The 72089-nt window shown below is 40.3% G+C and overlaps 2 protein-coding genes across 12 annotated transcripts in view; both read right to left on the reverse strand.

Moving 5' to 3' along the window:
• Positions 1 to 3918: 3918 nt before the first annotated feature.
• LOC115116096 (equilibrative nucleoside transporter 1-like) lies at positions 3919 to 36778 on the reverse strand. Of its 5 annotated transcripts, none has more exons than XM_065001609.1 (14): positions 36670 to 36778; positions 26587 to 26677; positions 23152 to 23228; positions 22631 to 22712; positions 22044 to 22222; positions 20966 to 21105; positions 17627 to 17761; positions 17432 to 17529; positions 16913 to 16991; positions 14759 to 14838; positions 11134 to 11242; positions 10844 to 10929; positions 7480 to 7679; positions 3919 to 5800 (listed from the first exon to the last, which is right to left on the reverse strand). In XM_065001609.1, the coding sequence occupies exons 3-14, from the start codon at positions 23175 to 23177 to the stop codon at positions 5689 to 5691; spliced, it is 1326 nt and encodes a 441-aa protein (XP_064857681.1). In that variant the 5' UTR covers positions 23178 to 23228; positions 26587 to 26677; positions 36670 to 36778; the 3' UTR covers positions 3919 to 5688. The 5 variants fall into 5 exon arrangements, with proteins under 5 accessions (XP_064857681.1, XP_064857682.1, XP_064857684.1 ...); XM_065001610.1 differs by having other exon boundaries at positions 26581 to 26677; XM_065001612.1 differs by lacking the exon at positions 36670 to 36778 and adding an exon at positions 34599 to 34668.
• Positions 36779 to 44711: 7933 nt separating this feature from the next.
• The window catches only part of LOC115142705 (equilibrative nucleoside transporter 1-like), a 34455-nt gene continuing 7077 nt past the window's right edge, over positions 44712 to 72089 (reverse strand). For 3 of the 7 annotated variants that reach the window (XM_065001614.1, XM_065001617.1, XM_065001616.1), the window contains exons 2-14: positions 65676 to 65766; positions 62243 to 62319; positions 61722 to 61803; positions 61135 to 61313; positions 60058 to 60197; positions 56722 to 56856; positions 56527 to 56624; positions 56008 to 56086; positions 53855 to 53934; positions 50230 to 50338; positions 49940 to 50025; positions 46572 to 46771; positions 44712 to 44883 (exon numbers count right to left, since the gene is read on the reverse strand). In XM_065001614.1, coding sequence (XP_064857686.1) covers positions 44772 to 44883; positions 46572 to 46771; positions 49940 to 50025; positions 50230 to 50338; positions 53855 to 53934; positions 56008 to 56086; positions 56527 to 56624; positions 56722 to 56856; positions 60058 to 60197; positions 61135 to 61313; positions 61722 to 61803; positions 62243 to 62268 — 1326 coding nt within the window. In that variant the 5' untranslated portion in view covers positions 62269 to 62319; positions 65676 to 65766 and the 3' untranslated portion in view covers positions 44712 to 44771. Of the gene's footprint in view, positions 44884 to 46571; positions 46772 to 49939; positions 50026 to 50229; positions 50339 to 53854; positions 53935 to 56007; positions 56087 to 56526; positions 56625 to 56721; positions 56857 to 60057; positions 60198 to 61134; positions 61314 to 61721; positions 61804 to 62242; positions 62320 to 65489; positions 65587 to 65614; positions 65636 to 65669; positions 65767 to 72089 lie in introns of those variants that run through there. The other 4 variants (XM_065001615.1, XM_065001618.1, XM_065001619.1 and 1 more) reach the window with 4 other exon arrangements.

Below are 72089 nucleotides of genomic sequence, written 5' to 3' on the forward strand. Positions count from 1 at the left end.
GGCAATTCTGATCCAATCCGTTAAATAATAAATGCTTGCCCCCGGGCCTGAGAGGATGTAAGTTCAATATATAGCTAGATGTAGATGGCTAATGTTAACTAGCTAACGTTGCCCATGAAAGGAAGTTAGTCTAGCGAGCAAGCATTTGAGCCAGGTAGTCTAAGACAACAGAAAATAAAAGTGTGTAGTGATAGACCGTTTCGTCAACAGGAAAGAGATGAGGATGGCATTGGCGTTTCTCTACAATAGGGGGAGTCTCCATGTTTTTTCTACGTGCATGAATGCACACGTACGCACACACACTCAGAAATCCATATCATATGTATCTTACGTTGATTGGACTAAATCGTTTTTTGGTATCTTTTAGTTGTCACTGTATTAGACTAAGCATAAATTATTTGATAACATTGAAATGGTGCTGGTATAGTGGAGGCAGCTCCTGTTTTCTTTGTGACTTGCGGTACCTCTATGTGGTTCTAAATCAATAGCTGTTTAGTGGTCTGAAAATGTTGGAAACATTAACTTGCTTATAAGCGTTGTGGACTTTAGTGGACAGAGCTTGCTCTCTGGTTTTGTGATGAAACAAAGGTGTGGTTGAATTTATTCGGCCTTTAGGCATACATATCACGGGCATAGGGCAGATGAACTAACAGAAGTCCAACGGCACGTTCTGATAACCAAAGCAACTACTGTACATTACATGTGTTGGTTATTTCTTAAACGTCTAAGCCATTTTATCAGATATTTGATAAAATATTTAATTTGGCCTTTACTACTATAGCCTGTAGAAAAGCATTGAATAACATGTTAAAAAGACAGTAAAAAATTAAATCAAAAGGAATAAAGTTATGAGAGAAAGCTCAGGAAATATATACAGTACGAGCCAAAAGTTTGGACACCTACTCATTCAAGGCTTTTTCTTTATTTGAACTATTTTCTACATTGTAGAATAATAGTGAACGCATCAAAACTATGAAGTAACACACATGGAATCATGTAGTGTTAAACAAATCCAAATCTACTTCTGATTTGATATTCTTCAAAGTAGCCACCCTTAATCTTGATGACAGCTTTGCATACTCTTGGTATTCTGTCAACCAGCTTCACATGGAATGCTTTTCCAACGGTCTTGATGGAGTTCCCACATGCGGAGCACTTGTTGGCTGCTTTTCCTTCACTCTGTGGTCCAACTCATCCCAAACCATCTCAATTGGGTTGAGGTTGGGTGATTGTGGAGGAGAGGTCATCTGATGCAGCACTACATCACTCTCCTTCTAAGTCAAATAGCTCTTACACAGCCTGAAGTTGTGTTGGGTCATTGTCCTGTTGAAAAACAAATGATAGTTCCACTAAATGCAAACCAGACGGATGACATATCAATGCAGAATTCTGAGGTAGCCTTGCTGGTTAAGTGCGCCTTGAATTCTAAATAAACCACAGTGTCACCAGCAAAGCACCCCCATACCTCCATAGTTCACGGTGGGAACCATACATGCAGAGATCATCCGTTCACCTACTCTGCGTTTCACAAAGACACGCCGATTGGAACCAAAAATCTCAAAATTTGACTCATCAGACCAAAGGACAGATTTCCACCTGTCTAATATCCATTGCTTGTGTTTCTTGGCCCAAGCAAGTCTCTTCTTCTCATTGGTGTGTTTTAGTAGTGATGTCTTTGCAGTAATTCGACCATGAAGGCCTGATTCACGCATACTCCTCTGAACAGTTGATATTGAGATGTGTCTGTTACTTGAACTCTGTAAATGATTTATTTTGGCTGCAATTTCCGAGGCTGGTAATTCTAATGAACTTATCCTCTGCAGCAGAGGTAACTCTGGGTCTTCCTTTCCTGTGGCGGTCCTCATGAGAGACAGTTTCATCATAGGGCTTGATGTTTTTTTGCGACCACATTTCACATTTCAAAGTTCTTCATTTTCTGTATTGACTGACCTTCATGTCTTAAAGTAATGATGGAGTGTTGTTTATCTTTGCTTATTTGAGCTGTTCTTGACATAATCTGTACTTAGTCTTTAACCATATAGGGTTATCTTCTGTATACCACTTCTACCTTGTCACAACACAACTGATTGGCTCAAACGCATTAAGAAGGAAATAAATTCCACAAATGAACTTTTAACAATGCACACTTGTTAATTGAAATGCATTCCAAGTGACTACCTCATGAAACTGGTTGAGATAATGCCAATAGTGTGCAATGCTGTCATCAAGGCAAATGGTGACTACTATGAAGAATATCAAATATAAAATATAGTTTGATTTGTTTAACACTTTTTTGGCTACTATGTAATTCCATATGTGTTATTTCATATTTTTGAAGTCTTCACTATTATTCTACAAATATAGAAAAAGGTGTGTCCAAACTTTTGACTGGTACTGTATATATTTTTTTTACAGATATTTAACCCCTTATTTTTGTTGGCAAAAATGACCTCTGTACTTCCATTCATTTGTATGGGTTACGAGTCCCTATTTTATAAAAAAAAAAAAAAAAAAATTAACCTTTATTTAACCAGGTAGGCTAGTTGAGAACAAGTTCTCATTTGCAACTGCGACCTGGCCAAGATAAAGCATAGCAGTGTGAACAGACAACACAGAGTTACACATGGAGTAAACAATTAACAAGTCAATAACACAGTAGGAAAAAAAGGGGAGTCTATATATATTGTGTGCAAAAGGCATGAGGTAGGCGAATAATTACAATTTTGCAGATTAACACTGGAGTGATAAATGATCAGATGGTCATGTACAGGTAGAGATATTGGTGTGCAAAAGAGCAGAAAAGTAAATAAATAAAAACAGTATGGGGATGAGGTAGGTAAAAATGGGTGGGCTATTTGCCGATAGACTATGTACAGCTGCAGCGATCGGTTAGCTGCTCAGATAGCAGATGTTTGAAGTTGGTGAGGGAGATTAAAGTCTCCAACTTCAGCGATTTTTGCAATTTGTTCCAGTCACAGGCAGCAGAGAACTGGAACGAAAGGCGGCCAAATGAGGTGTTGGCTTTAGGGATGATCAGTGAGATACACCTGCTGGAGCGCGTGCTACGGATGGGTGTAGGAGAGGGGGTGACCTTGATAATTCATTGTTAAAACGAGAGGCTGCCTGGATCTTTAATTTAAAGACCCTTGCGCCCTTATTTTCCTCCTATGACGAAACGGGTCGAATTAAGATCCAACATCTGTAAATTGCCAGAAATGTGATGCCCAATTCTATATAAACTCGTAGGCAATGGTGCACTGTAAATCTGGTCATTATAAGACGCGTGGAGTTTGCATTTCACATACACAAATAACTCTTACAGATCTTCTGAAGTGTCAGGTATAGGGAGCAGGGTTTGAGGTCTTGAGCAATGTTGCCAAGTGTTCAGCCTACAACTCACAAAAATACGTAAGTAATGAAAAACACTGACTGAACCCCTGATTGTCATCCTTATCGTGCATCTCCACATAAATACTCCACATAAATACTGCTCATGAAATATGCACTCAACAGACAGTTTAATTGGTGATTGGGAAATCCTGAGGTATTTCTCAGGGTTAAGATGGCAAGAGGATCATGACTGTGAGCAATAGCAGAAATTCATCATGTACTCTGAAGTAGGTAATCTGCATAGGGGAATATTGATGTTTCTATTTGCAGACAGAAAGAGTACAGTGAAAAAGTAGCATTGGAGCAAACATTGAACTATGTTGTGAACTAAGGAAATATGTTGTGAATTAGAAATGTGTATCCAAGGCTTATCCCTCTGATGAACGTACCAATTCTATGCCTCTGAGACCACATCCCACATGAAGCCACTTAATATGTTGATAGCCAGTGGATGATATATACTTTTCTGATTCCATATTTATTAGTACACACTTTCCTAGAGCATTCAATAATATTTATACTAATATCTCCGTGCCATCTGCATTAAAGTTTTATTAAAGACTCTTCACATATTAAAAACCTGGAGAAATTCACATGGTTCCATTTTTAATTTACAAAGTACATTTTTTTAATGAATAAATGATTATATTTTTCAATCTTTGAGTTTCATTTAAGTTACCTTTATCTGCCAATAGTGTTGAAGTGAAGATTACATATCCATCTGTCCAAATATTTACAAAAACAATACTACTTTCCAGGGGATGTACTTACTTTTTCACATGACTGTATGTACATTAGGGCATAACATTTAAGTGATACCCCGCTAGGTATAGATTCAAGATATTGTTCTTCATCTCCTGCTACTGTAAAGTAGGCGTTTAAAGGCTGCTAATCATACTGTCATAATTTAAAGTAAAACCATACTGTTTTTGTGACACTCCATTAAGACATTAACAATACACTACCGTAAGCAACATTTAAAAAACCATGGCGATATGGCAGTTTGCAACGACAGTCATTGTAACAAGGCTCTTTGTGTAATTTCTTAACAAAAATGGAGGCTGTCAAAATGACCATGGCCTGGAGCTGATTTGGCTTTGTCCATGTTTTTGTCAGCTCGTTAGGGCACATGACTAAAGGTAGACTCAGTGAGATGACGTTGCATGCCCAAAGTAAACTCTATACAGGTACATTTACACAACAACTAAGAGTGTTGATGGACAAGGCTAAAATGATTTTGTTTTGACCCCGCAGCTGTTTTGGTCCCATTGTGGCAGCGTGATGTGCCCCCATGCACATGCACAGATACCAGAGAAGGCTGTGAGAGGAGCTATAGTAGGACGGGATGAAACGGTATCCAACCACATGTTTGACTCCCATCCATTCCATTCCAGCCATTACAATGAGCCCGTCCTCCTATAGGAGTATATCTGCCGTGCTGCTCGTTGCAATGTTATCTCGCTGAGTCGATCTCACTGCACATCACTTTCTTGTAGGGATTGTGTTATTCATGATTACACTGTATATTGCACTCATACTGATTAAATATATTTGCCAATAAATGGCAGTTAATATAGCCATAAATGGTGTTTGCTTCGTATTGAGCTAATTCTTAAAAATTTCACATTTATTTAACTAGGCAAGTCAGTTAATTAAGAACAAATTCTTATTTTCAATGAGGGCCTAGGAACAGTGAGTTAACTGCCTTGTTCAGGGGCAGAATGACAGATTTTTACCTTGCCAGCTCGGGGATTCAATCTTGCAACGTTTCGGTTACTAGTCCAATGCTCTAACCACTAGGCTCCCTGCCACACCATGGCTTCATAAGGATTCATGGCTTCATAAGAATTCAAATTGGAATACTACAGAATCAAAAAGGGAAGCACTGAATTGCATGTGATCTCCCATGGATAGTAGGAACCTGTAGATGCCTAATTTCACAAATGCTCTACTTAATTCAGTTTTGGTTAGTTTGGTAGCTTTCAAACAAAAGAATCCTCACACTACCAGCTGTTAAAGGTAATGTTCCTGTGTTCACGGAGACCGCATTCACGGTAAACGCTGTATATGTCGGTACAATCAGAAAATGACCTTTAAATAGCGTATAGCCAACAAAGTGCTATCGGATTGAATCCTGGTCTTGAGCTGCTTACCACCTTCCATTATTTGGAAGACCAGATTTGAGGTGAATCAGTATCGTTTGTTTAAAAAATAAACAAATACATTTCAATTTGTTACCATGCAAGTTTTATAGGTCAATTTGGGGTTTTGGGGTCATGTTCTCTACAGGGCGCCATTTTAGACCAGGCCTCTGAAGAGGAATGAGAGGGACGCTCCCAGAGCCAAACCCAGGGACATGAAGAAGGCCATAATGGCTCCAGCTGTCTCCGCTTCATGAGCAGCAACTTTTCTGTGGAGAGAGAGAATGACAGCCGATCAGGTGTGGTAAGATTTTAGGTGCAACCTAATTTCTGTCAACCTGGGAGACATTTTTCTCTCGTAAGGACACGTGAGTAAACTAACCATAACTTTTTAAATAGACAGCAGTTCCAAAAACGAAATGAAAGCCATTTTTCTCAGTTCCATGGTATGAGCAGTTAATGTCTTTTTGCTTGGTAGGACAGAATTGCTTTGCGTTTACCATGTGTGTTATGCCTCGCCCTTCTAACAGACATTGTGACTTTAATAATTATCACCCTATTTCTAAACTTTATTTGCCTAGCTAAAATGTTTGAATCCTTGACTAAATGCTCAGCCAAGATCTTTCTTTACTTCAAAATCTATTCTAAATGTGCATCAGTCGGGCTTCAGACCAGGGCATAGCACCTTCTCTGCAGCATCACTGGTTGTAAATGATGGAGTAAATTTGTTTGGATAGGAAGAAATAGTGTGCTGCTCTATTCATTGACTTGTCTAAAGCGTTCGACACTGTCGACCGATCTTTACACATTCAAAAAGGTTGTCTGAAATTGTCCTGGATCAGGTGACTGGAAATTGGTTTATGGTGCCCACATTGATCGTGTCCCTGCTTATAAATATCTGGGCATCTGGATTGACAAAAATTAATCTTTTTAAAAGCATATGGATGAGTTGAGAATAAAGTTGAGAATAAAAATGGGCTTCTTCTTTAGAAATAGATAATGCCTCTTTCTGAACAGCAGAAAGCAGATCATTCAGTCAACTTTCCTGCAAATGCTAGACTACAGTTGACACCATTTATACGACTGCAGGTGCCACTACACTGAAACCATTAAATTCAGTTTACCACACCACACTTCACTTTATTACAGGTGACCGGTTCAGTACACATCATTGCATCCTATTTCAGAAAGTAAGCTGGCCGTCTCGTAGATCGATACACTGCTCTCTTTTTGTTTATATAGCCTTCTTGCACAAACGTCCACCGTACCATACTTCACTGTTCAATTATACGAGTCACCAGACCTGATCACAGGGATGGCTAAATCCAGAGGTCCCGTTGATCTCTACAGAACTGGGGAAATTAGCATTCAGTTATTTTGCACCCTGTGTATGGAATGATCTGCAGACCTCTGCACCCTGGTGCTCCGTTACCTCTAGGGCAGTTCAATTTAGTAAGATGTTTTATTGTCACATACACCAGATAGGTGGAGTGAAATGTGTTGTTTTACAGGGTCAGCCATAGTAATACAGCACCCTTGGAGCAAATAAGGGTTGAGTGCCTTGCTCAAAGGAATATCGACATATTTTTGACCTTGTCGATTCGGGTATTCAAACCAGCGACCTTTCGGTTACTGCTCTAACCGCTAGGCTACCTGCTCCTTGTTGAGGAATGTGATTGCTTTTCTTAAATTGATTGTAAATATTATGTTATTATTACGTTGTGTTTGTATATTTTGTATAATTTGTGTACTTTCAAAATAGGCCTAGGTCTCAATGGGATTTCTCTGTTAATAAAGAAATGTTGTATTTTTACTAATCCCATCTATGTCAAATTTTTGTTAGCAAATGGTTAGTTTGCTCACAACATGAGTCATTGTGAGAGTAAAATGTTGCCCGGTACCTTGAAAGTTGATCTATTTGGGTTTGTGCCCAGGCAAGAGGTCTTACTTGGGCCCAAAGCACATGCAAAGGCTGGCCAGGTATCCATTGGAAAAGGCAAAGACTATCATGAAGACGATGAACCAGGCGTCGTGTTCAAAGAAGATAGGCAGGTTGTAGCGGGGCTGAACATTGCACAGCATGAAGAGCGGCACGAAGATCACACGGGCCACCAGAAGAATGGGCACCAGTTTGCTGTCCTTCCCAGGCTGAAAGTAGAGGGATGCCAGACACACCACATTCACATTCAATGAAAAGCACTCAAGTGCATGTTCAATAAAACATTGCTGCTGTGTATGTTTTAAGCCGGTCACCACAAGATAAGGTAGTTATTTATATCTATTTATTTATTTATCTGAAATTCAGGGTAGTTCAGTGTTGACCTGTATTTTTATCTCAGATGGTAAATTTACCACGTCAGTAAAGGCTTATGGGTAACCTTTATTGTTCTGATTCTTCAACATCACAGATTTTGTTTGCAAAATTATATATATTTATCTTCAAGGGATTTCTTTTTTTTGTGGGGGGGTGGGGCAGTAAGCAACTGATGAATAGTACGTTAGTCTAGCCCCTTCTATACTAATGACCATGGGTCCTGTCCTGATCTTGTCACAAGTCTGATTGTCCTCACATTTTCAGAAATATGTCTGCACCTGTTATTAAATTGTGTTTCTTATCCTCAGATCCTCAAAAAGTTCTACATCTGCACCGTTGACTGGCTGCATCACCGCTTGGTACGGCAACCGCAAGGCATCTACTGCAAGGCGCTACAGAGAGTGGTGAGTACGGCCCAGTACATCTCTGGGGCCGAGCTCACTGCCATCAAGGACCTCTATACCAGGAGGTGTTAAAGGAAGGCCAAACAATTGTCAAAGACTCCAGCCACCCAAATAATAGACTGTTTTCTCCGCTACTGCAAGCGGCCTCAGTGCACCAAGTCCGAAAGCAACAAGACCTTGAACAGCTTCTACCCCAAAGTCATAAGACTGCTAAACAAGACTGCTAAATAGCTAATCAAATGGCTACCCGGACCACCTGCATTGACCCTTTTTTCACCAACGTTTGCACTGACTCTATGCACAGACACTGGACTCTACCCACACCCTCACACATACTGACACCCCAACACACACATACACTACATATGACCCCCCCCCCCCCCACACACACACACACATTCACGTTCACACCCACAACATACTCTGTTGCCTATGTCTATTATATATCCTGTTGCGTAGTCACTTTACACCTTCCTATATGTACATAGCTACCTCAATTAACTTGGTACTTGGACTCTCTGTATATAGCTATGTTATTTTTACTCATTATTGTTATTCACTGTCTATTTATTCCTGGTGTACATATGTATCTAAAAAAATAAGTGTATCTTTAACTCTGTATTATTGTAAAAGGACCCGTAAGTAAGCATTTCACTGTTAGTCTACACCTGTTGTTTATGAAGCATGTGACAAATAACATTTTATTTCTATCCATCCACTGTGACATTTGCAACATTCATTTGACATGCAATATCGACCGTCCCATAGAGAATGAATGTGTTGGGACGGAACACACAGCTTTTCTCAGACAGTCGAAATCATGAATCAGCATTATTTTTATGGATATATTAAAATAAATGTCAATAGAAAAACTGGTAGAATTTTTTTAACAATCTGTCACAACCCGACCGTTGCTGAAGTGCACGAGATGAAGAGTAGAACTGAATTGAAAAGGAATCGCAGCACACTCAAGATCAATGCACAATTTTAAATGTATTTCGGCTTAGCTTTGGGTCGTCGGACTTTCATCGGAGGATACAAAAACACAATGACTGGCCACATATAGGCAACGTGCGTTAATGCAATCAGATGTGATGAGCAACACCCGTGTACAACAAACACCAGGATGCACATCAGTAATCAATTATCTCAGAAAAAGTGTGACTTATTTGAGAGTTTATATTGTCTATATGTGGCCTCTGTCAGTGTGTTTGTATATGCTCTGATGAAGGTTTGACGACTGAAAACTCAGCCTAAATATATTGAAAATTGTGCATTGATCCTCAGTGTGCGGAGATTCCTTTTCATTTACAAAAATACAGGTCAAACAAAACAAAATGCAGCTAGTTTGCGGTTTTTCCGCTTCAGTTTGAAGTGATTGTGTTAGCTGTGTAGTTCGCGAGCTAACAAACGGGAAGAGCCTCCATAGAAAACATTATTGTTTGACGTAGCAACCTTCTAAGCAAACTAACAACCTTTTGGATTGGCTGGCAATGATGTCATTCAAACGAATGACCAGTCAGCATAGCTGGCAACAATGCAAATCGAACGAACTACCAGTGGGCATGGGTAGCAACCTCTGGACTATATCTTCGTGGAAGTAATATGAATAAACAAAATTTTTCATGAAAATATTATATGTTCATAATTATTTTTGTATGTTGGTAACCGTTGTATAAAAGTGATAATAGCTTTGAAGCCGTGGTATAGAGAATTTATTGGCAAGGTTTGCTGGCCCTCGACTTCATCTCGGGCCTAACACCCGTGTCTGGTTACAGGATCAGGGAACACAGGTTCCTACTACACTGTAGGACCATTTGAAAAACAATTGAGGGGTTAGACATGTCGAGAGATGAGTCCTTATTGGTCCGTTATGTCACATGCTTCTGTCTATAACAGCTTCCCCATTATTTAGATCATCTTTGCTACCACCGATTTTGGAACAATATATCTATGGACAACTGCAAAAGTGTTGCTACTGCTCTCAAAAACATTGCTGCCCTGAATGTAGCCGGTGCTATCGACAAAGCTCAGTGGGCAAAAGTTTAAGTAGAGAGCACTTTCTGGAGGAAAATGCAATGCTGATATAAAGAGATGAGCGTGGCTAAGGCTTAAGAGGGTGTGAACGATGCTGAATGGGTGCAAACAAGGGTGAGCTCTATAACAGGTATGAAAATCTCTACAAAATCTTTTAAGGGCATTTTCTCCTATTTGTCTCCTGGTTTTACAGGTTTATCAACTTTCAAAGCAGCATAACTTTCCCTTGCTTCCTCCATCTATAGTGTATATGACATATCATTTTGAATATCTGATTCTGTACAACAACAACAAATCCAAAAAGCTAAATCGCAATATTTGACTTAATCTAACATAAAGTTGTTGGGTCACATATAGGCTATCCTCCAAACCAGTGCTTCTAGGACATTATCACGTAATTGTGTGTGGAGAGCTAAATGTAATCCAGACCTGTAAACTGGAATCCTTAGTTCACAATATGAAAAACTTGAATACGAATCAGTTAGTTTCAGGCCTTTCCGTTAAAACTGACCAATTTCTTTCACTCTATTTACAAGTGTTTTGTTTTGGTGACTTACCCACATACACACAGCAGTAAGGCTTCTCCCAACCCAGTCGCTGAGGTTGAAGAGCAGGAAACAACACACGGGGATGAAGTACAGCTCTGAGACGAGAGAGCAATGTACAATAAGAGACCACGTCTGTTCATTTGTCTTTCATTGGTTGTGAATGACTGAATATGATCATGTTGTAAGTGCTGGCAAAATGACAAGTCATATACTCTAATATGGACTCATTAACCGTGCTCTTATCATAGATAGATACACGCATACATGTACCACACCCACCCACCCACACCCACACACACCCCAGGTGCCTCCATCAGCGATGGTAGACTTCACATCCACAGTGACTGCCGGGAAGGTGCCGATGGTGATGGTGAAGGCAAAACACACAGAGAGAGCCAGGACCCAGATCTAGAGTAAATGGATCAGAGCTTAAGAAGAAAGCACATTAGACCAGCTGAGGCCACCACAGACACCTTTTCCCCTGCGGATATACAGTTGAAGACAGAATTTAACATACACCTTAGCCAAATGCATTTAAACTCAGTTTTTCACAATTCCTCAAATTTAATCCTAGTAAAAATTCCCTGTCTTAGGTCAGAAAGGATCACCACTTTATTTTAAGAATGTGAAATGTCAGAATTATAGTAGAGGGAATAATTTATTTAAGCTTTTATTTCTTTCATCACATTCCCAGTGGGTCAGAAGTTTACGTACACTCAATTACTATTTGGTAGCATTGCCTTTAAAATGATTTAACTTGGGTCAAACATTTCGGTAGCCTTCCACAAGCTTCACAATGGGTGAATTTTGGCCCATTCCACCTGACAGAGCTGGTGTAACTGATTCAGGTTTGTAGGCCTCCTTGCTCGCACACACTTTTTCAGTTCTGCCCACAAATTTTCTATAGGATTGAGGTCAGGGCTTTGTGATGAACACTCCAATACCTTGACTTTGTTGTCCTTAAGCCATTTTGCCACAACTTTGGAAGTATGCTTGGGGTCATTGTTAATTTGGAAGACGCATTTGCGACCTGACTGATGTCTTGAGATGTTGCTTCAATATATCCACATAATTTTTCTCCCTCATGATGCCATCTATTTTGTGAAGTGCACCAGACCCTCCTGCAGCAAAGCACCCCCACAACATGATGCTGCCACCCCCGTGCTTCACAGTTGGTATGGTGTTCTTCGGCTTGCTAGCTTCACCATTTTTCCTCCAAACATAATGATGGTCATTATGGCCAAACAGTTCTATTTTTGTTTCATCAGGCCAAAGGATATTTCTCCAAAAACTACAATCTTGGTCCCCATGTGCAGTTGCAAACCGTAGTCTGGCTTTTTAATGGCGGTTTTGGAGCAGTGTCTTCTTCCTTGCTGAGCGGCCTTTCATGTTATGTCGATATAGGACTTGTTTTACTGTGGATATAGCTACTTTTGTACCTGTTTCCTCCAGCATCTTCACAAGGTCCTTTGCTGTTGTTCTGGGATTGATTTGCACTTTTCGCACCAAATTACATTAATCTCCAGGAGACAGAACGCGTCTCCTTTCTGAGTGGTATGACAGCTGCGTGGTCCCATGGTGTTTATACTTGCGTACTATTTTTTTGTACAGATGAACATGGTACCATCAGGTGTTTGGATGAACCAGACTTGTGGAGGTCTACAATGTTTTTATTGAGGTCTGAGGATTTTCCCATGATGTCAAGCAAAGAGGCCCTGAGTTTGAAGGTAGGCCTGTGCACCAATACTGAATTTTAAAAGCATGTTATATTCAATTAAGTTCCCTTTAATATATACAGTGCCTTTGGAAACTATTCAGACTCGTTAACATTTTGTTACATTACAGCCTTATTCTGAAATGGATTAAATTAAATAAAAAATCCTCAGCAAACTACACACAATACACCATAATGATGAAGCGAAAACAGATTTTTAGAAATGTTTGTATATGTATTAAATATAAAAAACAGAAATACCTTATTTACCTAAGTATTCAGATCTATTGCTATAAGACTCAAAATGGAGATCAGATGCATACTGTTTCCATTGATCATCCTTGAGTTGTTTCTACAACTTCATTGGGGTTCACCTGTGGTAAAATAGATTAATTGGACATGATTTGGAAAGGCACACACCTGTCTATATAAGGTCCCACAGTTGACAGTGCATGTCAGAGCAAAAACCAAGCCATGAGGTCGAAGTAATTGTCCGTAGAGCTCCGAGACAGAATTGTGTCAAGGCACAGATCTGGGGAAGGGTGCCAAAAAAGTCTGCAGCATTGAAGGTCCCAAGGACACAGTAGCCTCAATCTTTCTTAAATGGAAGAAGTTTGGAACCACCAAGACTCTTCCTAGAGCTGGCTGCCCGGCCAAACTGAGCAATAGGGGAAGAAGGGCCTTGGTCAACAATCAAGAACCCGATGGTCACTCTGAAAGAGCTCCATAGTTCCTCTGTGGAGATGGGAGAACATGCCAGAAGGACAACCATCTCTGCAGCACTCCACCAATCAGGCCTTTATGGTAGAGTGTCTAGAGGAAGCCACTCCTCAGTAAAAGGCACATGACAGCTTGCTTGGAGTTTCAGAAAAAGCACCTAATGAACTCTCAGACCATGGAGAAAAATATTCTCTGGTCTGATGAAACCAAGATTGAACTCTTTGGCCTGAATGCCAAGCATCCTGTCTGGAAGAAACCTGGCATCATCCCTATAGTGATGCATGGTGGTGGTAGCATCATGCTGTGGGGATGCTTTTCAGCGGCAGGGAATGGGAGACTAGTCAGGATCGGTTTCATCAGACCAGAGAATATTGTTTCTCATGGTCAGAGAGTCCTTTAGGTGCCTTTTGGCAAACTCCAAGTAGACTGTCATGTGCCTTTTACTGAGGAGTGGCTTAATGAAACCCTGCTCCAGACCTCAGACTGGGGCGAAGGTTCCCCTTCCAACAGGGCAGCGACCCTAAGCACACAGCCAAGACAATGCAGGAGTGGCTTGGGACAAGTCTCTGAATGTCCTTGAGTGGCCCAGCCAGAGCCCAGACTTGAACCCGATCGAATATCTCTGGAGAGACCTGAAAATAGCTGTGCATCGACACTCCCAATCCAACCCGACAGAGCTTGAGAGGATCTGCAGAGAAGAATGGTAGAAACTCCCCAAATACATGTGTGTCAAGCTTGTAGCGTTATTCCTAAGTAGACTCAAGGCTGTAATCACTGCCAAAGGTGCTTCAACAAAGTACCTAGTAAAGGGTCTAAATAGTTATGTAAATGTGATATTATATCCTTTTGCGAAAAGTTCTAAAAACCTGTTTTTGTTTTGTCAATATGGGGTATTGTGTTGATTGAAAAAAACAATCTAATCAATTTTAGAATAAGGCTGTAACATAACAAAATGCGGAAAAAGTCAAGGGGTCTGAATTCAATAAATCAGATTATTTATATGAATAAAGACTTAATAAAAGATATGTAATAAAGACACTTTTCGTCCATTAAAATAACATCAAATTGATCAGAATTTCAATGTAGACATTGTTAATGTTGTAAATGACTATTGTAGCTGGAAACTGCAGATTTTGTTAATGTAATATCTACATAGGCATACAGAAGCCCATTATCAGCAACCATCACTCCTGTGTTCCAATGAAACATTGCTGATTAAAGAAGCAATAAAACTGGCCTTCTAGGCAGAGTTTCTCTGTCCATGTGTCTGTGTACTTTGGCTGATGTTTTCTTTTTATTGGCTAGTCTGAGATATGGCTTTTCTTTGTAACTCTGCCTAGAAGGCCAGCATCCCGGAGTCGCCTCTTTACTGTTGACGTTGAGACTGATGTTTTGCGGGTACTATTTCAGGAGGAACATTGCCTTTACATTTCAATCATTCAATAAAGTTGAACTTCAACAATGTAGATTGAATCCAGCCCTTAATTTACCTTCTTGAAGATGGTCAACATGGACACGTTTTGCTCCTCTTCTCCTTTTTTGAAAACGGGTTTAGTCTCTGATGCATTTTCTGAGAGGTTAAGGAACAAGGCAATCCATTAAAGGGGCAATCTGCAGTTCAAACAATAGCAAAGCAGAGACCCCCTCCACTGTTTCAGTAAACAGCTGAGGGATAGGGCTGGAGAAATGTAACCACTTTCATATTCATAGACAGAGCTATGGATGCAAGGACTAACAATCCATGATATTAACATTACAGTTTTAACCATGTTTTGAGGCTATAGAGTGTTTGTTTACAATAAAACAGGAGTACAGCATGATTGGGGCCGTACTTGCAAACATGAAACCTTTTCTAAGTACATTATTTTGCATCAGCCAGTTGCATGTGCTCCAATGCTACATGAATTGATAGCTGTTCCCATAAGATAGCCTGGCACATTTAGCCCTAACCTGACCAGCTGTCCTGTCCGGTGATTATTTCCTCTAACAAATTCCACATCAGCCTATCAAAGATCTTAGACTTTATGTCCACCAAACAATATAATTTCTGAAAATAGGTCTTAGCCACCAGAGGGATATTTTAAACCTCCAAATTCAAGGTTGCTTTTGTTCCACTTGGTCTTTCACAATTGTAGTGTTGAAATAGTGCATGATGCATCCTTGACTAGGCTACTAGCTTCTAATGTCAGAACAATTCAAGAGGTACGTTTTAACATAGTTTATTCAAAGTATTCAGAGCCTTGACTTTTTCCCCATTTTGTGACATTACAGCCTTTTTCTAAAATTGATTGAACTGTTTTTTTTCTCTCATCAATCTATACACAATACTCCACATTGCAAAGCAAAAACACTTTTTAGAAAATGTTGCTAATTTATAAAACATAAGAAACTGAAATTTGACATTTACATACTGTAAGTATTCAGACCCTTTACTCAGTACTTTGTTGAAGCACCCATGCGTCTTCTTGGGTATGACGCCACAAGCTTGGCACTCCTGTTTTTGGGGAGTTTCTCCCATTCGTCTCTGCAGATACTCTCAAGCTCTGTCAGGTTGGATGGGGAGCATTGCTGCACAGCTATTTTCAGGTATGTCCAGAGATGTTCAATTCCGGGCTCTGGCTGGGCCATTTAAGGACATTCAAAGACTTGTCCTGAAGCCACCTCTGTGTTGTCTTGACTGTGTGCTTAGGGGCGTTGTCCTGTTGGAAGGTGAACCTTCGCCCCAGTCTGAGGTCCTGAGCGATCTGGATCAGGTTATCATCAAGGAGCTCTCTGTACTTTGTTCAGTTCATCTTTCCCCTGGTCCTGACTAGTCTCCCAGTCCCTGCCATTGAAAAACATCCTCAAAGCATGATGCTGCCACCACCATGTTTCACCGTAGGGATGGTGCCAGGTTTCCTCCAGATGTGACGCTTGGCATTCTGGCCAAGGAGTTCAATCTTGGTTTCATCAGACCGGAGAAACTTATTTATCATGGTCTGAGAGTCCTTCAGGTGCCTTTTGGCAAACTTTAAGCGGGCTGTCATGTGCCTTTTACTGAGGACTGGCTTCCGTCTGGGCACTCTACCATAAAGGGCTGATTGGTGGAGTGCTGCAGAGATGGCTGTCTATCTGGAAGGTTCTTCCATCTCCACAGAGGAACTCTGGAGCTCTGTCAGACTGACCATTGCATTCTTGGCCACCTCCCTGACCAAGGCCCTTCTCTCCTGTTTGCTCAGTTTGGCCGGGCGGCCAGCTCTAGGACAAGTCTTAGTGGCTCCAGATTTCTTCCACTTAAGAATGATGGAGGCTACTGTGTTCTTGGGGATAATCAAAGAGTGCAAGAAATGTTTTTGCACCCTTCTTCAGATCTGTGGTACGACACAATCCTGTCTCGGAGCTCTAAGAACAATTCCTTTGAGCTCATGGCTTGGTTTTTGCTCTGACATGCACTGTCAACAATGAGACCTTATATAGACAGGTGTGTGCCTTTCCAAATCATGCCCAATCAATTTAATGTACCACAGGTGCACTTCAATCAAGTTGTAGAAACATCTCATTGATGATCAAAGGAAACAGGATGCACCCGAGCTCAATTTCGAGTCTTTGTCTTATTTCTACATTTAATATTTTCACAAATCTAAGAAACAGAAATGTTGTTTTACCTTTCTTGAGTAGATCCAGCTTGTTCTCCTCCTCAATAATTCTGTTTCCACTTTGGGTCTTGTAATATTGGTAGAACTCCTAAAGTAAGGTTCAGAACAACAAATTATCTCACAGTGGGGATGGTAGTTAAACGGAGGAGATCAACTGGAATGGATCAAATGGAGGTATTATGCATTCTGGTCCTTTAACAACACTGGAAAATCAATAAGTAGTGAATTAAATGTTGTGAAAGGGTAACCATTTTTCACCTTAAAATGTATACCAAAGAAACCCCATTGATTTCATAGTATAACAAACCATACAACTCTATGCACAAGGACAACTTTTAACAATGTATACAGAGCATTCTACAAAAATAAATTTACAGTAAACACTGTGCAGTTGCAAAGTTTGGTAACTATTACGGTAAATTGCCCGAAAGCATTATTTGCATTACTTATTATCATTGAGTAAACTCTCCTAAGCACTTTTTCAGCCAAATTGATGTAATAACATAAAATCCAGAGTTGAGTTATTACCAGTTTAGGGAGGACCACATAGGATATTATGGCCAATAAGATCACTACACAGGCTGTGATGAAGTATCCAAAAGCAGCGTCATTTATCTCCGAGCCACCTGGGGAAGGAGAGAGAGAGAGTGAGAGAGCGAGAGAGAGAGTTGACTTTGGAATGCCACTGTTGCCCCCAACCCCTGTATCATCTCTCAGACTTACTTGAGATAGCACAGATCATGGAGAAGGCAGCGAAAGTTCCCGCCAGGCCTTGCCCACTCATGATGGGTGTGGTGTATTTGGTAGGCAGCTGGCCTGCCATGCCAAACAGACTGCCCTGCAGGATAGCTCCAAAGGCTGAAGAGGTTGTAAAAAAACAGTCATAATTCTGACCAGAGTCCAGTTATACAGCAAGGAATTATCGCTTGATGAATTAATGACTACTCATTAAGTGTCCCAATCTGCCCCATTAACTGCTCATATACTACTCAACATATTTATTTGGACAGTGAAGCAAAATCTTTTAATTTGGTTCTGTTCTCTAGTATTTTGGATTTGAGATCAAATGTTTCATGAGGCAACAGTACAGAATGTCTGTCACCTTTAATTTGAGGGTATTATCATACACATCTGTTTTGCCATTTAGAAATGGAAGTATTTGTCATAAGTATTTGAACAAATTCACTTATAGTGTATTAAAGTAGTCAACATTTTTGTATTTGGTTTCCATATTCCTAGCACACAATGACTACATCAAACTTGTGACTCTACAAACTTGTTGGATACATTTACAGTTTGTCTTGGTTGTGTTTCAGATTATGTTGTGCCTTATAGAAAGAATGTTGCTACAGTCGCATTAACATCTGCTAACCATGTATAAGTGACCAATAACATTAGATTTAATTTGCGACTGCACTTGAAGTAACTTTCAAAGTTCTTGACATTTTCCGTATTGACTGATCTTCATGTCTTAAATTAATGATGGACTGTATTTTCTCTTTGCTTATTTTAACTGTTCTTGCCATAATATGGTCTTTTACCAAATAGGGCTATCTTCTGTATACCCGCTTACCTTTCCACAACACAACTGATTGGCTCTAATGCATTAAGGAGGAAAGAAATTCCACAAATAAATTTTTAAGAAAGCACACCTGTTAATTGAAATACATTTCATGAAGCTGGTTGAGTGTGCAAAGCTATCATCAAGGCACTTTTTTGTTTACTACATAATTCTGTATGTGTTATTTCATAGTTTTGATGTCTTCATTATTGTTCTACAATGTAGAAAATAGTAAAAATAAAGAAACACCCTTGAATGAGTAGGTGTTCTAAAACTTGTGAACGGTAGTGTATACAGTTGAAGTCGGAAGTTTACATACACCTTAGTCAAATACATTAAATCTCAGTATTTCAGAATTCCTGACATTTAATCCTAGTAAAATTTCCCTATCTTAGGTTAGTTAGGATCACCCCTTTATTTTAAGAATGTGAAATGTCAGAATAATACTAGAGAGAAATATTTATTTCAGATTTAATTTCTTTCATCACATTCCCAGTGGGTCAGAAGTTTACATACACTCAATTAGTATATGGTAGCATTACCTTTAAATTGTTTAACTTGGGGCAAGTGTTTCTGGCAAGGAAGGATAGATTCAAGGCATAAAGTACAGACAAGTGTATGGTAAGATGTGAGTACAGTGGAGGTAAGCCTAGGCATTGAGTGACGATGAGAGAGGTTTTCTCTCTAGAAGCACCATTTAAGCCAGGTGTGATCACTGTATGTGTGGGGGGTGGAAGAACATGGCTAGCTAAGGCATACTGATCAGGGCTGGAGGCTCTACAGTGAAATAAGACATAATTACTAACCAAAACAGCAATAGACAAGCCATATTTACATTAGGGAGAGGCATGTGTAACCGAGTAATCATAGGGTCCAGTGAGTAGCTAGGTGAGCTGGAGGCACGGAGATTCAGACAGCTAGCAGGCCGGGTTTAGCAGCAGGCTAGCAGATGGGCCTCAGGGGGACGTCGCAACGGGGGAGCCTGTTGAAACCCCCTCGAACGGTTATGTCGTGATGGATGGGTGAAGTAATATAAGTCCAGGAATTGCTTGATAGATCTATTCGGCTAGCCGGGAGATGGGCCTAGATTCGAGGCTAGCTCCAGGCTAACTGGTGCTTGCTTCGGGACAGAGACATTAGCCAGGAGTAGCCACTCAGATAGCAGCTAGCTAACTGTGACGATCCGGAGTAAAGGTTCAGAGCTTGTGGTAGGAATCCGGAGATATGGTGGAGAAATGCAGTCCGATATGCTCTGGGTTGATATTGCCCTGTGCAGGCTGGCAGGAGTTGACCGGGCGGAAGCTGGCAGATGTCTCAGTTAACGATGTTGGCTAACTGACAACTAGCTAGTAGCTGGCTAACTTGAAGGGGGTTACGGTTCTAAAGTATAAAAAAGAGTATGTTCAGTCCGTAGATGGAAAAATGAGATTAAAAATATATACGAAGAAAGAAACGATATATACAAGGGATGGGAAAAGACAATCAAAACATCCCACTGCTACACCATATTGGATTCCCTAATATATTCTTGATATTTTTCTGAGGGCTAGACCTCTTTTTTCTCCACTTCCTATCTGAATGACATGCCCAAAGTAAACTGCAGCTCAGGCCCTGAAGCCAGGATATGCATATAACTGGTAGCATTGGAAAGAAAACACTTGGCTTGAGCTGACAAATTAGTTAAAGACTGCATTACATAGACAATAATGTGTTTTACTAGAGATAGCTAAGGAGTAGAACAATCCCTCATTGTCTCAAAATAATCCTTGCATCTGGGAAACTAAATCAGGGTGGGGTTAAGACAACAACCCACGTGCAGATAACGACAGGATGAACCCAGAGTGGCTTATGATGCCCCAATCTGCATGGGATGTGTGGATCCAATCATGATTAAGCATTTTTTGTGTCAGCTAAAAATAGTATTCTGCATTTGTGTAAAGGTTAGGTTACTCGGTCCAACACTCAAGGGTGTGGGGTCGACCAGGCTCACTATTGCAATAATTAATCAATATTGAATAAAGATGATTGTTTGAAGAAGTGACAAAGTCTCTCTCACTTGATTAGAATATTCCAAGACAAATCCCACCTATACCACTCCAGCCATTACCACGAGCCCATTTTCCCCAATTAAGGTGCCACCAACCTTCTGCATTGTGAATTCCCCCCTAAAACGAATACCTTACTTGTCATTCTTGCACTAACACTTGACTTATCTTACAAGCACTGATTTTACTGATAGATGCTTTAGTGAGGAATGTTATTCTTTGCAATGACTGTGATAGGTGATTGTTCTATCTACCTTAGTTGAATGCACTGACTGTAAGTCACCCTTGATAAGAGCATCTGCTAATGAACTAAATGTAAAATCTTAAATAAAGACATACTACATTGAGGGTGCTGAGGACTAGTTCTACTTTCAGGACAACTCAGAGGATTGACACGTTAAAAAAGAGGGAGGAAGGAGGCAAAAAAGGGACACTAGAAAGGCCGCAAAAACTCACAGTTTATGATGACAATCTTGATCATGGTCAACGTGAAAAAGGGGAGGGGTGCCATCTCTATTTTAACCAAAATGGCTGTCAGTAGAAACACCACCAAAATCACTGCCAGGCTGCCCATGATCCGAAACTTCTGAGGAATCCTGTGAGTTAGAGAGTTTGAGTGAAATATCTGAGGTCAATCTTATACTTATTACAAGTGTTTCTCCTGCCTAGTACACTTTTCACAGTGTACTAGGCAGGGCCAAGCTGAAATGCAATGGCCTGGCTACGCATCCACTGTAGTTGCTGGAACCGTGCTAGAAAGGACAATGTGAAAATAATATATCTGCTCCAGTACAGTGCCGCTTGGGTCGGCAAGATAGTGTAAAAAGGGTACAATTGTCTAAGTTGAACCCCAAAGGAAATCTAAACATGCCTGCTCAATACATGCACACATTATCATATTAGATGTCCAGCAAAAGATTAAAGTCCTACTCCAGTCAAAGATTGTCTATTATATTTGCAAGATACTTCTAGTGACTGCTCTAACAATGGAAATACATGTCCTCAAAGATGGAAGGCAGGTGGGAGGAGGAGAGATCAGGTGGGACCATTCTAGCCAATGAGTGGGCCAAAACTTCACATTTGTTGATTTTTAGCAATGTTCACGTAGACTTGATTGTGTGTTTTGGATAATTGTCTTGCTGCACGACCGAAACTACGCTTTAGCTTCACCTGACAGACGGATGGCCTGACATTCTCCTGAAGAATTCTCTGATACAGAGCAGAATTCATGGTTCCTTCTATTAAGGCAAGTCGTCCAGGTACTAAGGCAGCAAAGCATACCCACACCATCACACTCCCACCACCATGCTTGACTGTTGGTATGAGGTTCTTACTGTGGAATGCAGTGTTTGGTTTTCGCCAGACATAACGGGACCCATCTCGCCCTTGTGTGTGTACATGACTGCATTTATACTTGGTATATTGTTTTTCAACAGGAAAAGTTAAAAGATAGCTGTAGTGCATCTTCAAGATGTAACTTTTGGAGTAGTGCTTTAATGCATTAGAAAAGATGTGGTTGGGGTGGTGGACAAACCTTTGATGCAGGACTGAGTTGAGACAGGTGAAGGCCAGTAAAGGCACCATGGCACAAAGTGTCATTACGTTATTGAACTTGGCCTCCAAAAGGCTACGGTTGTTCCCTTCTGCCCCGGTCCCATTGCCTGACAGGTTGGTGCCCATTTGGGAGGGGTCTCTGAGACGGCTGCTAAAATACTGTACAGACAGAGGACAGCCACTTAATTTGTGTTAATTGTTGATGTGTGGTGATAGTTCTGGCACAACATGTCTGCCATGCATCACCCTTGTGGGTGCTATACATCTTTAGTGGAAGAAATACAATAATGTATAAAATATACAATTATGTGAAGCACATTGAGCATGCTATAAAATGCTATTTAATTTAAAACCGTCATTAATTATTATAATGAGTAGATTAGGGGTTATCAGTACTTCTGTTAATAATCATTGGCTATCAAGAAGATCTGAAAAGTAAGACTTGAGACATATTTAGAAATTGATACAGACATTTCACCAAAAGCTCTGGCATTGTATCGTTGAAATATATTCTTTAATTATTCACAATCTTAAGGTAGATGATAAAAAAAGTATTGTGTGCTCTACCATGGTGGCTGTCATAAAGAAGTTCCATGGCAGGAGCGTTCCTAAGCCCAGCATGAAAAAGATCAGCCACACGCCATTGTTTCTGTTGGATGACAGAGTAGAGGAAACTAGGGTTACAGACGTTATTTGTAATTTGACAAAAGATACCATATTATGTAGGCCCACAGAAATGATAAAGGTAGAATGATAATTACTTGACTGTTATGATACAACATGTGGGGGATTCAATTAAGCAAATTCTAGTAATTTCTGCAGGACTATGTGCAACCTCTGGGGCAACCCTGGATGTCTGATTGACCTCATAGTGGGCCCGCTAACCACAGTCCCTGAAGAGTTAACTCCCTTAGGGGAACTCGTAACACACTTCCAATCCAAAGGCTAACATAGCAGTTACATTACCATTTGGTGCAGAGAAGTAACAAAGTGTGTCACAGAACCTTGATACTGTATCTGAGGGCACATTGTCAAAATGTGAAGATGTCACCATACACATTGAACACATAAAGGAGGCTGCTACTCACGTGTCTTTTGGCTCGTGGACGGTCATTATTTAGCTTCAGTGATTACTATCACCCTTTTCCACACTTCAGCAACAAACCTGAAAGAAATGGGTTGGATTGAAAAACATTTCATGTTTTTTCCCTTTAGTCATGTCGAGGAAAACAAGAAAACAAACTCAATGTATCAACTACATTAGAGAAAAAATGCAAAAAGGGTTTTAGGAACTTAAACTGGGTTAGTGGAATAAAAAATCATATTTGAATGAATATGGGGCTATGAGATCTGACAACTAGGGTTAGACTACATTTCCACTGTGCTGAAACTTCAACTGAATGACTGAAATGAAGATCTGCTGACTCTTTGCATTAATTCAGTAGCATACTGACTAATAGCCTAGGCTACAGTTGTTTTTGCTCCGGTACAATGTAAGATTGATATTCGTAATATTACCAAACATCGAGGCATTAGACAGAGAGAGCATCATGCAATGTGATAATGAGAGATCAAAAACTTACAGCAACAGACTCAGTATCATCAACTACCCATTTCCAGACAGTTGTCAACTGTCAAGTTGAGAGGTAGGCTAATGGACATTCTAAGAACTCAGATGTTGACTCCTCCCAAAATCAGGGAAGCCCTCACTCCTCCCAGCACAACTATGTGTGCATTTAAGAAGCTTATGGTGACTAACTGGCGCTATCTTAATGTCTACTCTGCCCCACAGGCTCACGACACGCTTTTCCATATTCTCCACACTACGGGGAAGAGAGCTGTGATGTATCAAAAGAATAACAACTTAAAATGAATACGCTACATTCTTTTTCTCTATCTGCTTAATAACTGTACGGGCCTCATTACATTTTCTATTGGGATCTGTAGGCTATGACATCTCACAAGGTAGCCTACTGTGTTCAGTCTTAGGACAATACTGGTCAGAATGGATATTCTAACAATATGCAATTCAATCTTATCAATAACTGCCTTTCTTTACCTTTTTCATGGCCATGTGTCTCTGGGGTGAAATCAATGAGAACCACACCTCCCTGTCTCTCTCTATCACTCTGTCTCTCTCTGTCCCTCCCTCTCTCTTTCTGTCCCCCTTCTCTCTCTCTGTCCCTCCCTCCCTCTCTCTCTGTCCTTCCCTCTCTCTTTCTGTCCCCCTTCTCTCTCTCTGTCCCTCCCTCCCTCTCTCTCTGTCCTTCCCTCTCTCTTTCTGTCCCCCTTCTCTCTCTCTGTCCCTCCCTCCCTCTCTCTCTGTCCTTCCCTCTCTCTTTCTGTCCCCCTTCTCTCTCTCTCTGTCCCTCCCTCCCCTCTCTCTCTGTCCCTCCCTCACCCAGGCATGCACATTCACAGACCTTTTTTCTATAAACAACGTCTCCTTTTCTCAAATTTAGCCTAGGTCTTGTGTTCCTCTGGTTAGCAAATGCAACTCAGCACGTGCTCTACTCCCTGCACTTAAGGGGCTTGAGCGTTAGCAGTAGAGCACTCACATATGCCACGCTACACATGTATCAAGACAATTATGTGTTGCACAAAAGTACTGTGCATGTAGTAGGCTAGGCTATAATGATCAGTCAGACAGGGTGCAGATGTAAAAATCTAAACAAATAGTTTAGGTGTATAAATGCAATAACCCTACCCTCCAAGCCTCTAAACATTACACGGTAAGCAAAGGAGTATAGAGCCCACTACTATTTGGTCAACCAATAGCCTACGTATAGCCTTGTCTACACTGTGCAAAATCAGGAAAGCTCTCTCTTAAAAACACATGAACTGTGCACTAAAATCCAAATGCATTGTTGGTCTACAGCACACAGTACACTGTACCATGACGTGCAAGGCATCAATGTTGCATAATTCTACATACATTTTCCTGGCGCAGTTGTATTTACACAGACCGTAGCTCCAAATCAAACATATACAACTATCTCAAGTCAGTAGGAGTAGTCATGTCTGACGCAACAGCATGGAATGATGTTGCTGGCAGGATTGAGTTGAGTGAAAGCTGTGTGAGGTTAAGCAGGACCTAGGAGTTAGGCCTACAGTGTCTCCTGACCCCTTCTGTCTCAGCCTCCAGTATTTATGCTGCAGTAGTTCATGTGTCGGGGGGCTAGAGTCAGTCTGTTATATCTGGACTATTTCTCCTGTCTTATCCGGTGTCCTGTGTGAATTAAAGTATCCTCTCTCTAATTCGCTCTCTCTTTCTTTCTCTCTTTCTGAGGACCTGAGCCCTAGGACCATGCTTCAGGACTACCTGGTCCGATGACTCCTTGCTGTCCCCAGTCCACCTGGCCGTGCTGCTGCTCCAGTTTCAACTTTTCTGCCTGCGGCTATGGAACCCTGACCTGTTCACCGGACGTGCTACCTGTCCTAGACCTGCTGTTTTCAACTCTCTAGAGACAGCAGGAGCAGTAGAGATACTCTGAATGATCGGCTATGAAAAGCCAGCTGACATTTACTCCTGAGGTGCTGACCTGTTGCACCCTTAACAACCACTGTGATTACCATTATTTGAACATGCTGGTCATTTATGAACATTTGAACATCTTGGCCATGTTCTGTTATAATCTCCACCCGGCACAGCCAGAAGAGGACTGGCCACCCCTCATAGCCTGGTTCATCTCTAGGTTTCTTCCTAGGTTTTGGCCTTTCTAGGGAGTTTTTCCTAGCCACCGTGCTTCTACACCTGTATTGCTTGCTCTTTTGGGGTTTTAGGCTGGGTTTCTGTATAGCACTTTGATATATCAGCTGATGTAAGAAGGGCTATATAAATACATTTGATTTGATAAAGGATATTAGCTCTGGATAAGATCCCATGTGATATCAGAAATAAATAGGTATGAGGGGTTGCTTTGCAAAGATGTGGCAGTCCTTGTGAAATATCAAAATGTGTCAGCTCAATGATGGACGAATGCCACACCCAAGCAAAATAACATTTACCCTATTGAACACAAGGTACATGCGGTAGAATTTTTTGTGAAAGTAAGGAGAGAGTTTTTGAAAGAAAACCTCAAATCATGAGGGAGGCTCCCCTATTATTTTTTAATCCAAACTGAGATGAATAGTAGCCTAATCATGGCTAGGCTAACTCTTAGAGAATCTTAAGTGATGAGCAATTGTGGTTGATCTTGCCTATCCAAAGACTAATACAAAAAAAGTAGGCTTAATATTTAATAAAGGGCCTCATTTTGTACATAAATTAAGTAGCCTAATCTTTAACAACAAAGGTGTTATTGCGTTCTTAGCATTGGCCAGTTTTGGTCTCTCACCTCCTCGCTATAAACTGTTTCATCGTTATCGGTGTCTCATCAGAAAACTGAATGATGTTTTGGAGTCGTGCTTGGCTACGCAGTCATGGGGAAACAGGGAGTACAGGAGGGGACTAAGCACACACCCCTGATGGGCCCAGGTGTTTTCAGTTTCGGCGTGGCAGTTTTGTTGTTTCATACCCTTACCACCTGGGTGCGGCCCGTCAGGAAGTCCAGGATCCAGTTGCAGATGGAGGTGTTTAGTCCCAGGGTCAGCACTATGGTGTCGAACGCTGAGCTGTAGTCAATAAACAACAAGTCAGAATAAGATCGTCTGCTAAATTACCAAAATGTATATGTACATTTGTGTGTATAGGCCTGTTCTTTGTCATTAAGGTAATTGTATCAGTTTAAACTTAGGCTACCAGATATGTCAGCAGATGTGTCATACAATTTTTAGACCCAGTTGAATTAAGATATTGTGCAAAAACACACTGTCACTCTTCTTTACAAAATATGATTGAGGGTACAAATGAGAACCACTAAGCCTGAGCTCCAGCTGAAGAAGGTGGGGTTATTTTGAAGAATAATTTAGGCTACTGTCACGTTAGGCTAATTATTATTGCTGATGACAAGCATACCCATAACACCATGCAGTTACCACCATGATTGAAAATATGAAGAGTGGTACTCAGGGATGTGCATCGTTGGATTTTCCCCAAACAAAATGATTTGTATTCAGGGCAAAAAGCTTATTTCTTTTGGTAGCACTTATTTGTTTTTCCTTTGCCTCCAACCCCTTTCCATGCATGGAACGGATGTGGGTGGGGCTAGGTCTACATAAGAATGCTAAATGTAAAAAAACTTCTCAAAAGCTCTGACGAAGGCCGTGAGGCCGATACGTAAGCTTATTAAATATCAGTGACACTACCAAGAGCAGTGTGCGGTTTCCTTTTTCCTTCATCTTGTTCAACTGTTGCCATGCACCTGCAAAGAGATTGCTCAGATGTGCGAGTGCCTTTTGAATTTTATATTTGAGTGACTCGAAAATTACTACAAAATATGTGGGCTAAAAAACCTAGCAAAATAAATGTTAGCTGACATGGGCTAGTTGTTCTGGACATTTCTATGAATAGCTCTCTAAAGGTATGCAATGACTGACATGACAAGAGGAAAACTGATGATGCACTAACCAATTTCGAAATTGCACCTTGTGCATTCTACTATTACAACTTTTAAGCCGGACTAAGTTTAGGGGGGGGGACCACTGCGCCCCCCTGCCGACCACTCTCGCTCCACAGTTTGGGAACCACTGTTCTAGAGAATACAGACCATTTCCAATGCATATTTTGAGTTTTGTGGACATGCACCATATGATGACAAATTCTGAATCCAGATGCGTATTTTAGATATATATAATATTACTCAGAATATCACACATGGACATTTCTTGATATGGACTCAGAACTGATATTTGAAAAAAACAGAAACCTTTACCTGACAACAAATGAGATATTGGCAAAACAAACTAACAGTTAAAACTAGGTAAATAACTAAACATATCTTAAACATATCTAGCAATGGCACAATGAAGTCACAGTCAATTGTGTGGCGACAACGGTTTTTCATGAATCATATCCCTCTAACCCACAGTCCTCTCAGCACATTCAAGATATGAAACTTCTCTGGGCTGAGGTCCATATCCGGATCTTGAAAGCACATTTTGAAAGCACATTTTCTGGTGCATTTCTGAGTTTCCAGCACATGCTCAATAATTTGACAATGTGAAATCCATATTTTTCTTACATGCACAAATCATTTGTGGATTCCCTCTGGATATCATACATGGTATGGCCGGATATTGACTCATTAGACATAAGCTTATGTGGACATCTTATTTTTTTTAAAGAATACTGACAGTAGGCCTACATAGTATATTTGTGACTTGTTTCAGGAAACTATGCATATGTCGCGAGTCACTACTTCACAGGAGAGCCATTTGAATGTAAAAATGTGTTCTTTTCAGAAATGCCTTCTGGAACATGTGAACTTTCATGTGCCTTAATTACAAACTTGTATGCCATCTATAAATATGAATACAATTGTTAAAATACGAGCCTAGTTGGTTTAGCCATGGAAAAAGACAGGAACCTTTCCGTTAGCCATGATTGACTGAGATAATGGGTGCGCTGGACATGTCCAGAGATGAGTTTGGATTGGTCTGCCACGTAGCAGGCTTCTGTCTATAACATGAGCTGGTCAGTAGAACTGCAAAAGGGTTTCTCTCCACTTTCTGGAGAACAGAGTTTTGAAATCAGTGGAATGTCTGGTGGAATTAGAGTATGATAGCTAAGGAGATGGAGAAAATGATTGCTTTTGACTGAAAATATGCAGAGGGAGTCGAAAAGAGAAAACACAGAAGGCTGTTGAATAAAACACGTCTCCAGATTACATCTTCAAACTAAGGGCAACCATGGCATCTGTGACAGAGAAGAAGTGTCCATCCATGTATAAGATAGTCTAGCTAGCTACATTTTCAGATATGACATGTTTCTAATTTTGTCAGAAAGTCATTATCATTTCAATTTAAAGCGTACTTTTAGCTAGCTAGCTCACTTTAGCTGGCTGTCTCACTAGCTAACATTACGTGTATGATCTGTGTAGTAATATTATTCATATTTCAGAGCTATTTGCATTGCTAGCCTAATGTTAGCTAGCAAACACTGAACCTGGTTTGTTAGTTACATGCAGATTCTTGCAGGGTAGTAACTTTATGAGTTGGGAATATGGTTGATTGTTTAGCTATCTAGCTACATGTCTAAACAAAAGACTCCACTATGCAAGTTACCATTTCAATACAATGTTCATGATGTCACTGCAACGGCTGTTGATAGACGTAGCTGGTAAATTCACAGAATAACTGACAAATTTAAAAACGCTCAACACCCGTTGAGTATGGCCGGTGTCAGTAAACGTTGGCAAAAAAAAGTTATTCAATTGTTGCCAGCAGCACAATTAGTCACCAATGCTCTGGATAACATGCAAACAGCCTACCAAGCTCTGCTAGGACAAGTAAAATGGTCAGAGTGAGCTGTTCTCTCATTTGTGTCTGGAAGTGGCTATCAAGTTAGCTAATTCAAGTTTATCATTTTAAATTGTATCTGCAAAACACCCGTCTCAATGTCAACAGTGAAGAGGTGACTCTGTGATGCTGGCCTTCTAGACAGAGTTGCAAAGAAAAAGCAATATCTCAGACTGGCCAATAAAAAAAAAAAAAATAAATGGGCAAAAGAACACAGACACTGGACAGAGGAACAGCTTCCCCGTGTCGCCTCTTCACTGAAGCTGCCAGTTGAGGACTTATGAGGCGTCTGTTCATCAAACAAGACACTTTAATGTACTTGTCCTCTTGCACAGTTGTGCAGCGGGGCCTGCCACTCCTCTTTCTATTCTGTTTAGTGACAGTTTGCAATGTTCCGTGAAGGGAGATCTTGTATGAGATCTTCAGTTTCTTGGCAATTTCTCGCATGGAATAGCCTAAATTTCTCAGAACAAGAATAGGCTGACGAGTTTCAGAAGAAAGTCTTTGTTTCTGGCCACTTTGAGCCTGTAATCGAACCCACAAATGCTGATGCTCTAGATACTCAACTTGTCTAAAGAAGGCCCGTTTTACTGCTTCTTAAATCAGGACAATAGTTTTCTGCTGTGCTAACATAATTGCAAAAGGGTTTTCTAATGATCAATTAGCCTTTTAAAATGATCAACTTGGATTAGCTAACACAATGTGCCATTGGAACACAGGAGTAATGGTTGCTGATAATGGGCCTCTGTACGCCTATGTAGATTTTCCATATACAATTTCCGAAATTGTTGTTTCCAGCTACAATAGTCATTTACAACATTAACAATGTCTACACTGTACTTCTGATCAATTTGATGTTATTTTAATGGACAAAAAGTAGCTTTTCTTACAAAAACAAACATTTGAGCGGTAGTATATTTATAGAATATAGATATACACACACACACACACACACACACACACACACACACACACACACACACACACACATTTGTTATGATGTCTATTTGCAATATATTTCTAACTGTGCTCTTTCACAAAAGTTCTGAACCTATATAGTCCCACCCTTCAGCTCCATTCAACCCCTCCCATCTATCTCTTTACACCATCCATATTGCTATTATTATTATTATTTATTCTCGCATGTTCACCGAGCAACAGATCATTCGAAAATAAAATCACAAATGTACACTGCACAAAAATATAAATGCAACATGCAATAATTTCAAAGATTTTACTTAGTTACAGTTGAGATAAGGAATTTAGTCAATTGAAATTAATTCATTAGGACCTAATCTATGGATTTCACACGACTGGGAATACAGATATTCAGCTGTTGGTCACAGATACCTTTAAAAAAAGGAAGAAAAGGTTGATCAGAAAACCAGTCAGTATCTGGTGTGACTAGTCATGACCGCAGTCAAATTCCACATGACCATTTAGTCATGGTAACTAGGCTTCTCCAAGCTCTGATGCTGCTGGTAGTCATTAGTAGCCTACCAAAATTGCTAACTGCATGGCAATCAGTACTCTATTATTCCTATAATCACTATGACATCAATGCAAATGTAATTGAAATCTAATCAAACACTCCTGAGAGTCCATGAGCTCATTGCGCAACATCTCTATAGGCTTCGAAAGTGTGTGACAAAACAGGGTTTTGATGGCCTCTATTAAAAAGAGGAGGCCCATCAGCTTTCTATATTTATTTCTCAACTTTCCTAATATTAAGCACATTGCTTTGCTTTACAACAGGAGTATAGCCTATCTGGCCGGCATGAAAATGAACCACGGTGTAACGGCGTTCTTCGTTTGTTGAAGGAGAGTCGGACCGAAATGCAGCGTGTTGGTTACTCATGACTTTAATGAATGAAATGCGGTACATGAAATAACTCAGAATACAAAACAACAAACAGAACGTGAAACTAATTACAGCCTATCTGGTGACTACAACACAGAGACAGGAACAATCACCCACGAATACAAAGCGAAACTAAGGCTGCCTAAATACGGTTCCCAATCCAAGACAACAAGAATCACCTGACTGATTGGGAATCGCCTTAGGCAGCCAATCCTATACCACACCCCTAATCAGCCGCGATCCCAAATAATACAAACCCCAATACGACAACAACATATAAACCCATGTCACACCCTGGCCTACCCAAACATATAACAAAACACAAAATACAATGACCAAGGCGTGACAGAACCCCCCCCCCCCCTAAGGTGCGGACTCCCGGACGCACCTCAAAACCATAGGGAGGGTCCGGGTGGGCGTCTGTCCATGGTGGCGGCTCCGGCTCGGGACGTGGACCCCACTCCATTAATGTCCTTGTTCCTCCCCTTCGCGTCCTGGGATAATCCACCCTCTCCGCCGACCATGGCCTAATAGTCCTCACCCAGATCCCCACATAACTGAGGAGCAGCTTGTGACTGAGGGGCATCTCGGGACAGAGGGGCATCTCGGGACAGAGGGGCAGCCCGGGACAGAGGGGCAGCCCGGGACAGAGGGGCAGCCCGGGACTGAGGGGTAGCCCGGGACTGAGGGGAAGCCCGGGACTGAGGGGAAGCCCGGGACTGAGAGGAAGCTCAGTACTGAGAGGAAGCTCAGTACTGAGAGGAAGCTCAGTACTGAGAGGAAGCTCAGTACTGAGAGGAAGCTCAGTACTGAGAGGAATTTGTATAGGTAAATCTGGAACACTCAAATTAGTATGATATGTTACATTTGGTATGACAGTAAGTCATACCAAACATACACAAATGCCTAGCAACCCAAAAGTTCCGTGTTTGAATCTCATTTTGGCAAATTAGCAACTTTGGACTACTTACCACTTTTTAGCTACCTTGCAACCACTTAGCATGTTAGCTAACCCTTCTCTATAACCTTAACACTTTAACCTTTCTCCTAACCTTAACCCCTAATCTTACATGGCACATGGCAAACAGTTGAACGTAATATATCATACTAAAGCAGTCAAATGTAATATATCATACTAAAGTGGTCAAATGTAATATATCAAATTAAAGAAGTCAAATGCAATATATCATACTAAAGCAGTCGAAAGATATATATCATAGAAAACGGTCAAATCAAACTGGTGTATGTAATAAATAAATAATATGTTTTGCTCTGAGACCAGGTTGCTCACATGACATTTATGGGAAGTATTCTACAATATGCTGTATCGTGTTTTATCACTGCCTGAAAACACTTTTTTTTTCTTAAGAGCCCTTTCCCTTTAAATCAATTATTCATTCATTTAACCGCTGTAACGGTGTTTATTCTAAAACCTCTCATACCGCCTTCCAGAACTATAATAATAATAATAATGTGGCAGTCATGTTTTAACTGCTAAAACAAGGATGATAAAAATAGAACTGGATAGTGGATAAGGAACAACAACCAGTAAGGCCAAATAGCACCTGTCCTATGTAATGTGTGGAGGCCTTGCACACAAGTTCCTTGTAAATATATCACACCACAATGTAATCTATACTGAACAGAAATATAAACGTAACATGCAAAGTGTTGTTGGTCCCATGTTTCATGAGTTTATGTAAAACAATCCCAGAAAAGCTTATTTCTCTATAATTTGGGCACCTTGTGCTGGGGACAATAACAGGCCACTCTAAAATGTGCAGTTTTGTCACACAACACAATGCCACAGATGACTTGTTTTGAGGGAGTGTGCAATTGACATGTTGACAGCAGGAATGTCCATCAGAGCTATTGTCAGAGAATTTTATGTTAAGTTCCATAAGCCGCCTCCAATGTTGTTTACTAGAATTTGACAGTACGTCGAAGCGGCCTCACAAACACAGACCACGTGTATGGCGTTGTATGGGCGAACGATTTGAGATGTCAATGTTGTGAAAAGAGTCCCCCGGGGTGGCGGTGGGGTTATGGTATGGGCAGGCATAAGCTATGGACAACAAATACAATTTTATTGCTGGCAATTTGCATACACAGAGATATCGTGACGAGGTCCTAAATCCCATTGGCATGCCATTCATCCGCCGCCATCACCTCATGTTTCAGCATGATAATGCACGACCCCATGTCACAAGGATCTGTACACAATTCCTGGAAGCTGAAAATGTCCCAGTTCTTCCATGGCCTGCATACTCACCAGACATATCACCCATTTAGCATGTTTGGGATGACCTGGAGCGACATGTACAACAGAGCGTTCCAGTTCCCGACAATATCCAGCAACTACTAGCTCCCGAGTGGCGTAGCGGTCTAAGGCACTGCATCACAGTGCTAGAGACATCACTACAGACCCTGGTTCGGTCCTGGGCTGTATCACAACCGGTCGTGATCTGGAGTCTCATAGGGCGTCGTACAATTGTCCCAGCGCTGTCTGGGTTATGGGAGGGTTTGGCAAGAGTAGGCCGTCATTGGAAATAAGAATTTAACTGACTTGCATAGTTAAATAAAGTTTATATCTTTTTTATTTCATTTTTTACTACGCACAGCCATTGGAGAGAAGTGGGACAACATTCCACAGGCCACAATCAACAGCCTGATCAATTCTATGTGAAGGAGATGTGTCACGCTGCACGAGGCAAATGATGATCACACCAGATACTGACTGGTTTAATGATCCACACCCCTACCTCTTTTGTTAAGGTATCTGTGACCAACATATCATATCTGTATTCCCAGTGAAATCAATCGATGAGGGCATATAGGATTTACTTAAATTGACTGATTTTCTTATATGAACTGTAACTCAGCAAAATCTTTGAAAATGTTGCATTTTGTGTTTATATTTTCGTTCAGTATAGAAAAGGCACCCAGAAAAACCAATATTGGGTATGGGAATTTATACAATCAAAAAACAACATAACAGACCTGCTTTAGGTTATGACATGGCAGCCTGTAGGCTTTTGTTAGATTCCTGCACTCAATCATATAATCCAATAGTCATGGCTGTCACTCTGAAAAAATATTTGTGTAGTTAATCAGACATGGTAAATTTGCCCTCCATAATGGAAGAACAGCCCTGGTTTAAGATTATAGTCCCATACTGTGGTAAATACAGCACATAGCCATCTTCAGATGCATAATCAATATGACTTACTGTATGTGACGTGAGCTGTTTTATTAGCTGTGCTGTCCTCATCTCACCTGTTGTTGGTCATACACTGAAGTCATGGAGTTATTGTATTGTTTCTCTCTTCCAATTCAACCACTACATATGTACTCATATCCCCTTCTCTGAAATACCTCTTTGAACAACCTTAGTCTAACCAATGATACCCTAGAGAGCTGAAGAGCTCTTGGAGAAGTCCTATTACACAATTGATTATTCCTGTGCTAGTTGGTTTTTACACGATCATGTCACATTTCTTCTTCCCCCTTAAAGAGACAAGTGTATTTTTCAATGACTAGTTATAGGAGAGAATGTAATGCATATTATTGCTGGCTAAAAAGGTGTTGTTTGCATACACTAGAAACTTTCCATTAGCATGCCTAGTTTACAACTACTATGCGTTTTCTTTTACATAATCAGGCTGTGAAATATTTTCTGATACTCTTGCTGTTGAAGTGCACAAGAAGCGAGAGTCAGATTTGAATTATCACTGTTAAAATCAAATGTGTGACTTGATTTGAATGAATATTTGATGGTATTTCAACATGTAACAAAATATTATGTAAGGCTCTATGCATGCCAGCACAATGCATCACCGGGGGCAAACTACCTGCTCCACCCAATGTCACAGGAAGGCCATAAAGATCATCATGGACAACAACCACCCGAGCCACTGCCTGTTCACCTCGCTATCATCCAGAAGGCGAGGTCAGTACAGGTGCGTCAAAGCAGGGACAGAGAGACTGAACAACAGCTTCTATCTCAAGGCCATCAGACTGTTAAACAGCCACCACTAACATTGAGTGGCTGCTGCCAACATAGTGACTAAACTCCAGCCACTTTAATAATGGAAATTGATGGAAATTGATGTAAACAAATGTATCACTAGCCACTTTAAACTATGCCACTTTGTTTACATACCCTACATTACTCATCTCATATGTATATACTGTACTCGATACCATCTACTGCTTCTTGCCTATGCCGTTCAGTACCATCACTCATTCATATATCTTTATGTACGTATTCTTTATCCCGTTACACTTGTGTGTATAAGGTAGTAGTTGTGGAATTGTTAGGTTAGATTACTCGTTGGTTATTACTGCATTGTCGGAACTAGAAGCACAAGCATTTCGCTACACTCGCATTAACATCTGCTAACCATGTGTATGTGACAAATACAATTGGATTTGATTTGATTTAGTACACATGAGCATTCCGAGTGGAAATCATTAACTGGATTGATAAAGATATTGACCATGAGTTTTTCCCTGGATGAAATAGCTGAAGGACTTCAACGTGCAAACAGGAAAACCTTTATTGTACTTCCCTTGAATGAAATGTAAAAAAGCTCATTAAAAGCTCATCAGCTATATCAATAGTGTCATAAACAATATGTGTCATTATAGAGTGATCAGACAAGTCTTAAGTGTTATTGACTGTACGATTCTTTATCCCATGTGTACGTTGTTTTTGTCGCACTGCTTTGCTTAATCTTGGCCAGGTTGTAGTTGTAAATGAGAACTTGTTCTACCTGGCCTACCTGGTTAAATAAAAGTTCTTTTTTAAAATGTTTTATTAAGTATTGTTGTCAAAATGTAATTCATGGAGGAAGGATAAAGCTTTATCTTGTTGTATACAACATGTTGCCATATTTTTTATACTTGCTTTAGCTCTCTGTCAAAGTCTACTAATGTGCAATCATTAATACAAAAAATCCATGTAGATGTCAGCTGCAGTTAAACAATATTCAACAATGTATGCTGTGTATATTTACTTGTGAACTGTCACTCACAGTAACAGACGACAATAATTACACATAACCAAACAACAAGACACTACAGTAGAGGAAAAGTTGCTGAAACATGCAGAATGGAGCTAATTGTCCATATTATTGATCATTGCTGGACTGACAAATGTGTTCACATGGTGTGAGAAAAGCTAAACGGTCTAGTTGTGCTTTACTTTGTACTGTTATTCTAAGATAGGTGTTGGTGAGTGTGTGGTCTTTCTAAATATGACAAACTGAGGAAAGATTATGTCTCTAAATTATACAAATCATTTGCCTAAAAGTAAATAAACTAAAGGAAAGGTGTAAACACTTACTTGCAATCGTCTGTCAGAACTATGTTCACCAGAGAGCGATGTCTCAACAGCTGAAGTTCAAAGACCAATAGGGACTTATCTGAAGTGATCTGTGTTCAATGGGAGTGGTAAAAAAGACAACAACCTCAATAATGACTAATGACTGAAATATTTGCATTACATTATATTTAATCTACCTAGTATGGAATAAATAGAATAGCCCCAAAATTGCAAGCATCAAGTTATATCAAATGCACCTTGAACACAAACATTGGAAGTTGTTTTAAATATTTAACCAGGTCGGCTAGGGACTCTTCTACTGCATGTCATGTAATCTCTAAAACATTCCACTCAGCAACTGTCACTCTTTCTAACTTTATTTGACCAAATCCTTATTGATGTCAATGATTTAAATTAAAGTCGAAGTTGTGCGTCCATATATCAAGTTAGGTTTTTGGCTCTCATTTAACACAATCTGGATTTTTTTTGTTTCAGCCCAATTTGCTGGGAAAATTAATCACATGGCCACTTTCCTGCCATTCATTTTTGTTCCACGAGCACAAGAAACCAAGAGAGTTAGCTCATTAGATTAGTCGTAACAGGAAAAACTGTTGCATTGTGGTATACTAGGAGATCAACTGGTGGACGAGCCCATTGCCAAATGTGTAGATAGGGTTTGTCATTTAAAAAAAAATCCAACTTCTTAATGACAGGCATCTGTTTTACCCGAGAACTCACAAATTCATGGAGAACGACATTGTGAGGAAAATAATATTACGCGAATGCTGTTCTTCTTCGTCGGTGGCACTATCGTGCCGATTCATGGCAGTTCAAATGCTTTTGAATAGATGCTGGATGCTAAAGAACCAGCTATCAAACTTACCATAACAAACTATTTGGATGAAACTGTCTGTGGACCACAGGAAGAGTAGCTGCTGCTTCGGCAAAATCCCCTAATGGGGATCCTAAATAAAATACTAAAAAACATCCTAGATAAGTCCAAAATATGCTAAACCCTAACCTGCTTTAGGCCTTGTTTAAATTAAAATAGCAGACTATTGACAGATTACTAATAAATTAATTATCAAAGTTCAAAAGACAATTCCTAAGATCTCATTATAATCAACTATTGAGAGTGATTAGGTGGAGGTTTTAGAAAGGTCATTTACCCACCCAGTTAGCCAAATGATGGAGTATGAAATAAAGTATCTTTTTGGTTCTTAGTGAAAGTTGAAAATACGTATTTTAAACAATTGTTTACAGACAGATTATTTCACTTATACAATTCCAGTGGGTCAGAAGTTTACATACACTAGGTTGACTGTGCCTTTAAACAGCTTGGAAAATCCCAGAAAATTATGTCATGGCTTTAGAAGCTTCTGATAGGCTAATCGACATCATTTCAGTCAATTGGAGGTGTACCTGTGGATGTATTTCAAGGCCTACCTTCAGACTCGGGGGTGGCAGCATTATGTTCTGGAGGTGCTTTGCTGCAGGAGGGACTGGTGCACTTCACAAGATAGATGGCTTCATGAGGGAGGAAATGTATGTGGATATATTGAAGCAACATCTCAAGACAATGACCCCAATCATACTTCCAAAGTTGTGGCAAAATGGCTTAAGCCCTGACCTCAATCCTATAGAAAATTTGTGGGCAGAACTGAAAAAGTGCGAGCAAGGAGGTCTACAAACCTGACTCAGTTACACCAGCTCTGTAAGAAGGAATGGGCCAAAATTCACACAACTTATTGTGGGAAGCTTGTGGAAGGCTACCCAAAAAGTTTGACCCAAGTTAAACAATTTAAAGGCAATGCTACCAAATACTAATTGAGTGTATGTAAACTTCTGACCCACTGGGAATGTGATGAAAGAAATAAAAGCTTAAATAAATCATTCTCTCTACTATTATTCTGACATTTCACAATCTTAAAATAAAGTGGTGATCCTAACTGACTGAAGACAGGGATTTTTTACTAGGATTAAATGTCAGGAATTGTGAAAAACTGAGTTGAAATGTATTTGGCCAAGGTGTATGTAAACTTCCGACTTCAACTGTATTACCTCAATTACCTCGACTAACCCCGCACCCTTGCACATTGACTTGGTACCGGTACCCCTTTAATATAGCCTCTATATAGCCGTAATTGTTATTTTATTGTGTTACTGTTTTTCCTTTAGTTTATTTAGCAAATGTTTCTTACTTACTTTAAAAATTGTTGGCTAAGGGCTCGTAAGTAAGCATTTCACAGCAAGGTTGTATGCGGAGCATGTAAAAAATACAATTTGACTTGATACATGTGGTATAGGTATCATTAAACACTTTACTTACAATTATGAAGTGGTATTAGTTGTTAAAAGCATGTATGAGCCTTTATGATTAGAATAAGGCTTATAATATGTTATCTATTTGTGTGGCAAACAACTCAAACTGTCTTTAAATGGTAATGTAGAATACAAATATTGAGTGTTGTGATGCTGAGGGCAAAATTCCATTGAACCAACATTGCAGTATCATATAAAAGTTCCCACAACAGATTGGGGTTCTGTAAAGAACAGAACAAAAAAAACAGGTAGACCTGCCCTCAGGTAGCTGATTATTTTACAGACGTGATCAGCAGAGGAGGCTGGTGTCACGCCTTGGTCTTAGTATTTTGTGTTTCCTTTATTATTTGTTCAGGCCAGGGTGTGACATGGGTTTATTGTGTTGTCATATTGTGGTTTTTGTAGGCATTGGGATTGTGGCTGATTAGGGGTGTTGAGCATAGGCTTGGCTGCCTGAGGCGGTTCTCAATCAGAGTCAGGTGATTCTTGTTGTCTCTGATTGGGAACCATCTTTAGGTAGCCTGGGTTTCACTGTGTGTTTTGTGTGTGATTGTTCCTGTCTCAGTGTGTTTGTATTTCACCAGATAGGCTGTATAGGTTTTCACGTTCCGTTTCTTGTTTTTGTATTTATCGTGTTTATTCATTCATTAAACATGTATCGAACTAACCACGCTGCATTTTGGTCCGACTCTCCTTCGACGGAAGAAGCCGTTACAGCTGGTTTGACTCCGTTCCATTGATTCCTTTACAAACATTAACTGTAACTGGCCAACCACTGTTCCTTCTCTTGTGTTCTTCACCCAGCCATTAAAAACCTTCTTAGGGCTGAGATCCCGTTAACGGGATCGATATGACAACAGCCAGTGAACGTGCAGGGCGCCAAATTCAAACAACAGAAATCTCATAATTACAATTCCTCAAACATACAAGTATCTTATAACATTTTAAAGGTAATATTGTTGTTAATCCCACCACAGTGTCCGATTTCAAATAGGCTTTATAGCGAAAGCGCCACAAACGATTATGTTAGGTCAGAGCCAAGTCACAGAAAAACACAGCCATTTTTCCAGCCAAAGAGTGGAGTCACAAAAATCAGAAATAGAGATAGAATTAATCACTAACCTTTGATGATCTTCATCAGATGACACTCATAGGACTTCATGTTACACAACACATGTATGTTTTATTCGATAAAGTTCATATTTATATAAAAAAAATCTCAGTATACATTGGCACGTTATGTTCAGTAGTTCCAAAAACATCCAGAGATTTTGCAGAGAGCCACATACGTGTCACATTTCAATTTGCATTTGGTACCTTGGGTCGGGTGTTAGCACAAACTCACAAAACCCCAATTTCTCGACCATGTAAATTGTGGCCATGTCTTTGCAGATGTCAACGGTTAAACAACTTTTAATCATACCAGTGGTAAATAAACAAAACAGTGTTAAGAAACACGATGTTTTGGCATGCGATGCATCTTTAATGGTTTAACCGTTGACATTACCGACTTGGTTTCTCATTGCTGATTAATTTTAGAGACTTATGGATGCCATCTACAATGTGGCTTACCTCTTCTTTATTTTGTAAGTATGAGGAAGTAGTGTCGCTAGTGCACACTTTATTTTCAGTTGTCCTGCTTTTGTTCGTACTGCATATGCTCGTTTAACATTAGCGAGTGAATGGGGACCATTTAATAGGCTTTTTTCAACAATCTGTGCTTAGGAAGTCACATAATATATTGCATGGACTCACTCTGTGTGGAATAATAGTGTTCAACATGATTTTTGAATGACTACCTTATCTCCGTACCCCACACAGACAATTAATTATCTGTAAGGTCCCTCAGTCGAGCAGTGAATTTCAAACAGATTCAACCACAAAGATCAGGGAGGTTTTCCAATGCCTCACAAAGAAGGGCACCTATTGGTAGACGGGCAAAAAAAGCAGGCATTGAATATCCATTTGAGCATATTGAAGTGAAGTTATTAATTACACTTTGGATGGTGTATCAATAAACCCAGTCACTACAAAGATACAGGCGTTCTTCCTAACTCAGTTCCCGGAGACCCGGTGACCACTCAGGGATTTCACCATGAGGCCAATAGTGACTTGAAAACAGTTACATAGTTTAATAGTTGTGAAGTTGTCAGAAAAAAACGCATCTAACAACGCACTTAAGATGTTCTACGAGTGGTCTGAGGCAGTCGGTAAATAACGGGTTTTCAAGTGCAACTTCAGTAATGATAGTTTTGGGACACAGCTTGGATATTTAACAATGCTTAATTAACATTCAAATAGTTCTGAGCCTTGACAGTGAGCGCATGCTAGGTTCGATTAAGGTTTCACTTGCTTACTGTGATCCGTATAACACTAGTCTCGTGCATTAATGTTTGATAATTACCGTACTGCTCTTTTTCTGATAGTTTTCTATTTACTTGTAGATAACAACCCTCAATTATTTGTATTATTTCATTCATTAATTTGAAGTGGCGGCTGCATGCTATGCTGGGTCAAGCCTATTTCGTAAAATTCCAACCACGTTCATTGATAAATGGTAACCCAATTTAACAAATCACACACAAAAAGAAGTACTTGTGTTATGCAATTAAAATAAACAAAAATGTAATTTCCTTATGCAGAAAAAACGTGTACACCCCTACCTTTACCATCACCTAAAGTGGCTAAAATTAGGATCAGGTGCACCAAAACAGGTGCAAATGATTAGGAAATCAATAGAGAGTACCCTGGGAGGGTCCAGCCTTCCAGAAAGATTAGAAACTTGGTCTGGTTTGGTCTTAACCATATGTGTGTGTGGTAACATCATGCAAAGATCAAAATACCCTCAGAAGAAAGATTAGTGATGTCTGTGAGTCTGAGAGGCATTACAATCCATTTCCAAGCAATTCAAAGTGCATCGTTCCACTGTCCGATGGATCATCTACAAATTGAGGAAATTACAGACCACTGGCAATCTACCTAGGACAGGTCGTCCCATCAAATTCAACTGACCGAAAGATGCTCATACAAGTCTCGAAAAACCCCAGGGTAACATCAAGGCATCGACAGGCCTCTCTTGCCACAATCAATATCGAAGTGCTGTCAGAAAGAGACTGCACAAACTTAGCCAACATGGGATGTCAGGAAGGAAGAAGTCTGCTTTCAAAAATTAATATCAAGACAAACTGACGTTTGCCAGACAACACCTGGGTAAAGACCAAAACTACTGGAACAATGTGCTCTGGACAGATGAGTCAAATGTGGAGTTTTTTGGCCTCAATGCCAGACGTCATCTTTGGTGAAAACAAAATACTGCCTTTGAACAGAAGAACCTCATACCAACCGTAAAGCATTGAGGTGGTGGCATTATGGTTTGGGACGGCTTTGCTGCCTCAGGGCCTGGCCAACTTGCCATCATTTAGTCAAACATGAATTCTATTATATACCAGGCCGTGCATGCAAGAAATCCTTCGAACGTGACACAGTTGAAGCAGTACTGTAAAGAAGAGTGGGAAAAAATTCCTCCCAGTCGATATAAGAGATTGATAGACAGTTCAAAGAAATGGCTACAATAAATTATTTCAGCCAAAGGAAGCAACACCAGCTATTGAAGCTAGGGGTGGACTTATTTTTTCCGCACTATGGAATTGTATTTCTGTCAATTTTTTTAATGAATAAATGATTGCAAAATATAATCTTTGAGTTTCATTTAAATTACCTTTATCTGCCAATAGTGTTGAAGTGAAGATTACATATCCATCTGTCCAAATATTTACAAAAACAATACTACTTTCCAGGGGATGTACTTACTTTTTCACATGACTGTATGTACATTAGGGCATAACATTTAAGTGATACCCCGCTAGGTATAGATTCAAGATATTGTTCCTCATCTCCTGCTACTGTAAAGTAGGCTTTTAAAGGCTGCTAATCATACTGTCATAATTTAAAGTAAAACCATACTGTTTTTGTGACACTCCATTAAGACATTAACAATACACTACCGTAAGCAACATTTAAAAAACCATGGCGATATGGCAGTTTGCAACGACAGTCATTGTAACAAAGCTCTTTGTGTAATTTCTTATTAACAAAAATGGAGGCTGTCAAAATGACCATGGCCTGGAGCTGATTTGGCTTTGTCCATGTTTTTGTCAGCTCGTTAGGGCACATGACTAAAGGTAGACTCAGTGAGATGACGTTGCATGCCCAAAGTAAACACTATATCAGGTACATTTACACAACAACTAAGAGTGTTGATGGACAAGGCTAAAATGATTTTGTTTTGACCCCGCAGCTGTTTTGGTCCCATTGTGGCAGCGTGATGTGCCCCCATGCACATGCACAGATACCAGAGAAGGCTGTGAGAGGAGCTATAGCAGGACGGGATGAAACGGTATCCAACCACATGTTTGACTCCCATCTATTCCATTCCAGCCATTACAATGAGCCCGTCCTCCTATAGGTCCTCCCACTGGCAGATTCATGCTCATCTCAATATCTGCCGAGCTGCTCGTTGCAATGTTATCTCGCTGAGTCAATCTCACTGCACATCACTTTCTTGTAGGGATTGTGTTATTCATGATTAATGCTACAATGCTACAATGCTACTTAATATATATAATATAATGTTTACATACTCTACATTACTCATCTCATATGTATATGTATATACTGTACTCTATATCATCCACTGCATCTTTATGTAATACATGTATCACTAGCCACTTTAAACTATGCCACTTTGTTTACATACCCTACATTACTCATCTCATATGTATATACTGTACTCGATACCATCTACTGCATCTTGCCTATGCCGTTCTGTACATCACTCATTCATATATCTTTATGTACATATTCTTTATCCCTTTACACTTGTGTGTATATGGTAGTAGTTGTGGAATTGTTAGGTTAGATTACTCGTTGGTTATTACTGCATTGTCGGAACTAGAAGCACAAGCATTTCGCTACACTCACATTAACCTCTGCTAACCATGTGTATGTGACAAATACAATTTGATTTGATTTGATTACACTGTATATTGCACTCATACTGATTAAATATATTTGCCAATAAATGACAGTTAATATAGCCATAAATTGTGTTTGCTTTGTATTGAGCAAATTTTTAAAAGTTACTTTATTTAACTAGGCAAGTCAGTTAAGAACAAATTCTTATTTTCAATGAGGGCCTAGGAACAGTGAGTTAACTGCCTTGTTCAGGAGCAGAATGACAGATTTTTACCTTGCCAGCTCGGAGATTCAATCTTGCAACGTTTCGGTTACTAGTCCAATGCTCTAACCACTAGGCTCCCTGCCACCCCATGGCTTCATAAGGATTCATGGCTTCATAAGGATTCAAATTGGAATACTACAGAATCAGAAGGGGAGCACTGAATTGCATGTGATCTCCCATGGATAGTAGGAACCTGTAGATGCCTAATTTCACAAATGCTCTACTTAATTCAGTTTTGGTTAGTTTGGTAGCTTTCAAACAAAAGAATCCTCACACTACCGGCTGTTAAAGGTAATGTTCCTGTGTTCACGGAGACCGCATTCACGGTAAACGCTGTATATGTCGCTACAATCGGAAAATGACCTTTAAATAGCGCATAGCCAACAAAGTGCTATCGGATTGAATCCTGGTCTTGAGCTGCTTACCACCTTCCATTATTTGGAAGACCAGATTTGAGGTGAATCAGTATCGTTTGTTTAAAAAAGAGACAAATACATTTCAATTTGTTACCATGCAAGTTTTATAGGTCAATTTGGGGTCATGTTCTCTACAGGGTGCCATTTTAGACCAGGCCTCTGAAGAGGAATGAGAGGGACGCTCCCAGAGCCAAACCCAGGGACAAGAAGAAGGCCATAATGGCTCCAGCTGTCTCCGCTTCATGAGCAGCAACTTTTCTGTGGAGAGAGAGAATGACAGCCGATCAGGTGTGGTAAGATTTTAGGTGCAACCTAATTTCTGTCAACCTGGGAGACATTTTTCTCTCGTAAGGACACTTGCAACGTGAGTAAACTAACCATAACATTTTAAATAGACAGCAGTTCCAAAAACGAAATGAAAGCCATTTTTCTCAGTTCCACGCTATGAGCAGTTAATGCCTTTTTGCTTGGTAGGACAGAATTGCTTTGCGTTTACCATGTGTGTTATGCCTCGCCCTTCTAACAGACATTGTGACTTTAATAATTATCACCCTATTTCTAAACTTTATTTGCCTAGCTAAAATGTTTGAATCCTTGACTAAATGCTCAGCCAAGATCTTTCTTTACTTCAAAATCTATTCTAAATGTGCATCAGTCGGGCTTCAGACCAGGGCATAGCACCTTCTCGGCAGCATCACTGGTTGTAAATGATGGAGTAAATTTGTTTGGATAGGAAGAAATAGTGTGCTGCTCTATTCATTGACTTGTCTAAAGCGTTCGACACTGTCGACCGATCTTTACACATTCAAAAAGGTTGTCTGAAATTGTCCTGGATCAGGTGACTGGAAATTGGTTTATGGTGCCCACATTGATCGTGTCCCTGCTTATAAATATCTGGGCATCTGGATTGACAAAAATGAATCTTTTTAAAAGCATATGGATGAGTTGAGAATAAAGTTGAGAATAAAAATGGGCTTCTTCTTTAGAAATAGATAATGCCTCTTTCTGAACAGCAGAAAGCAGATCATTCAGTCAACTTTCCTGCAAATGCTAGACTACAGTTGACACCATTTATACGACTGCAGGTGCCACTACACTGAAACCATTAAATTCAGTTTACCACACCACACTTCACTTTATTACAGGTGACCGGTTCAGTACACATCATTGCATCCTATTTCAGAAAGTAAGCTGGCCGTCTCGTAGATCGATACACTGCTCTCTTTTTGTTTATATAGCCTTCTTGCACAAACGTCCACCGTACCATACTTCACTGTTCAATTATACGAGTCACCAGACCTGATCACAGGGATGGCTAAATCCAGAGGTCCCGTTGATCTCTACAGAACTGGGGAAATTAGCATTCAGTTATTTTGCACCCTGTGTATGGAATGATCTGCAGACCTCTGCACCCTGGTGCTCCGTTACCTCTAGGGCAGTTCAATTTAGTAAGATGTTTTATTGTCACATACACCAGATAGGTGGAGTGAAATGTGTTGTTTTACAGGGTCAGCCATAGTAATACAGCACCCTTGGAGCAAATAAGGGTTGAGTGCCTTGCTCAAAGGAATATCGACATATTTTTGACCTTGTCGATTCGGGTATTCAAACCAGCGACCTTTCGGTTACTGCTCTAACCGCTAGGCTACCTGCTCCTTGTTGAGGAATGTGATTGCTTTTCTTAAATTGATTGTAAATATTATGTTATTATTACGTTGTGTTTGTATATTTTGTATAATTTGTGTACTTTCAAAATAGGCCTAGGTCTCAATGGGATTTCTCTGTTAATAAAGAAATGTTGTATTTTTACTAATCCCATCTATGTCAAATTTTTGTTAGCAAATGGTTAGTTTGCTCACAACATGAGTCATTGTGAGAGAGTAAAATGTTGCCCGGTACCTTGAAAGTTGATCTATTTGGGTTTGTGCCCAGGCAAGAGGTCTTACTTGGGCCCAAAGCACATGCAAAGGCTGGCCAGGTATCCATTGGAAAAGGCAAAGACTATCATGAAGACGATGAACCAGGCGTCGTGTTCAAAGAAGATAGGCAGTTTGTAGCGGGGCTGAACATTGCACAGCATGAAGAGCGGCACGAAGATCACACGGGCCACCAGAAGAATGGGCACCAGTTTGCTGTCCTTCCCAGGCTGAAAGTAGAGGGATGCCAGACACACCACATTCACATTCAATGAAAAGCACTCAAGTGCATGTTCAATAAAACATTGCTGCTGTGTATGTTTTAAGCCGGTCACCACAAGATAAGGTAGTTATTTATATCTATTTATTTATTTATCTGAAATTCAGGGTAGTTCAGTGTTGACCTGTATTTTTATCTCAGATGGTAAATTTACCACGTCAGTAAAGGCTTATGGGTAACCTTTATTGTTCTGATTCTTCAACATCACAGATTTTGTTTGCAAAATTATATATATTTATCTTCAAGGGATTTCTTTTTTTGTGGGGGTGTGGGGCAGTAAGCAACTGATGAATAGTACGTTAGTCTAGCCCCTTCTATACTAATGACCATGGGTCCTGTCCTGATCTTGTCACAAGTCTGATTGTCCTCACATTTTCAGAAATATGTCTGCACCTGTTATTAAATTGTGTTTCTTATCCTCAGATCCTCAAAAAGTTCTACATCTGCACCGTTGACTGGCTGCATCACCGCTTGGTACGGCAACCGCAAGGCATCTACTGCAAGGCGCTACAGAGAGTGGTGAGTACGGCCCAGTACATCTCTGGGGCCGAGCTCACTGCCATCAAGGACCTCTATACCAGGAGGTGTTAAAGGAAGGCCAAACAATTGTCAAAGACTCCAGCCACCCAAACAATAGACTGTTTTCTCCGCTACTGCAAGCGGCCTCAGTGCACCAAGTCCGAAAGCAACAAGACCTTGAACAGCTTCTACCCCAAAGTCATAAGACTGCTAAACAAGACTGCTAAATAGCTAATCAAATGGCTACCCGGACCACCTGCATTGACCCTTTTTTCACCAACGTTTGCACTGACTCTATGCACAGACACTGGACTCTACCCACACCCTCACACATACTGACACCCCAACACACACATACACTACATATGACCCCCCCCCCCCCCCCCACACACACACACACAGACATTCACGTTTCACACCCACAACATACTCTGTTGCCTATGTCTATTATATATCCTGTTGCGTAGTCACTTTACACCTTCCTATATGTACATAGCTACCTCAATTAACTTGGTACTTGGACTCTCTGTATATAGCTATGTTATTTTTACTCATTATTGTTATTCACTGTCTATTTATTCCTGGTGTACATATGTATCTAAAAAAATAAGTGTATCTTTAACTCTGTATTATTGTAAAAGGACCCGTAAGTAAGCATTTCACTGTTAGTCTACACCTGTTGTTTATGAAGCATGTGACAAATAACATTTTATTTCTATCCATCCACTGTGACATTTGCAACATTCATTTGACATGCAATATCGACCGTCCCATAGAGAATGAATGTGTTGGGACGGAACACACAGCTTTTCTCAGACAGTCGAAATCATGAATCAGCATTATTTTTATGGATATATTAAAATAAATGTCAATAGAAAAACTGGTAGAATTTTTTTAACAATCTGTCACAACGTTGCTGAAGTGCACGAGATGAAGAGTAGAACTGAATTGAAAAGGAATCGCAGCACACTCAAGATCAATGCACAATTTTAAATGTATTTCGGCTTAGCTTTGGGTCGTCGGACTTTCATCGGAGGATACAAAAACACAATGACTGGCCACATATAGGCAACGTGCGTTAATGCAATCAGATGTGATGAGCAACACCCGTGTACAACAAACACCAGGATGCACATCAGTAATCAATTATCTCAGAAAAAGTGTGACTTATTTGAGAGTTTATATTGTCTATATGTGGCCTCTGTCAGTGTGTTTGTATATGCTCTGATGAAGGTTTGACGACTGAAAACTCAGCCTAAATATATTGAAAATTGTGCATTGATCCTCAGTGTGCGGAGATTCCTTTTCATTTACAAAAATACAGGTCAAACAAAACAAAATGCAGCTAGTTTGCGGTTTTTCCCGCTTCAGTTTGAAGTGATTGTGTTAGCTGTGTAGTTCGCGAGCTAACAAACGGGAAGAGCCTCCATAGAAAACATTATTGTTTGACGTAGCAACCTTCTAAGCAAACTAACAACCTTTTGGATTGGCTGGCAATGATGTCATTCAAACGAATGACCAGTCAGCATAGCTGGCAACAATGCAAATCGAACGAACTACCAGTGGGCATGGGTAGCAACCTCTGGACTATATCTTCGTGGAAGTAATATGAATAAACAAAATTTTTCATGAAAATATTATATGTTCATAATTATTTTTGTATGTTGGTAACCGTTGTATAAAAGTGATAATAGCTTTGAAGCCGTGGTATAGAGAATTTATTGGCAAGGTTTGCTGGCCCTCGACTTCATCTCGGGCCTAACACCCGTGTCTGGTTACAGGATCCAGGGAACACAGGTTCCTACTACACTGTAGGACCATTTGAAAAACAATTGAGGGGTTAGACATGTCGAGAGATGAGTCCTTATTGGTCCGTTATGTCACATGCTTCTGTCTATAACAGCTTCCCCATTATTTAGATCATCTTTGCTACCACCGATTTTTGGAACAATATATCTATGGACAACTGCAAAAGTGTTGCTACTGCTCTCAAAAACATTGCTGCCCTGAATGTAGCCGGTGCTATCGACAAAGCTCAGTGGGCAAAAGTTTAAGTAGAGAGCACTTTCTGGAGGAAAATGCAATGCTGATATAAAGAGATGAGCGTGGCTAAGGCTTAAGAGGGTGTGAACGATGCTGAATGGGTGCAAACAAGGGTGAGCTCTATAACAGGTATGAAAATCTCTACAAAATCTTTTAAGGGCATTTTCTCCTATTTGTCTCCTGGTTTTACAGGTTTATCAACTTTCAAAGCAGCATAACTTTCCCTTGCTTCCTCCATCTATAGTGTATATGACATATCATTTTGAATATCTGATTCTGTACAACAACAACAAATCCAAAAAGCTAAATCGCAATATTTGACTTAATCTAACATAAAGTTGTTGGGTCACATATAGGCTATCCTCCAAACCAGTGCTTCTAGGACATTATCACGTAATTGTGTGTGGAGAGCTAAATGTAATCCAGACCTGTAAACTGGAATCCTTAGTTCACAATATGAAAAACTTGAATACGAATCAGTTAGTTTCAGGCCTTTCCGTTAAAACTGACCAATTTCTTTCACTCTATTTACAAGTGTTTTGTTTTGGTGACTTACCCACATACACACAGCAGTAAGGCTTCTCCCAACCCAGTCGCTGAGGTTGAAGAGCAGGAAACAACACACGGGGATGAAGTACAGCTCTGAGACGAGAGAGCAATGTACAATAAGAGACCACGTCTGTTCATTTGTCTTTCATTGGTTGTGAATGACTGAATATGATCATGTTGTAAGTGCTGGCAAAATGACAAGTCATATACTCTAATATGGACTCATTAACCGTGCTCTTATCATAGATAGATACACGCATACATGTACCACACCCACCCACCCACACCCACACACACCCCAGGTGCCTCCATCAGCGATGGTAGACTTCACATCCACAGTGACTGCCGGGAAGGTGCCGATGGTGATGGTGAAGGCAAAACACACAGAGAGAGCCAGGACCCAGATCTAGAGTAAATGGATCAGAGCTTAAGAAGAAAGCACATTAGACCAGCTGAGGCCACCACAGACACCTTTTCCCCTGCGGATATACAGTTGAAGACAGAATTTAACATACACCTTAGCCAAATGCATTTAAACTCAGTTTTTCACAATTCCTCAAATTTAATCCTAGTAAAAATTCCCTGTCTTAGGTCAGAAAGGATCACCACTTTATTTTAAGAATGTGAAATGTCAGAATTATAGTAGAGGGAATAATTTATTTAAGCTTTTATTTCTTTCATCACATTCCCAGTGGGTCAGAAGTTTACGTACACTCAATTACTATTTGGTAGCATTGCCTTTAAAATGATTTAACTTGGGTCAAACATTTCGGGTAGCCTTCCACAAGCTTCACAATGGGTGAATTTTGGCCCATTCCACCTGACAGAGCTGGTGTAACTGATTCAGGTTTGTAGGCCTCCTTGCTCGCACACACTTTTTCAGTTCTGCCCACAAATTTTCTATAGGATTGAGGTCAGGGCTTTGTGATGAACACTCCAATACCTTGACTTTGTTGTCCTTAAGCCATTTTGCCACAACATTGGAAGTATGCTTGGGGTCATTGTTAATTTGGAAGACGCATTTGCGACCTGACTGATGTCTTGAGATGTTGCTTCAATATATCCACATAATTTTTCTCCCTCATGATGCCATCTATTTTGTGAAGTGCACCAGACCCTCCTGCAGCAAAGCACCCCCACAACATGATGCTGCCACCCCCGTGCTTCACAGTTGGTATGGTGTTCTTCGGCTTGCTAGCTTCACCATTTTTCCTCCAAACATAATGATGGTCATTATGGCCAAACAGTTCTATTTTTGTTTCATCAGGCCAAAGGATATTTCTCCAAAACTACAATCTTGGTCCCCATGTGCAGTTGCAAACCGTAGTCTGGCTTTTTAATGGCGGTTTTGGAGCAGTGTCTTCTTCCTTGCTGAGCGGCCTTTCATGTTATGTCGATATAGGACTTGTTTTACTGTGGATATAGCTACTTTTGTACCTGTTTCCTCCAGCATCTTCACAAGGTCCTTTGCTGTTGTTCTGGGATTGATTTGCACTTTTCGCACCAAATTACATTAATCTCCAGGAGACAGAACGCGTCTCCTTTCTGAGTGGTATGACAGCTGCGTGGTCCCATGGTGTTTATACTTGCGTACTATTTTTTTGTACAGATGAACATGGTACCATCAGGTGTTTGGATGAACCAGACTTGTGGAGGTCTACAATGTTTTTATTGAGGTCTGAGGATTTTCCCATGATGTCAAGCAAAGAGGCCCTGAGTTTGAAGGTAGGCCTGTGCACCAATACTGAATTTTAAAAGCATGTTATATTCAATTAAGTTCCCTTTAATATATACAGTGCCTTTGGAAACTATTCAGACTCGTTAACATTTTGTTACATTACAGCCTTATTCTGAAATGGATTAAATTAAATAAAAAATCCTCAGCAAACTACACACAATACACCATAATGATGAAGCGAAAACAGATTTTTAGAAATGTTTGTATATGTATTAAATATAAAAAACAGAAATACCTTATTTACCTAAGTATTCAGATCTATTGCTATAAGACTCAAAATGGAGATCAGATGCATACTGTTTCCATTGATCATCCTTGAGTTGTTTCTACAACTTCATTGGGGTTCACCTGTGGTAAAATAGATTAATTGGACATGATTTGGAAAGGCACACACCTGTCTATATAAGGTCCCACAGTTGACAGTGCATGTCAGAGCAAAAACCAAGCCATGAGGTCGAAGTAATTGTCCGTAGAGCTCCGAGACAGAATTGTGTCAAGGCACAGATCTGGGGAAGGGTGCCAAAAAAGTCTGCAGCATTGAAGGTCCCAAGGACACAGTAGCCTCAATCTTTCTTAAATGGAAGAAGTTTGGAACCACCAAGACTCTTCCTAGAGCTGGCTGCCCGGCCAAACTGAGCAATAGGGGAAGAAGGGCCTTGGTCAACAATCAAGAACCCGATGGTCACTCTGAAAGAGCTCCATAGTTCCTCTGTGGAGATGGGAGAACATGCCAGAAGGACAACCATCTCTGCAGCACTCCACCAATCAGGCCTTTATGGTAGAGTGTCTAGAGGAAGCCACTCCTCAGTAAAAGGCACATGACAGCTTGCTTGGAGTTTCAGAAAAAGCACCTAATGAACTCTCAGACCATGGAGAAAAAATATTCTCTGGTCTGATGAAACCAAGATTGAACTCTTTGGCCTGAATGCCAAGCATCCTGTCTGGAAGAAACCTGGCATCATCCCTATAGTGATGCATGGTGGTGGTAGCATCATGCTGTGGGGATGCTTTTCAGCGGCAGGGAATGGGAGACTAGTCAGGATCGGTTTCATCAGACCAGAGAATATTGTTTCTCATGGTCAGAGAGTCCTTTAGGTGCCTTTTGGCAAACTCCAAGTAGACTGTCATGTGCCTTTTACTGAGGAGTGGCTTAATGAAACCCTGCTCCAGACCTCAGACTGGGGCGAAGGTTCCCCTTCCAACAGGGCAGCGACCCTAAGCACACAGCCAAGACAATGCAGGAGTGGCTTGGGACAAGTCTCTGAATGTCCTTGAGTGGCCCAGCCAGAGCCCAGACTTGAACCCGATCGAATATCTCTGGAGAGACCTGAAAATAGCTGTGCATCGACACTCCCAATCCAACCCGACAGAGCTTGAGAGGATCTGCAGAGAAGAATGGTAGAAACTCCCCAAATACATGTGTGTCAAGCTTGTAGCGTTATTCCTAAGTAGACTCAAGGCTGTAATCACTGCCAAAGGTGCTTCAACAAAGTACCTAGTAAAGGGTCTAAATAGTTATGTAAATGTGATATTATATCCTTTTGCGAAAAGTTCTAAAAACCTGTTTTTGTTTTGTCAATATGGGGTATTGTGTTGATTGAAAAAACAATCTAATCAATTTTAGAATAAGGCTGTAACATAACAAAATGCGGAAAAAGTCAAGGGGTCTGAATTCAATAAATCAGATTATTTATATGAATAAAGACTTAATAAAAGATATGTAATAAAGACACTTTTCGTCCATTAAAATAACATCAAATTGATCAGAATTTCAATGTAGACATTGTTAATGTTGTAAATGACTATTGTAGCTGGAAACTGCAGATTTTGTTAATGTAATATCTACATAGGCATACAGAAGCCCATTATCAGCAACCATCACTCCTGTGTTCCAATGAAACATTGCTGATTAAAGAAGCAATAAAACTGGCCTTCTAGGCAGAGTTTCTCTGTCCATGTGTCTGTGTACTTTGGCTGATGTTTTCTTTTTATTGGCTAGTCTGAGATATGGCTTTTCTTTGTAACTCTGCCTAGAAGGCCAGCATCCCGGAGTCGCCTCTTTACTGTTGACGTTGAGACTGATGTTTTGCGGGTACTATTTCAGGAGGAACATTGCCTTTACATTTCAATCATTCAATAAAGTTGAACTTCAACAATGTAGATTGAATCCAGCCCTTAATTTACCTTCTTGAAGATGGTCAACATGGACACGTTTTGCTCCTCTTCTCCTTTTTTGAAAACGGGTTTAGTCTCTGATGCATTTTCTGAGAGGTTAAGGAACAAGGCAATCCATTAAAGGGGCAATCTGCAGTTCAAACAATAGCAAAGCAGAGACCCCTCCACTGTTTCAGTAAACAGCTGAGGGATAGGGCTGGAGAAATGTAACCACTTTCATATTCATAGACAGAGCTATGGATGCAAGGACTAACAATCCATGATATTAACATTACAGTTTTAACCATGTTTTGAGGCTATAGAGTGTTTGTTTACAATAAAACAGGAGTACAGCATGATTGGGGCCGTACTTGCAAACATGAAACCTTTTCTAAGTACATTATTTTGCATCAGCCAGTTGCATGTGCTCCAATGCTACATGAATTGATAGCTGTTCCCATAAGATAGCCTGGCACATTTAGCCCTAACCTGACCAGCTGTCCTGTCCGGTGATTATTTCCTCTAACAAATTCCACATCAGCCTATCAAAGATCTTAGACTTTATGTCCACCAAACAATATAATTTCTGAAAATAGGTCTTAGCCACCAGAGGGATATTTTAAACCTCCAAATTCAAGGTTGCTTTTGTTCCACTTGGTCTTTCACAATTGTAGTGTTGAAATAGTGCATGATGCATCCTTGACTAGGCTACTAGCTTCTAATGTCAGAACAATTCAAGAGGTACGTTTTAACATAGTTTATTAAAAGTATTCAGAGCCTTGACTTTTTCCCCATTTTGTGACATTACAGCCTTTTTCTAAAATTGATTGAACTGTTTTTTTTCTCTCATCAATCTATACACAATACTCCACATTGCAAAGCAAAAACACTTTTTAGAAAATGTTGCTAATTTATAAAACATAAGAAACTGAAATTTGACATTTACATACTGTAAGTATTCAGACCCTTTACTCAGTACTTTGTTGAAGCACCCATGCGTCTTCTTGGGTATGACGCCACAAGCTTGGCACTCCTGTTTTTGGGGAGTTTCTCCCATTCGTCTCTGCAGATACTCTCAAGCTCTGTCAGGTTGGATGGGGAGCATTGCTGCACAGCTATTTTCAGGTATGTCCAGAGATGTTCAATTCCGGGCTCTGGCTGGGCCATTTAAGGACATTCAAAGACTTGTCCTGAAGCCACCTCTGTGTTGTCTTGACTGTGTGCTTAGGGGCGTTGTCCTGTTGGAAGGTGAACCTTCGCCCCAGTCTGAGGTCCTGAGCGATCTGGATCAGGTTATCATCAAGGAGCTCTCTGTACTTTGTTCAGTTCATCTTTCCCCTGGTCCTGACTAGTCTCCCAGTCCCTGCCATTGAAAAACATCCTCAAAGCATGATGCTGCCACCACCATGTTTCACCGTAGGGATGGTGCCAGGTTTCCTCCAGATGTGACGCTTGGCATTCTGGCCAAGGAGTTCAATCTTGGTTTCATCAGACCGGAGAAACTTATTTATCATGGTCTGAGAGTCCTTCAGGTGCCTTTTGGCAAACTTTAAGCGGGCTGTCATGTGCCTTTTACTGAGGACTGGCTTCCGTCTGGGCACTCTACCATAAAGGGCTGATTGGTGGAGTGCTGCAGAGATGGCTGTCTATCTGGAAGGTTCTTCCATCTCCACAGAGGAACTCTGGAGCTCTGTCAGACTGACCATTGCATTCTTGGCCACCTCCCTGACCAAGGCCCTTCTCTCCTGTTTGCTCAGTTTGGCCGGGCGGCCAGCTCTAGGACAAGTCTTAGTGGCTCCAGATTTCTTCCACTTAAGAATGATGGAGGCTACTGTGTTCTTGGGGATAATCAAAGAGTGCAAGAAATGTTTTTGCACCCTTCTTCAGATCTGTGGTACGACACAATCCTGTCTCGGAGCTCTAAGAACAATTCCTTTGAGCTCATGGCTTGGTTTTTGCTCTGACATGCACTGTCAACAATGAGACCTTATATAGACAGGTGTGTGCCTTTCCAAATCATGCCCAATCAATTTAATGTACCACAGGTGCACTTCAATCAAGTTGTAGAAACATCTCATTGATGATCAAAGGAAACAGGATGCACCCGAGCTCAATTTCGAGTCTTTGTCTTATTTCTACATTTAATATTTTCACAAATCTAAGAAACAGAAATGTTGTTTTACCTTTCTTGAGTAGATCCAGCTTGTTCTCCTCCTCAATAATTCTGTTTCCACTTTGGGTCTTGTAATATTGGTAGAACTCCTAAAGTAAGGTTCAGAACGACAAATTATCTCACAGTGGGGATGGTAGTTAAACGGAGGAGATCAACTGGAATGGATCAAATGGAGGTATTATGCATTTTGGTCCTTTAACAACACTGGAAAATCAATAAGTAGTGAATTAAATGTTGTGAAAGGGTAACCATTTTTCACCTTAAAATGTATACCAAAGAAACCCCATTGATTTCATAGTATAACAAACCATACAACTCTATGCACAAGGACAACTTTTAACAATGTATACAGAGCATTCTACAAAAATAAATTTACAGTAAACACTGTGCAGTTGCAAAGTTTGGTAACTATTACGGTAAATTGCCCGAAAGCATTATTTGCATTACTTATTATCATTGAGTAAACTCTCCTAAGCACTTTTTCAGCCAAATTGATGTAATAACATAAAATCCAGAGTTGAGTTATTACCAGTTTAGGGAGGACCACATAGGATATTATGGCCAATAAGATCACTACACAGGCTGTGATGAAGTATCCAAAAGCAGCGTCATTTATCTCCGAGCCACCTGGGGAAGGAGAGAGAGAGAGTGAGAGAGCGAGAGAGAGAGTTGACTTTGGAATGCCACTGTTGCCCCCAACCCCTGTATCATCTCTCAGACTTACTTGAGATAGCACAGATCATGGAGAAGGCAGCGAAAGTTCCCGCCAGGCCTTGCCCACTCATGATGGGTGTGGTGTATTTGGTAGGCAGCTGGCCTGCCATGCCAAACAGACTGCCCTGCAGGATAGCTCCAAAGGCTGAAGAGGTTGTAAAAAAAACAGTCATAATTCTGACCAGAGTCCAGTTATACAGCAAGGAATTATCGCTTGATGAATTAATGACTACTCATTAAGTGTCCCAATCTGCCCCATTAACTGCTCATATACTACTCAACATATTTATTTGGACAGTGAAGCAAAATCTTTTAATTTGGTTCTGTTCTCTAGTATTTTGGATTTGAGATCAAATGTTTCATGAGGCAACAGTACAGAATGTCTGTCACCTTTAATTTGAGGGTATTATCATACACATCTGTTTTGCCATTTAGAAATGGAAGTATTTGTCATAAGTATTTGAACAAATTCACTTATAGTGTATTAAAGTAGTCAACATTTTTGTATTTGGTTTCCATATTCCTAGCACACAATGACTACATCAAACTTGTGACTCTACAAACTTGTTGGATACATTTACAGTTTGTCTTGGTTGTGTTTCAGATTATGTTGTGCCTTATAGAAAGAATGTTGCTACAGTCGCATTAACATCTGCTAACCATGTATAAGTGACCAATAACATTAGATTTAATTTGCGACTGCACTTGAAGTAACTTTCAAAGTTCTTGACATTTTCCGTATTGACTGATCTTCATGTCTTAAATTAATGATGGACTGTATTTTCTCTTTGCTTATTTTAACTGTTCTTGCCATAATATGGTCTTTTACCAAATAGGGCTATCTTCTGTATACCCGCTTACCTTTCCACAACACAACTGATTGGCTCTAATGCATTAAGGAGGAAAGAAATTCCACAAATGAATTTTTAAGAAAGCACACCTGTTAATTGAAATACATTTCATGAAGCTGGTTGAGTGTGCAAAGCTATCATCAAGGCACTTTTTTGTTTACTACATAATTCTGTATGTGTTATTTCATAGTTTTGATGTCTTCATTATTGTTCTACAATGTAGAAAATAGTAAAAATAAAGAAACACCCTTGAATGAGTAGGTGTTCTAAAACTTGTGAACGGTAGTGTATACAGTTGAAGTCGGAAGTTTACATACACCTTAGTCAAATACATTAAATCTCAGTATTTCAGAATTCCTGACATTTAATCCTAGTAAAATTTCCCTATCTTAGGTTAGTTAGGATCACCCCTTTATTTTAAGAATGTGAAATGTCAGAATAATACTAGAGAGAAATATTTATTTCAGATTTAATTTCTTTCATCACATTCCCAGTGGGTCAGAAGTTTACATACACTCAATTAGTATATGGTAGCATTACCTTTAAATTGTTTAACTTGGGTCAAGTGTTTCTGGCAAGGAAGGATAGATTCAAGGCATAAAGTACAGACAAGTGTATGGTAAGATGTGAGTACAGTGGAGGTAAGCCTAGGCATTGAGTGACGATGAGAGAGGTTTTCTTTCTAGAAGCACCATTTAAGCCAGGTGTGATCACTGTATGTGTGGGGGGTGGAAGAACATGGCTAGCTAAGGCATACTGATCAGGGCTGGAGGCTCTACAGTGAAATAAGACATAATTACTAACCAAAACAGCAATAGACAAGCCATATTTACATTAGGGAGAGGCATGTGTAACCGAGTAATCATAGGGTCCAGTGAGTAGCTAGGTGAGCTGGAGGCACGGAGATTCAGACAGCTAGCAGGCCGGGTTTAGCAGCAGGCTAGCAGATGGGCCTCAGGGGGACGTCGCAACGGGGGAGCCTGTTGAAACCCCCTCGAACGGTTATGTCGTGATGGATGGGTGAAGTAATATAAGTCCAGGAATTGCTTGATAGATCTATTCGGCTAGCCGGGAGATGGGCCTAGATTCGAGGCTAGCTCCAGGCTAACTGGTGCTTGCTTCGGGACAGAGACATTAGCCAGGAGTAGCCACTCAGATAGCAGCTAGCTAACTGTGACGATCCGGAGTAAAGGTTCAGAGCTTGTGGTAGGAATCCGGAGATATGGTGGAGAAATGCAGTCCGATATGCTCTGGGTTGATATTGCCCTGTGCAGGCTGGCAGGAGTTGACCGGGCGGAAGCTGGCAGATGTCTCAGTTAACGATGTTGGCTAACTGACAACTAGCTAGTAGCTGGCTAACTTGAAGGGGGTTACGGTTCTAAAGTATAAAAAAGAGTATGTTCAGTCCGTAGATGGAAAAATGAGATTAAAAATATATACGAAGAAAGAAACGATATATACAAGGGATGGGAAAAGACAATCAAAACATCCCACTGCTACACCATATTGGATTCCCTAATATATTCTTGATATTTTTCTGAGGGCTAGACCTCTTTTTTCTCCACTTCCTATCTGAATGACATGCCCAAAGTAAACTGCAGCTCAGGCCCTGAAGCCAGGATATGCATATAACTGGTAGCATTGGAAAGAAAACACTTGGCTTGAGCTGACAAATTAGTTAAAGACTGCATTACATAGACAATAATGTGTTTTACTAGAGATAGCTAAGGAGTAGAACAATCCCTCATTGTCTCAAAATAATCCTTGCATCTGGGAAACTAAATCAGGGTGGGGTTAAGACAACAACCCACGTGCAGATAACGACAGGATGAACCCAGAGTGGCTTATGATGCCCCAATCTGCATGGGATGTGTGGATCCAATCATGATTAAGCATTTTTTGTGTCAGCTAAAAATAGTATTCTGCATTTGTGTAAAGGTTAGGTTACTCGGTCCAACACTCAAGGGTGTGGGGTCGACCAGGCTCACTATTGCAATAATTAATCAATATTGAATAAAGATGATTGTTTGAAGAAGTGACAAAGTCTCTCTCACTTGATTAGAATATTCCAAGACAAATCCCACCTATACCACTCCAGCCATTACCACGAGCCCATTTTCCCCAATTAAGGTGCCACCAACCTTCTGCATTGTGAATTCCCCTAAAACGAATACCTTACTTGTCATTCTTGCACTAACACTTGACTTATCTTACAAGCACTGATTTTACTGATAGATGCTTTAGTGAGGAATGTTATTCTTTGCAATGACTGTGATAGGTGATTGTTCTATCTACCTTAGTTGAATGCACTGACTGTAAGTCACCCTTGATAAGAGCATCTGCTAATGAACTAAATGTAAAATCTTAAATAAAGACATACTACATTGAGGGTGCTGAGGACTAGTTCTACTTTCAGGACAACTCAGAGGATTGACACGTTAAAAAGAGGGAGGAAGGAGGCAAAAAGGGACACTAGAAAGGCCGCAAAAACTCACAGTTTATGATGACAATCTTGATCATGGTCAACGTGAAAAAGGGGAGGGGTGCCATCTCTATTTTAACCAAAATGGCTGTCAGTAGAAACACCACCAAAATCACTGCCAGGCTGCCCATGATCCGAAACTTCTGAGGAATCCTGTGAGTTAGAGAGTTTGAGTGAAATATCTGAGGTCAATCTTATACTTATTACAAGTGTTTCTCCTGCCTAGTACACTTTTCACAGTGTACTAGGCAGGGCCAAGCTGAAATGCAATGGCCTGGCTACGCATCCACTGTAGTTGCTGGAACCGTGCTAGAAAGGACAATGTGAAAATAATATATCTGCTCCAGTACAGTGCCGCTTGGGTCGGCAAGATAGTGTAAAAGGGTACAATTGTCTAAGTTGAACCCCAAAGGAAATCTAAACATGCCTGCTCAATACATGCACACATTATCATATTAGATGTCCAGCAAAAGATTAAAGTCCTACTCCAGTCAAAGATTGTCTATTATATTTGCAAGATACTTCTAGTGACTGCTCTAACAATGGAAATACATGTCCTCAAAGATGGAAGGCAGGTGGGAGGAGGAGAGATCAGGTGGGACCATTCTAGCCAATGAGTGGGCCAAAACTTCACATTTGTTGATTTTTAGCAATGTTCACGTAGACTTGATTGTGTGTTTTGGATAATTGTCTTGCTGCACGACCGAAACTACGCTTTAGCTTCACCTGACAGACGGATGGCCTGACATTCTCCTGAAGAATTCTCTGATACAGAGCAGAATTCATGGTTCCTTCTATTAAGGCAAGTCGTCCAGGTACTAAGGCAGCAAAGCATACCCACACCATCACACTCCCACCACCATGCTTGACTGTTGGTATGAGGTTCTTACTGTGGAATGCAGTGTTTGGTTTTCGCCAGACATAACGGGACCCATCTCGCCCTTGTGTGTGTACATGACTGCATTTATACTTGGTATATTGTTTTTCAACAGGAAAAGTTAAAAGATAGCTGTAGTGCATCTTCAAGATGTAACTTTTGGAGTAGTGCTTTAATGCATTAGAAAAGATGTGGTTGGGGTGGTGGACAAACCTTTGATGCAGGACTGAGTTGAGACAGGTGAAGGCCAGTAAAGGCACCATGGCACAAAGTGTCATTACGTTATTGAACTTGGCCTCCAAAAGGCTACGGTTGTTCCCTTCTGCCCCGGTCCCATTGCCTGACAGGTTGGTGCCCATTTGGGAGGGGTCTCTGAGACGGCTGCTAAAATACTGTACAGACAGAGGACAGCCACTTAATTTGTGTTAATTGTTGATGTGTGGTGATAGTTCTGGCACAACATGTCTGCCATGCATCACCCTTGTGGGTGCTATACATCTTTAGTGGAAGAAATACAATAATGTATAAAATATACAATTATGTGAAGCACATTGAGCATGCTATAAAATGCTATTTAATTTAAAACCGTCATTAATTATTATAATGAGTAGATTAGGGGTTATCAGTACTTCTGTTAATAATCATTGGCTATCAAGAAGATCTGAAAAGTAAGACTTGAGACATATTTAGAAATTGATACAGACATTTCACCAAAAGCTCTGGCATTGTATCGTTGAAATATATTCTTTAATTATTCACAATCTTAAGGTAGATGATAAAAAAAGTATTGTGTGCTCTACCATGGTGGCTGTCATAAAGAAGTTCCATGGCAGGAGCGTTCCTAAGCCCAGCATGAAAAAGATCAGCCACACGCCATTGTTTCTGTTGGATGACAGAGTAGAGGAAACTAGGGTTACAGACGTTATTTGTAATTTGACAAAAGATACCATATTATGTAGGCCCACAGAAATGATAAAGGTAGAATGATAATTACTTGACTGTTATGATACAACATGTGGGGGATTCAATTAAGCAAATTCTAGTAATTTCTGCAGGACTATGTGCAACCTCTGGGGCAACCCTGGATGTCTGATTGACCTCATAGTGGGCCCGCTAACCACAGTCCCTGAAGAGTTAACTCCCTTAGGGGAACTCGTAACACACTTCCAATCCAAAGGCTAACATAGCAGTTACATTACCATTTGGTGCAGAGAAGTAACAAAGTGTGTCACAGAACCTTGATACTGTATCTGAGGGCACATTGTCAAAATGTGAAGATGTCACCATACACATTGAACACATAAAGGAGGCTGCTACTCACGTGTCTTTTGGCTCGTGGACGGTCATTATTTAGCTTCAGTGATTACTATCACCCTTTTCCACACTTCAGCAACAAACCTGAAAGAAATGGGTTGGATTGAAAAACATTTCATGTTTTTTCCCTTTAGTCATGTCGAGGAAAACAAGAAAACAAACTCAATGTATCAACTACATTAGAGAAAAAATGCAAAAAGGGTTTTAGGAACTTAAACTGGGTTAGTGGAATAAAAAATCATATTTGAATGAATATGGGGCTATGAGATCTGACAACTAGGGTTAGACTACATTTCCACTGTGCTGAAACTTCAACTGAATGACTGAAATGAAGATCTGCTGACTCTTTGCATTAATTCAGTAGCATACTGACTAATAGCCTAGGCTACAGTTGTTTTTGCTCCGGTACAATGTAAGATTGATATTCGTAATATTACCAAACATCGAGGCATTAGACAGAGAGAGCATCATGCAATGTGATAATGAGAGATCAAAAACTTACAGCAACAGACTCAGTATCATCAACTACCCATTTCCAGACAGTTGTCAACTGTCAAGTTGAGAGGTAGGCTAATGGACATTCTAAGAACTCAGATGTTGACTCCTCCCAAAATCAGGGAAGCCCTCACTCCTCCCAGCACAACTATGTGTGCATTTAAGAAGCTTATGGTGACTAACTGGCGCTATCTTAATGTCTACTCTGCCCCACAGGCTCACGACACGCTTTTCCATATTCTCCACACTACGGGGAAGAGAGCTGTGATGTATCAAAAGAATAACAACTTAAAATGAATACGCTACATTCTTTTTCTCTATCTGCTTAATAACTGTACGGGCCTCATTACATTTTCTATTGGGATCTGTAGGCTATGACATCTCACAAGGTAGCCTACTGTGTTCAGTCTTAGGACAATACTGGTCAGAATGGATATTCTAACAATATGCAATTCAATCTTATCAATAACTGCCTTTCTTTACCTTTTTCATGGCCATGTGTCTCTGGGGTGAAATCAATGAGAACCACACCTCCCTGTCTCTCTCTATCACTCTGTCTCTCTCTGTCCCTCCCTCTCTCTTTCTGTCCCCCTTCTCTCTCTCTGTCCCTCCCTCCCTCTCTCTCTGTCCTTCCCTCTCTCTTTCTGTCCCCCTTCTCTCTCTCTGTCCCTCCCTCCCTCTCTCTCTGTCCTTCCCTCTCTCTTTCTGTCCCCCTTCTCTCTCTCTGTCCCTCCCTCCCTCTCTCTCTGTCCTTCCCTCTCTCTTTCTGTCCCCCTTCTCTCTCTCTCTGTCCCTCCCTCCCTCTCTCTCTGTCCCTCCCTCACCCAGGCATGCACATTCACAGACCTTTTTTCTATAAACAACGTCTCCTTTTCTCAAATTTAGCCTAGGTCTTGTGTTCCTCTGGTTAGCAAATGCAACTCAGCACGTGCTCTACTCCCTGCACTTAAGGGGCTTGAGCGTTAGCAGTAGAGCACTCACATATGCCACGCTACACATGTATCAAGACAATTATGTGTTGCACAAAAGTACTGTGCATGTAGTAGGCTAGGCTATAATGATCAGTCAGACAGGGTGCAGATGTAAAAATCTAAACAAATAGTTTAGGTGTATAAATGCAATAACCCTACCCTCCAAGCCTCTAAACATTACACGGTAAGCAAAGGAGTATAGAGCCCACTACTATTTGGTCAACCAATAGCCTACGTATAGCCTTGTCTACACTGTGCAAAATCAGGAAAGCTCTCTCTTAAAAACACATGAACTGTGCACTAAAATCCAAATGCATTGTTGGTCTACAGCACACAGTACACTGTACCATGACGTGCAAGGCATCAATGTTGCATAATTCTACATACATTTTCCTGGCGCAGTTGTATTTACACAGACCGTAGCTCCAAATCAAACATATACAACTATCTCAAGTCAGTAGGAGTAGTCATGTCTGACGCAACAGCATGGAATGATGTTGCTGGCAGGATTGAGTTGAGTGAAAGCTGTGTGAGGTTAAGCAGGACCTAGGAGTTAGGCCTACAGTGTCTCCTGACCCCTTCTGTCTCAGCCTCCAGTATTTATGCTGCAGTAGTTCATGTGTCGGGGGGCTAGAGTCAGTCTGTTATATCTGGACTATTTCTCCTGTCTTATCCGGTGTCCTGTGTGAATTAAAGTATCCTCTCTCTAATTCGCTCTCTCTTTCTTTCTCTCTTTCTGAGGACCTGAGCCCTAGGACCATGCTTCAGGACTACCTGGTCCGATGACTCCTTGCTGTCCCCAGTCCACCTGGCCGTGCTGCTGCTCCAGTTTCAACTTTTCTGCCTGCGGCTATGGAACCCTGACCTGTTCACCGGACGTGCTACCTGTCCTAGACCTGCTGTTTTCAACTCTCTAGAGACAGCAGGAGCAGTAGAGATACTCTGAATGATCGGCTATGAAAAGCCAGCTGACATTTACTCCTGAGGTGCTGACCTGTTGCACCCTTAACAACCACTGTGATTACCATTATTTGAACATGCTGGTCATTTATGAACATTTGAACATCTTGGCCATGTTCTGTTATAATCTCCACCCGGCACAGCCAGAAGAGGACTGGCCACCCCTCATAGCCTGGTTCATCTCTAGGTTTCTTCCTAGGTTTTGGCCTTTCTAGGGAGTTTTTCCTAGCCACCTTGCTTCTACACCTGTATTGCTTGCTCTTTTGGGGTTTTAGGCTGGGTTTCTGTATAGCATTTTGATATATCAGCTGATGTAAGAAGGGCTATATAAATACATTTGATTTGATAAAGGATATTAGCTCTGGATAAGATCCCATGTGATATCAGAAATAAATAGGTATGAGGGGTTGCTTTGCAAAGATGTGGCAGTCCTTGTGAAATATCAAAATGTGTCAGCTCAATGATGGACGAATGCCACACCCAAGCAAAATAACATTTACCCTATTGAACACAAGGTACATGCGGTAGAATTTTTTGTGAAAGTAAGGAGAGAGTTTTTGAAAGAAAACCTCAAATCATGAGGGAGGCTCCCCTATTATTTTTTAATCCAAACTGAGATGAATAGTAGCCTAATCATGGCTAGGCTAACTCTTAGAGAATCTTAAGTGATGAGCAATTGTGGTTGATCTTGCCTATCCAAAGACTAATACAAAAAAGTAGGCTTAATATTTAATAAAGGGCCTCATTTTGTACATAAATTAAGTAGCCTAATCTTTAACAACAAAGGTGTTATTGCGTTCTTAGCATTGGCCAGTTTTGGTCTCTCACCTCCTCGCTATAAACTGTTTCATCGTTATCGGTGTCTCATCAGAAAACTGAATGATGTTTTGGAGTCGTGCTTGGCTACGCAGTCATGGGGAAACAGGGAGTACAGGAGGGGACTAAGCACACACCCCTGATGGGCCCAGGTGTTTTCAGTTTCGGCGTGGCAGTTTTGTTGTTTCATACCCTTACCACCTGGGTGCGGCCCGTCAGGAAGTCCAGGATCCAGTTGCAGATGGAGGTGTTTAGTCCCAGGGTCAGCACTATGGTGTCGAACGCTGAGCTGTAGTCAATAAACAACAAGTCAGAATAAGATCGTCTGCTAAATTACCAAAATGTATATGTACATTTGTGTGTATAGGCCTGTTCTTTGTCATTAAGGTAATTGTATCAGTTTAAACTTAGGCTACCAGATATGTCAGCAGATGTGTCATACAATTTTTAGACCCAGTTGAATTAAGATATTGTGCAAAAACACACTGTCACTCTTCTTTACAAAATATGATTGAGGGTACAAATGAGAACCACTAAGCCTGAGCTCCAGCTGAAGAAGGTGGGGTTATTTTGAAGAATAATTTAGGCTACTGTCACGTTAGGCTAATTATTATTGCTGATGACAAGCATACCCATAACACCATGCAGTTACCACCATGATTGAAAATATGAAGAGTGGTACTCAGGGATGTGCATCGTTGGATTTTCCCCAAACAAAATGATTTGTATTCAGGGCAAAAGCTTATTTCTTTTGGTAGCACTTATTTGTTTTTCCTTTGCCTCCAACCCCTTTCCATGCATGGAACGGATGTGGGTGGGGCTAGGTCTACATAAGAATGCTAAATGTAAAAAAACTTCTCAAAAGCTCTGACGAAGGCCGTGAGGCCGATACGTAAGCTTATTAAATATCAGTGACACTACCAAGAGCAGTGTGCGGTTTCCTTTTTCCTTCATCTTGTTCAACTGTTGCCATGCACCTGCAAAGAGATTGCTCAGATGTGCGAGTGCCTTTTGAATTTTATATTTGAGTGACTCGAAAATTACTACAAAATATGTGGGCTAAAAAACCTAGCAAAATAAATGTTAGCTGACATGGGCTAGTTGTTCTGGACATTTCTATGAATAGCTCTCTAAAGGTATGCAATGACTGACATGACAAGAGGAAAACTGATGATGCACTAACCAATTTCGAAATTGCACCTTGTGCATTCTACTATTACAACTTTTAAGCCGGACTAAGTTTAGGGGGGGGGACCACTGCGCCCCCCTGCCGACCACTCTCGCTCCACAGTTTGGGAACCACTGTTCTAGAGAATACAGACCATTTCCAATGCATATTTTGAGTTTTGTGGACATGCACCATATGATGACAAATTCTGAATCCAGATGCGTATTTTAGATATATATAATATTACTCAGAATATCACACATGGACATTTCTTGATATGGACTCAGAACTGATATTTGAAAAAACAGAAACCTTTACCTGACAACAAATGAGATATTGGCAAAACAAACTAACAGTTAAAACTAGGTAAATAACTAAACATATCTTAAACATATCTAGCAATGGCACAATGAAGTCACAGTCAATTGTGTGGCGACAACGGTTTCTCATGAATCATATCCCTCTAACCCACAGTCCTCTCAGCACATTCAAGATATGAAACTTCTCTGGGCTGAGGTCCATATCCGGATCTTGAAAGCACATTTTGAAAGCACATTTTCTGGTGCATTTCTGAGTTTCCAGCACATGCTCAATAATTTGACAATGTGAAATCCATATTTTTCTTACATGCACAAATCATTTGTGGATTCCCTCTGGATATCATACATGGTATGGCCGGATATTGACTCATTAGACATAAGCTTATGTGGACATCTTATTTTTTTTAAAGAATACTGACAGTAGGCCTACATAGTATATTTGTGACTTGTTTCAGGAAACTATGCATATGTCGCGAGTCACTACTTCACAGGAGAGCCATTTGAATGTAAAAATGTGTTCTTTTCAGAAATGCCTTCTGGAACATGTGAACTTTCATGTGCCTTAATTACAAACTTGTATGCCATCTATAAATATGAATACAATTGTTAAAATACGAGCCTAGTTGGTTTAGCCATGGAAAAAGACAGGAACCTTTCCGTTAGCCATGATTGACTGAGATAATGGGTGCGCTGGACATGTCCAGAGATGAGTTTGGATTGGTCTGCCACGTAGCAGGCTTCTGTCTATAACATGAGCTGGTCAGTAGAACTGCAAAAGGGTTTCTCTCCACTTTCTGGAGAACAGAGTTTTGAAATCAGTGGAATGTCTGGTGGAATTAGAGTATGATAGCTAAGGAGATGGAGAAAATGATTGCTTTTGACTGAAAATATGCAGAGGGAGTCGAAAAGAGAAAACACAGAAGGCTGTTGAATAAAACACGTCTCCAGATTACATCTTCAAACTAAGGGCAACCATGGCATCTGTGACAGAGAAGAAGTGTCCATCCATGTATAAGATAGTCTAGCTAGCTACATTTTCAGATATGACATGTTTCTAATTTTGTCAGAAAGTCATTATCATTTCAATTTAAAGCGTACTTTTAGCTAGCTATCTCACTTTAGCTGGCTGTCTCACTAGCTAACATTACGTGTATGATCTATGTAGTAATATTATTCATATTTCAGAGCTATTTGCATTGCTAGCCTAATGTTAGCTAGCAAACACTGAACCTGGTTTGTTAGTTACATGCAGATTCTTGCAGGGTAGTAACTTTATGAGTTGGGAATATGGTTGATTGTTTAGCTATCTAGCTACATGTCTAAACAAAAGACTCCACTATGCAAGTTACCATTTCAATACAATGTTCATGATGTCACTGCAACGGCTGTTGATAGACGTAGCTGGTAAATTCACAGAATAACTGACAAATTTAAAAACGCTCAACACCCGTTGAGTATGGCCGGTGTCAGTAAACGTTGGCAAAAAAAAGTTATTCAATTGTTGCCAGCAGCACAATTAGTCACCAATGCTCTGGATAACATGCAAACAGCCTACCAAGCTCTGCTAGGACAAGTAAAATGGTCAGAGTGAGCTGTTCTCTCATTTGTGTCTGGAAGTGGCTATCAAGTTAGCTAATTCAAGTTTATCATTTTAAATTGTATCTGCAAAACACCCGTCTCAATGTCAACAGTGAAGAGGTGACTCTGTGATGCTGGCCTTCTAGACAGAGTTGCAAAGAAAAAGCAATATCTCAGACTGGCCAATAAAAAAAAATAAAAATAAATGGGCAAAAGAACACAGACACTGGACAGAGGAACAGCTTCCCCGTGTCGCCTCTTCACTGAAGCTGCCAGTTGAGGACTTATGAGGCGTCTGTTCATCAAACAAGACACTTTAATGTACTTGTCCTCTTGCACAGTTGTGCAGCGGGGCCTGCCACTCCTCTTTCTATTCTGTTTAGTGACAGTTTGCAATGTTCCGTGAAGGGAGATCTTGTATGAGATCTTCAGTTTCTTGGCAATTTCTCGCATGGAATAGCCTAAATTTCTCAGAACAAGAATAGGCTGACGAGTTTCAGAAGAAAGTCTTTGTTTCTGGCCACTTTGAGCCTGTAATCGAACCCACAAATGCTGATGCTCTAGATACTCAACTTGTCTAAAGAAGGCCCGTTTTACTGCTTCTTAAATCAGGACAATAGTTTTCTGCTGTGCTAACATAATTGCAAAAGGGTTTTCTAATGATCAATTAGCCTTTTAAAATGATCAACTTGGATTAGCTAACACAATGTGCCATTGGAACACAGGAGTAATGGTTGCTGATAATGGTTCTCTGTACGCCTATGTAGATTTTCCATATACAATTTCCGAAATTGTTGATTCCAGCTACAATAGTCATTTACAACATTAACAATGTCTACACTGTACTTCTGATCAATTTGATGTTATTTTAATGGACAAAAAGTAGCTTTTCTTACAAAAACAAACATTTGAGCGGTAGTATATTTATAGAATATAGATATACACACACACACATATACATACACATACATATGTTATGATGTCTATTTGCAATATATTTCTAACTGTGCTCTTTCACAAAAGTTCTGAACCTATATAGTCCCACCCTTCAGCTCCATTCAACCCCTCCCATCTATCTCTTTACACCATCCATATTGCTATTATTATTATTATTATTTATTCTCGCATGTTCACCGAGCAACAGATCATTCGAAAATAAAATCACAAATGTACACTGCACAAAAATATAAATGCAACATGCAATAATTTCAAAGATTTTACTTAGTTACAGTTGAGATAAGGAATTTAGTCAATTGAAATTAATTCATTAGGACCTAATCTATGGATTTCACACGACTGGGAATACAGATATTCAGCTGTTGGTCACAGATACCTTTAAAAAAAGGAAGAAAAGGTTGATCAGAAAACCAGTCAGTATCTGGTGTGACTAGTCATGACCGCAGTCAAATTCCACAAGACCATTTAGTCATGGTAACTAGGCTTCTCCAAGCTCTGATGCTGCTGGTAGTCATTAGTAGCCTACCAAAATTGCTAACTGCATGGCAACCAGCACTCTATTATTCCTATAATCACTATGACATCAATGCAAATGTAATTGAAATCTAATCAAACACTCCTGAGAGTCCATGAGCTCATTGCGCAACATCTCTATAGGCTTCGAAAGTGTGTGACAAAACAGGGTTTTGATGGCCTCTATTAAAAGGAGGAGGCCCCATCAGTTTTCTATATTTATTTCTCAACTTTCCTAATATTAAGCACATTGCTTTGCTTTACAACAGGAGTATAGCCTATCTGGCCGGCATGAAAATGAACCACGGTGTAACGGCGTTCTTCGTTTGTTGAAGGAAAGTCGGACCGAAATGCAGCGTGTTGGTTACTCATGACTTTAATGAATGAAATGCGGTACATGAAATAACTCAGAATACAAAACAACAAACAGAACGTGAAACTAATTACAGCCTATCTGGTGACTACAACACAGAGACAGGAACAATCACCCACGAATACAAAGCGAAACTAAGGCTGCCTAAATACGGTTCCCAATCCAAGACAACAAGAATCACCTGACTGATTGGGAATCGCCTCAGGCAGCCAATCCTATACCACACTATACCACCCTAATCAGCCGCGATCCCAAATAATACAAACCCCAATACGACAACAACATATAAACCCATGTCCCACCCTGGCCTACCCAAACATATAACAAAACACAAAATACAATGACCAAGGCGTGACACACGGGGAAAGTGTCCTCCATTCACTATTTATGTGCATAGATGACATGTATTTTTTCCCTTGGCCCCTGTTCCAAGACAGGTGCATGATAATGGTCCATTCTAAATCCAAACCAATTTCACACATATATTGTTTAGCATATGTAAAGACAAGACTAAATGAAGAATAGACTCATGTCTGACAATATTATCACGTGTGAATGATGCCCAGCATGTGTAGTAAGGCAAGAAACAGCACATACCTTTTTTTGTCGACTTTTTCTAATCATAGTCACCTACCTCATGTAGCCTAGCCCATGTATCACAACTATAGGGGCATAATAACTTCTTAAAATTAAGCACATTAATCCTCTTTACAACCAATGTAGAGCCTAACTGGCATACTGTACATAGGCGGCGCGTGAGTTTCGGGAAGATCATTTTCACCATAAAAAGGCACTTCTATAATAAAGCATTACATGCATAATCGCATTTGTGGTCAATTTGAGAATGGTGTTTTCCCACTAATTGATTGCATTTTGGAACATTCACGCTTACGCTTACTGCCATGTGCACATTACTGCGTTTCCTAATGTGAAGAAATAGCCTCACAGTTTAGCAACATTTTAAGCTAAACGTTTTGATCTGTTGCATCAGCCTCATTGCTTTTAAAATGTGTTTTTTTATGCAAGTGGCTGTTGTCGTGGCTGAATCAGAATTAGTTAGGTAACATTGATAAATAAGACGTTTTATTTACATAATAATGCTTATGTGAGATATATCATTAGAATGTCTTCTTTTGGATAATACTGTTGGCAGTTTGCAGTTATCTCTTCTCTGCTAGGGCTTAGTCACTAGGGGCCCAGAGAGGGGAGAGGTCAGGCTTGTCTTCTTATGGGAATGTGTCTGTAACTATTACATGTCCCCTCTGAGGTTGCCCTTATCTTGATCTAGTATATGACCTAAGAGGCTCACTGTCTCGGTGAGCTTGTCCAGTAGGGAGTGTATTTGAGATGGGTGTATCTAGAATTGAATATATTGATATATGCCATTGGATGAGGTAATGTTTTGGTCCGAAGTGGTACCAAGAACGAGATAAGGAACTTCGTTTAGGAGACTAAACTGAACAATAATTTATAGCTAATGCTATCTAGCTATGGGATACTCATCTTGCAAGTAAAAGGTTCTTTGTGTAATGTTCCTAAGATCTGTTATTAGTCATGTGAGTTGAGATGGGTGTGTCTTGGCTATAAATGATACTAAGAACTGTTTTGTAAGCACTCTCAGATCAATTCATTTATAGACACTGAATTGATCTGAGAGTCACAGGACTATGGGTGAAGCTCATGTAATTAAAGATGGACTTTAT

This window comes from Oncorhynchus nerka, linkage group LG15, assembly GCF_034236695.1.
Source record: "Oncorhynchus nerka isolate Pitt River linkage group LG15, Oner_Uvic_2.0, whole genome shotgun sequence".
NCBI classification, from domain to species: domain Eukaryota; kingdom Metazoa; phylum Chordata; class Actinopteri; order Salmoniformes; family Salmonidae; genus Oncorhynchus; species Oncorhynchus nerka.

Coding starts and splice junctions, on each gene's coding strand:
- LOC115116096 (XM_065001609.1), bottom strand. CDS start 23,177: ATGACCGTCCACGAGCCAAAAGACAC. Junction 22,713..23,151: donor GTCCACGAGCCAAAAGACAC/GTGAGTAGCAGC, acceptor GTCATCCAACAG/AAACAATGGCGTGTGGCTGA. Junction 21,106..22,043: donor AACTCAGTCCTGCATCAAAG/GTTTGTCCACCA, acceptor TCTAACTCACAG/GATTCCTCAGAAGTTTCGGA.